This window comes from Thamnophis sirtalis, unplaced genomic scaffold (genome assembly GCF_051295495.1).
Source record: "Thamnophis sirtalis isolate CommonGarterSnake01/CBP01778 unplaced genomic scaffold, rThaSir2_p1.2 scaffold_46, whole genome shotgun sequence".
Lineage (NCBI taxonomy): Eukaryota > Metazoa > Chordata > Lepidosauria > Squamata > Natricidae > Thamnophis > Thamnophis sirtalis.
The window spans coordinates 1-71,406 of record NW_028261426.1 but is presented as its reverse complement, the minus strand read 5'-3'; the positions used below and the strand labels follow the sequence as shown (position 1 = coordinate 71,406).

The 71,406-nt window shown below is 46.9% G+C and overlaps 3 protein-coding genes across 4 annotated transcripts in view; 1 reads left to right on the top strand and 2 right to left on the bottom strand.

The window, feature by feature from the left end:
* Positions 1 to 9,824, bottom strand: part of LOC148042206 (uncharacterized) — a 16,902-nt gene extending 7,078 nt beyond the window's left edge. For both annotated transcript variants that reach the window (XM_087703184.1, XM_087703185.1), the window contains exons 1-3: positions 9,712 to 9,824; positions 4,789 to 5,259; positions 3,885 to 4,022 (exon numbers count right to left, since the gene is read on the bottom strand). In XM_087703184.1, the coding sequence (XP_087559310.1) occupies positions 3,885 to 4,022; positions 4,789 to 5,259; positions 9,712 to 9,766 (664 nt within the window). In that variant the 5' untranslated portion in view covers positions 9,767 to 9,824. The remainder of the gene's footprint in view (positions 1 to 3,884; positions 4,023 to 4,788; positions 5,260 to 9,711) is intronic.
* A 5,458-nt stretch (positions 9,825 to 15,282) lies between these two features.
* On the top strand, positions 15,283 to 17,408 carry LOC106550710 (alpha-galactosidase MYORG-like). The gene is given in 2 exon segments (XM_087703178.1): positions 15,283 to 16,741; positions 16,744 to 17,408. Coding segments are annotated over 2 exon segments (2,070 nt in total). The 5' UTR covers positions 15,283 to 15,334; the 3' UTR covers positions 17,407 to 17,408.
* A 10,037-nt stretch (positions 17,409 to 27,445) lies between these two features.
* MYORG (myogenesis regulating glycosidase) lies at positions 27,446 to 71,115 on the bottom strand. Its single transcript, XM_087703183.1, has 2 exons — positions 70,985 to 71,115; positions 27,446 to 33,178 (listed from the first exon to the last, which is right to left on the bottom strand). Exon 2 carries the CDS (start codon positions 32,983 to 32,985, stop codon positions 30,949 to 30,951), a length of 2,037 nt encoding a protein of 678 aa, XP_087559309.1. The 5' UTR covers positions 32,986 to 33,178; positions 70,985 to 71,115; the 3' UTR covers positions 27,446 to 30,948.
* Positions 71,116 to 71,406: the final 291 nt, after the last annotated feature.

The following is a 71,406-nucleotide window of genomic DNA, read 5'->3' as shown; positions in this document are numbered from 1 at the left end:
CCCATCTAACAAAGTTTAAACAACATAAATCATTCCGCATTCTTTTAACCACTATCAGATTTATGCTAACATTACTTTAGAATCTAGCTCAAAGTAGTTTCACCCAGCTTTCCCTTCTGATAAAAATTAGTCCACTTTTTCTACCGGAGAGAGGTCTCAAACCCCCATTCAGTCCTCAACTTTAGGAAGTCTTTTGAAGTATCTAAATTCTCGATCTGCGTTCTTCTGCTTCTCCGAGGGAGGAGGGGCTACCCCCTCCATCTTGCAGCCGCATGGCCAGCCGTTTGCTTTCTCCTTCCGCTTGTCTCTCCTCTCTTCCAAGCGCGTCAGGAAGTCCCGCCTTCAGAATCCTACAATAGAAATCTTGAGCCTCCGAAACAGAGTTAAGACGAAATCTTTGATTCTCAAATGTAACCGTGATGCCGGCAGGGGCCTCCCATCTGTATCGAATCTGTTGACTCCTAAGCTCTTTAGTTAAAAAGGCGTAGTCCCTTCTTGCTCTCAACATTTGGAAAGGTATATCTTTGAAGACAATCACGTCCTGGTCATCAACTCGGAGACTGTTATTATAAAACTTTTGCACAATCGCGTTTCTAGATTCTTTTGTAGAGAAATGTATAATTATGTCCCTCGGGAGCTGTCGCTGTTCCGCTATCAATGAGTTCTGGCGATAGATTTTCCGAATCTGCCAATCAAAGTTAAGTCCCGGGCTTCCCAGCGCATGGCTGAAGGCTTCAGCAAATGTCTGTTTTAAATTCTCTTGCTCCTTTTCACGGAATCCTCTGACTCTTATTGAAAATGCCTTCCTATCAAAATTTAGCGTCATAAGCTGTTCTTCGTTATTTCTAATTTTTTCTTGTAAAATTTGAATATTGGTAGTCAAATCAAAATTAGCCTTCTCCAGACTTTCCAATCTGTTCTCTATTTCAGCAGAGTAATCTGACAGGGCAGACACGGCTGCAAACGTATTCGCCTTCATTTGATTAACTTTAGATTTTAGATCCTCATAAAGTTGCAATACAAATTCCTTAAGCTCTTGCTTAAGGGCATTAAATATTTTAAAGAGATATTCCTGTGTTAAAACTTCTCCAGTAGAGGGCGTAGGAGACAAAGGTTGTGTTTCCAAAAAAGATTGTTTAAATTCTTGAGACACATTTGTAGCAAGACGTTTCTTTGATCTGGGTGCCATAATAGATAAACAAGTAAGCAATGCTTCGCTCCCCTCTATTTCCAAAGAAAAAGAGTTAATTTTGTTAAGGAGCGGTCTGCAGGAAGATAAGCCCGGCTAAGTACATCCAGTAATCATCCACGGAGAGAAATCGCCATTTTAAAGTCTATTTAAACAAAGAAGTCTTTAAGACAAATGGTGCTGGTATTTAAGATAGTAATAAAAGCATAAATCTCACAGGGGTGGTACCCTCCCGTATCAACTCTAGCTTGGAAAAAACTTTGTTTTGTCCTGGGGGGGGCTAGCCTGTCTGGGGCTGCCAAAAAAAAAAAAGGCAGCTGAGAAGAACTGGCCGGAGATAAAGGCTCCGCTTCGGCTGGATCTAATCTCTTCCACAGCCAAAAAAAGAAAAAGGCTGTGGCTTACGAATAGACCCTAACCTACGGAGCTATCCTCCCTGCCCCTTTCTTAGCCAAAAAGGGGTGCTATCTATGATCTTATTTAGATATACAGACCAGATCTCTGAGGAGCTCGGTGGAGCCCTCCTCGGCAACAGGCCACGCCCACAGGAAGTCCCTATGGAGATTCTCAATCATGGTTGTCCCAAAGGTGCTTTTTTTCAAGGTTTAGAGCAGTGTTTCTCAACCTTGGCAACTTGAAGATGTCCGGACTTCAACTCCCAGAATTCCCCAGCCAGCGAATGCTGGCTGGGGAATTCTGGGAGTTGAAGTCCGGACATCTTCAAGTTGCCAAGGTTGAGAAACACTGGTTTAGAGTGAGAAAGTGGTGAGATTCAATTTTTTTTTTACTACCAGTTCTGTGGGTGTGGTTTGGTGGGCGTGGCTTGGTGGGCATGGTAGGGGAAGGATACTGCAAAATCCCCATTCCCTCCCCACTCCAGGGGAAGGATCTAAACCTGGCAACTCTACGACATGTGGACTTCAGATTACAGATTAACAAAGTAGGAAGGGACCTTGTAGGTCATCTAGTCCAACCCCCTGCCCAAGATACCCCTACACCATTTCTGACAGAGGGCAGTCCAGTCTCTTCTTGAAAGCCTCCAGGGATGAAGCTCCCACAACTTCCGAAGGCAACTTCTGTTCCATGGGTTGATTGTTCTCACTGTCAGGAAATTCCTTCTCGTTTCCAGGTTGAATTTCTCCTTGGTCAGTTTCCATCCATGATTCCTTGTCTGGTCTTCAGGTGGCTTGGAAAACAGCTTGACACCCCCCCCCCTCTCTGGGGCAGCCCCTCAAATATTGGAAGATGCTATCATGTCTCCCCTGGTCCTTCTTTTCATTAAATTAGCCATGCCCAATTCCTGCAACTGTTTTTCATATGTTTTAGCCTCCAGTCCCCTCATCATCCTGGTTGTTCTTCTCTGCACTCTTTCTAAAGTGTCAACATTTTTTTTATAGCGTGGTGACCAAAACTGGATGTGGTCTTACTAAGGCATAGAATAGAATAGAATAGAATAGAATAGAATAGAACGGAATAGAACAGAATAGAACAGAATAGAATAACAGAGTTGGAAGGGACCTTCGAGGTCTTCTAGTCCAACCCCCTGCCTAGACAGGAAACCCTACACCACTTCAGACAAAGGGTTATCCAACATCTTTTTGAAAACTTCCAGTGTTGGCGCATTCACAACTTCTGGAGGCAAGTTGTTCCACTGATGAATTGTTCTGTCAGGAAATTTCTCCCCAGTTCTAAGTTGCTTCTCTCCTTGATTAGTTTCCACCCATTGCTTCTTGTTCTGCCCTCAGGCGCTTTGGAGAATAGCTTGACTCCCTCTTCTTTGTGGCAACCCCTGAGATATTGGAAGACTGCTATCATGTCTCCCCTGGTCCTTCTCTTCCCTAGACTAGCCATGCCCAGTTCTTGCAATTGTCCATCGTATCTTTTAGTCTCCAATCCCCTCATCATCCTGGTTGCTCTTCTCTGCACTCTTTCTAGAGTCTCCACATCTTTTTTACGGTGTGGTGACCAAAACTGGACGCAGTACTCTAGGTGTGGTCTTACTTAAGGCTTTATAGAGTGGTAGTAGTACCTCTCTTGATCTTGATTGTATCCCTCTGTTAATGCAGTTTAGGATTGCATTGGCTTTTTTGGCTGCTGGCTCATATTTAAGTGGTTGTCCATCAAGACTCCAAAATCCCCCCTCACAGTTACCTCTATTAAGCCTAGTTTCAACCCCCAGATTTCCTCTGCCAGCCAGGCCAAATTTGGAGAGCCCTGTTTTAGGAGAATGAACATTTAAATGACTTACAACCAATTTCGTTGTATTTAAGTACAATGACAATAAAGGTTATACTTATACTTATTCAGGCCCCATTGTTGATGGCTTGAAAAGAGGACCACACAAGTTTTAAGAAGACCCTTCTTTAGATGCAGCTAATTTTTCAAATCAGTGAAAAAGAGTTGTCGACATGACCCCAGAGCAGATCAAGAAGGGGGTGAGTTTGGGGGTCTTGGAGTAAAGAGATTAACGGAAGGGACCTTGCAGGTCATCTAGTCCAACCCCCTGCCCAAGCAGGAGACCTTACCTAGGATTGAACCCCCAACCTTTGGGTTGTGAGGCAGATGCTCCACCTTTAGGCCACCGATCTTGACCTTCTGACTGCGCTTTTAATTCTTTGGACTCCTTCCCTGGACACGCCATTAGCATGAGGCCTCTGACAGGTTCTCCGTCTTTTGATGGCATCTCCATACTCACCATTATCTCCTTCAAGGTGTCTTTGGTGGGACATTGGAAGTCCACTGGTGACATAGGGCTGGCTCTCCAAGTGGATCATGGAGAACATCGTGGCTTTCCCAGAAGGGGTGTGGATCTCTAGGGAACCAACGGTTTTGTCTGCAAAAAAGGTTTTCAGCAGGTTAGAAGTTCTATTTTTTTTTCTTCAGGGCATCCAAGACACAGAACTGAGCAGAACAGAACAGAACAGAACAGAACAGAATTCTTTATTGGCCAAGTGTGACCCAGACTGTTAGAGGCAAGAGGCTGACTCTGCAAACCGCTTTGGATTATAAAGCACTGTGAAGCGGTGTATAAGTCTAAAGTCTAAAAATCCATGCCGATTGCCAAATATCCTAATTTTGATCTTATGACGGTGGAGACTTTACGATAGTCATAAGTCCAAGGTAAAAGTAAAGGTTCCCCCTCGCACATATGTGCTAGTCGTTCCTGACTCTAGGGGTGCAGTGCTCATCTCTGTTTCAAAGCCGAAGAGCCAGCGCTGTCTGAAGACGTCTCCGTGGTCATGTGGCCGGCATGACTCAACGCCGAAGGCGCACGGAACGCTGTTCCCTTCCCACCAAAGGTGGTTCCTATTTTTCTACTTGCATTTTTAACGTGCTTTCGAACTGCTAGGTTGGCAGAAGCTGGGACAAGTCACGGGAGCTCCCTCCGTTATGCGGCGCTAGGGATTCAAACCGCTGAACTGCCGACCTTTCTGATCGACAAGCTCAGCGTCTTAGCCCCTGAGCCACCGCGTCCCTGTGCAAGGACTCAGTTGCCATTTCCTTTCCTCAGCGGCGTTGAAGCTTCAAACGATTGCTAAATGAACGGTCATAACTCGAGGACTATCTGTATCCCGTGAAAACATCCATGGTTGCCTTACTTTCCGGTCCACCCGCCAAGCTGTCCGAGGGGGCTTCTTTCGGCTCGCCGAGTCCAGCAGCTCTCGCCAGCTCCGTGGCGCAGACGATTGAGCCCGCGTCGGTCTCCCATCTGCTGAACCTGCCTCTCTCCCGCGACAGGAAGGCGCTGTGTCCTCCCGGCTTCCCGCTGAGATGAAGGCCGCGTCCTTGTAAGGTCAGGCGGCCTTTCCTGCTGCACGACCAGGCCTGAAGCGGCCCCTCCTCACAGGGCGCCAAGCGGGCTACTGCCCATTTTTCTGCGTTGGAGGCCGCCAGGCACTCCCCGGTGTGTCGGTTGACCACAGCCCAGGCCATCGTGTCCCAGCTCCACTGGTGCTCTGGGGAGCGCGCCTGGCATTCGGACAGGCTGACCCTCCCAGCTTTGTGGGGCGAGGCGTGGATGCACTTCCGCAGGCGGACATTTTGGATGAGAAAGCTGCGCCCTCCCAGATCTGAGGGGGGAGAATAAAGAAAGCGTTACGTTTTCGAGGAACGGGAACAGGAGAGGGGAGCCTCTTTGAGTAAAGTTTTTAGTAACTAGCAGTTCCTTTGATTAATGTAGCCAGTTCGGCCTAATGGTTTAAGACAGTGTTTTTCAACCTTTTTTGTGCAAAGGCACACTTTTTTCATGAAAAAAATCACGAGGCACACCACCATTAGAAAATGTTAAAAAAAATTAACTCTGTGCCTATATTGACTATATATAAAGTGTTTTTCCCACGGCACACCTTACACTATGTCACGGCACACTAGTGTGCCGCGGCACAGTGGTTGAAAAACACTGGTTTAAGACACTAGTCTAGAAAGCAAGAGGTGATGAGTTCCAGTCCTGCTTTGGCCATGAAAACTGACTTTGGGCCAATCACCAGGAGACTGGGAGTTCTAGTCCCACCTTAGGAATGGAAGCCGGCTGGGTGACTTTGGGCCAATCACCAGGAGACTGGGAGTTCTAGTCCCACCTTAGGAATGGAAACCAGCTGGGTGACTTTGGGCCAATCACCAGGAGACGGGGAGTTCTAGTCCCACCTTGGGAATGGAAGCCGGCTGGGTGACTTTGGGTCAATCACCAGGAGACTGGGAGTTCTAGTCCCACCTTGGGAATGGAAGCCGGCTGGGTGACTTTGGGTCAATCACCAGGAGACTGTGAGTTCTAGTCCCACCTTGGGAATGGAAGCCGGCTGGGTGACTTTGGGCCAATCACCAGGAGACTGGGAGTTCTAGTCCCACCTTGGGAATGGAAGCCGGCTGGGTGACTTTGGGTCAATCACCAGGAGACTGTGAGTTCTAGTCCCACCTTGGGAATGGAAGCCGGCTGGGTGACTTTGGGCCAATCACCAGGAGACTGGGAGTTCTAGTCCCACCTTGGGAATGGAAGCCGGCTGGGTGACTTTGGGTCAATCACCAGGAGACTGGGAGTTCTAGTCCCACCTTGGGAATGGAAGCCGGCTGGGTGACTTTGGGTCAATCACCAGGAGACTGTGAGTTCTAGTCCCACCTTGGGAATGGAAGCCAGCTGGGTGACTTTGGGCCAATCACCAGGAGACTGGGAGTTCTAGTCCCACCTTGGGAATGGAAGCCGGCTGGGTGACTTTGGGTCAATCACCAGGAGACTGTGAGTTCTAGTCCCACCTTGGGAATGGAAGCCGGCTGGGTGACTTTGGGCCAATCACCAGGAGACTGGGAGTTCTAGTCCCACCTTGGGAATGGAAGCCGGCTGGGTGACTTTGGGCCAATCACCAGGAGATGGGGGATTCTAGTCCCCTCTTAGGTATGAAAGCCGGCTGGGTGACTTTGGGCCAATCACCAGGAGACTGGGAGTTCTAGTCTCACCTTAGAAATGGAAGCCGGCTGGGTGACTTTGGGCCAATCACCAGGAGACGGGGAGTTCTAGTCCCACCTTAGGAATGGAAGCCAGCTGGGTGACTTTGGGCCAATCACCAGGAGACGGGGAGTTCTAGTCCCACCTTAGGAATGGAAGCCAGCTGGGTGACTTTGGGCCAATCACCAGGAGACGGGGAGTTCTAGTCCCACCTTAGGAATGGAAGCCGGCTGGGTGACTTTGGGCCAATCACCAGGAGACTGTGAGTTCTAGTCCCACCTTAGGAATGGAAGCCGGCTGGGTGACTTTGGGCCAATCACCAGGAGACTGTGAGTTCTTGTCCCCTCTTAGGAATGGAAGCCGGTTGGGTGACTTTTGGTCAATCACCAGAAGACTGGGAGTTCTAGTTTCACCTTAGACATCCAGCTGGCTGACTTTGGGCCAGCCCTTCTCTCCCAGCCCAACCTACCTCACAGGGGTGTTGTGGTGGGGAAAATAGGAAGAAGAAAGAGTATTAGCTAGGCTCCCCACTTACAGTTATTTGTAGAAATAACGAAGGCAAAATATAAATGAAATAAATAAACAAAGCATGTTAATGGAGCATCCGGATTCACTTAACAACTGTATTACTTATTTAGGAACTATGACGATTCACTTAACAGATTAACAGATTAAAAGAGTTGGAAAGGGCCTTGTAGGTCATCTAGTCCAACCCCCCACCCCTCCGGCCAGGCAAAACTCACTTGACTGGCTTAGCAACAGACGTTTGGGGCTCAATTGTCGTCATAAAGCAAGGACTACGTAAAGAGTGACCAAAACATCTACGTGAGTCTTCTGAGAGCAGAATAAAAACTCCACTAGTTATTTTTTTATGTCCGATGTAAATACAGGTGGTCCTCAACTTACAGCCATTCATATAGTGACAGATCGAAGTTGCAATGCCACTGACACCCATTAACTCCGCTGTCAGGAGGTAGCAAAAGGGGATCGCACGACCCCCAGGACAGTGCAACCGTCATAAATGCGAGTCAGTTGCCCACCGTCTGGATTTTGAGCCTGGGAATGCTGCAATGGTCCTAGGGGGTGAAAATGGTCATAAGTCACTTTTTCCGGTGCCGTTGTAACTTTGAATGGTCGCTAAATGAAATGTTGTAAGTCAAGGACGATCTGTAGCAGGAGTCACCAACCTTCCGGGCCTCAGGGACCACTCAATTCATCATTTTAAATCCCGCTAATACGATCTGCCTAATGACCAGCTGGGTGGGCGTGGCTAGGTGGTCATGTGACTGGGTGGGCGTGGCAAACTGAATGTCACTCACGTCGAGGGGGCGCCGGCCTCTACTCCTCCTATCCGAACTCCTTAGGGCCCCCAACAGAAGCAGTTGCTGGCGCTAAGCAGCCCCCAGGAGAAAGAGTTGGCCAAACAGCTCAGTTCAAATTGGATCTGACCGAGAAGGAGGCTCAGAAGAAGGACCTCACTGAGGACTAGGAGCATAGGCTTTCCAAGCAAAGGGAAGACCTGCGGGAGTGCAAGGGCCAGGGACCGGCGCCTGGAGGCTCGGCGGGCTGAGATGGTCAGCCAGTTCCAGGCCATGATGCAGTCCCACTGGAACGAGGCCCTGGGGCTCTTCGCCACCAGCGGTGCTTCCCTCCAGCCTTCGCCCAAAGCCCCCCACCAGGAGGCTGAAGCAGACCCCAAGTTGGAATTTCTGCCCCCCCCCTCTGAACCCCACAAAAAGACCCCAAAGGGGGAGACTCTCCGCAGCAACACAAGCGTCCATTGCATTTATCCAGCTCAGGGGTCGTAGTTTGAGGATCCCTGATTCAGTGCAATATAAAAAAGGCAAATAATTATTTTGCGGACCACCAAAACTTTCTCACTGATCACCAGTGGGTGACTGTTGATCTATATAGTCCTAATGTTTTCTTTTTAAATTGTTGCACAAGCCATTCTATTCTATTCTATTCTATTCCTATTCTCTCTTCTTCTTCTTCTAAGAGCAGAGGTGGTGCAGTGGTTAAATTCAGCACTGCAGGCCACTTCAGCTGACTGTTATCTGCAGTTCAGTGGTTCTAATCTCACCGGCTCAAGGTTGACTCAGCCTTCCATCCTTCCGAGGTGGGTAAAATGAGGACCCGGATTGTTGTTGGGGGCGATATGCTGACTCTGTAAACCGCTTAGAGAGGGCTGAAAGGCCTATGAAGCGGTATATAAGTCTAACTGCTATCGCTATTGCTATTCTTCTCCTCCTCCTCCTCCTCCTCCTCCTCCTCCTCCTCCTCCTCCTCCTCCTCCTCCTCCTCCTCCTTTTCTTCTTCTTCTTCTTCTTCTTCTTCTTCTTCTTCTTCTCCTCCTCCTCCTCCTCCTCCTCCTTCTCCTTCTCCTTCCTCCTCCTCCTCCTCCTCTCCTTCTCCTTCTTTTTATCCTCCAGTCCCCTAATTTAGTTAAAGTATTCCTTATTTTTCACAATTACGAGTGAGTCCCACAGCCAAGCCAACCTTTCTCCTAGAGAACTGGGACTCTTATCACAAAGATCTGGTTCTCATGATTTTCTTGGAAGACAAGCCAGCTCGAAAACGTGACTTCTGCCACACATTCATGCTTGATTTAGATTTCAAATTGTGTCCTCCTTCAACTCTCCACAGTTGTTTAGGACGTGCGGTGAACCGAAGAAGCTTCTTGGATGAGAAGCGAAAGGTTTTCAAGGGAAAAAGAAGAAGAAAGTCCAGTTGCCTCTTGAAAATGCACCTTTGGGACAACCAGGACCTGGAGGACGGAGAATCTCCGTAGACATTTTAGGCTGTGCCGTTTGTGAGACTTTTCCTAAAACTTTTCCCTGCCTCGGTTTCCCTTAATTCAAATCGCCTATTTACTGCACCCAGGGACTTTCAAAGTCCTTTCGTTGCCCGGGGCAACCAGCCCACCACAAAAGGCACAAGAAGTTTCCCCCCCCCCCCAGAAATAAAAACCCAAACAGGATTTCAATGAAAGGAAGGGGAGAAAAAAATGTGTTTCATCGGATTGATCAAGCAGAATTAATAGAAAATCAATAAAAAGAAGCCAGGAGCAAAATAACACACTTACCCTGCAGCCCCAAAAGGAGGATTATCCACCTTAAGCTTCCATTAAAAAGGAGCATTGTCGCTTGCCAAAGAAAGTGTGTGTGTGCTTGTGTGTCTGAGAGTGTGTGAGTGCATCGGTGTGTGCCTTTGTGCATGCCAGCGGGGTGGGGGGTGTGGGGGAAACAGTTTAGAAAAGAACAAACTGTACTGCAAAAGAAAAACTTGGTGAGTTTCTTTTCATTCCCCAAATTTGGCAGCCCTTTAAGGAAAAAACAATGTTAAAAAACAAATGCATCATTAAAATAAACAAAATATTTGGGGGGGAGGAATGATAAGAAGAGCAAGGTGGTAGAGTCCCATTAGAGGAAGGGATCCCTGCTAAGGGAGGCAGGGAGGGAGGGGTGGAATTGGGAAAGAGCTGCCAAATTTCCATGGTGTGTATTTGCATCCTTGGTACTAACTGAGCTGGGTGGTTTCCTGGCAGACGTTTCATGACCCAACTAGGTAACATCATCAGTGCTGGAAGGGAATTGGATTTTCTGAGAAGAGGAAGTGGTGGTGGAGGAGGAGGAGGAGGAGGAGGGGGAGGGGGAGAAGGAAGAAAGGAGGAGAACTGTGAGGTCCTTGGTGCTCTCTGAACCTGCTTGGTTTTCTAGCAGACGTTTCATGACCCAACTAGGTAACATCATCAGGACTAGAAGGGAATTGGATTTTCTGAGAAGAGGAAGTGGAGGAGGAGGAGAGGAGGAGGAGGAGGAGGAGGAGGAGGAGGAAGAGGAAGAAGAAAGGAGGAGAACTGTGAGGTCCTTGGTGCTCTCTGAACCTGCTTGGTTTCCTTGCAGACGTTTCATGACCCAACTAGGTAACATCATCAGTGCTGGAAGGGAATTGGATTTTCTGAGAAGAGGAAGTGGAGGAGGAGGAGGAGGAGGAGGAGGAGGAGGAGGAGGAGGAGGAGGAGGAGGAGGAGGAGGAGAAGAACTGTGAGGTCCTTGGTGCTCTCTGAGCTGGGTGGTTTCCTTGCAGACGTTTCATGACCCAACTAGGTAACATCATCAGTGCTAGAAGGGAATTGGATTTTCTGAGAGGAGGAGGAGGAGGAGGAGGAGGAGGAGGAGGAGGAGGAAAAGGATTGTGGGGTTCTTGGTGCTCTCTGAGCTTGGTTGGTTTTCTTGGAGACGTTTCATGACCCAACTAGGTAACATCATCAGTGCTAGAAGGGAAAGAGGGTTGCAGAGAGGAGGAGGAAAAGGACTGTGGGGTCCTTGGTGCTCTTTGAGCTAGGTGGTTTTCTAGCAGACGTTTCATGACCCAACTAGGTAACGTCATCATTGCTAGAAGGGAGGGGGATCGGTGGAAAAAAGAGGAGGAGGAGGAGAGGAGGAGGAGGAGTGGGAGGAGGAGGAGGAGGAGGAAAAGAGGAAGAGGACTGTGTGGTCCTTAGTACTCTCTGAGCTAAGTGCTTGCTTATAGACATTTCCTTACCTAACTAGGTAACATCATCAGTGCTAGAAGGGAGTGAGGTTTGTGGAGGAAAGAGGAGACGGAAGAGGCGGTCCTTAGTGCTTTCTGAGCTGGGTGGTTTCTTCGCAGACGTTTCACAACCCAACTAGGTGACATCCCCACGTGCTAGAAGGGAGTGGTTTGCTTGCAGACAAGGAGGAGGAGGAGGAGGAAAAGAGGATTGTGTGGAGGACTCTCTGAGCTTGCAGACATTTCATTAACCCAACTAGGTAATTTAATCAGGGCTAGAAGGGAGTAGGGTATGCTCTCTGCTTTTATACCAATGGCTCGTCCTCTCAGTGTTGGTGCAAATATTATTGTTGGTGTCTTGAATAGGCGGTTTCATTGATTGTCTGAGTTGATAGTGCCTTGATTGGAATATTGTTTATTTCTTGATGGGAGGAGGAGGAGGAGGAGGGGAGGAGAAGGAAGGAAGGAAGGAAGGAAGGAAGGAAGGAAGGAAGGAAGGAGGAAGGAAGGAAGGAAGGAAGGAAGGAAGGACTTGGTACTCTCTGAGCTTGGGTTGTTTTCTTGCAGACATTTCATGACCCAATTAGATAACATCACCAGTGCTAGAAGGGTGGGGGTTGTGAAAAAGAAGAGGAGGAGGGGAGGAGGAAAGGAGAAATAGCAATAGCAGTTAGACTTATATACGCTTCTCTCTATACAGCCCTCTCTAAGCGGTTTACAGAGTCAGCATATTGCCCCCAACAACAATCCGGGTCCTCATTTCACCCACCTTGGAAGGATGGAAGGCTGAGTCAACCTTGAGCCGGTGAGATTTGAACCGCCGAACTGCAGATAACAGTCAGCTGAAGTGGCCTGCAGTACTGCACCTTAACCACTGTGCCACCTCGGCTCTTTTTAATAGAGATATAGAGATATAGAGATATAGAGATATAGATATACATAGATAGATAGATAGATAGATAGATAGATAGATAGATAGATAGATAGATAGATAGATAGATAGATAGATAGATAGATAGATAGATAGATAGATAGATAGAAAGAGAGGGGGAGAGAGAGAGAGAGAGAGAGAGAGAGAGAGAGAGATAAATAGCAATAGCAATAGCAATAGCAGTTAGACTTATATACTGCTTCATAGGGCTTTCGGCCCTCTCTAAGCGGTTTACAGAGTCAGCATCTTGCCCCCAACAACAATCCGGGTCCTCATTTCACCCACCTCGGAAGGATGGACGGCTGAGTCAACCCTGAGCCGGTGAGATTTGAACAGCCGAACTGCAGAACTGCTGTCAGCTGAAGTAGCCTGCAGTGCTGCATTTAACCACCGCGCCACCTCGGCTCTGTTAAAGAGAAAGAGGCAGGGAAGGTGGGAGGAGAACTGTTGGGTCTTTGGTCCTCTCTAAGCTTGGTGTTTTTCTTGCAGACGTTTCATTACCAAACCAGGTAACACCATCCGTCATGTCCGGCTGGGGAATTCTGGAAGTTGAAGTCCACTTCTTCTAAAGTTGCTAAATGTGAGAAAGTGGCAGAGACCTCCTGGACTTCACCATGGGTCTTCTGCTCCCTGTGGCTTTGTGTGGGATTTATTATTTGGATCTATTTCTGCCTTTGACACCCCCCCCATCCCCCCCACGCCCGCTGCCAGGATTCCTTCTCTAAAGTGTCTTCTTCTCCCTCCTCCCCCCCTCCCCCCTCTCCCCCCCCCCAGTTATTTCAATGTCCAGAGCTATCCTGGCGCATCGCCAGCTGGGCAACGGGATTGCATAAGTATCCTTGATCAGCTGAGCTGGACAGAGCAGCAGGCGTGAGAGGCGCTGGCTTTGGCCCGAGAAGGGAAGGCCGAAAAATTGCAAAAGAACCCCCCCCCCTCGCCTTCCAAGAAGCAGGATTGCTAAATTAGGTCGCCCAAGGTAAACAACATCTGTATTCTGGTGCGGTTGTTTGTATCCTCCCAGTAGAAGACGGAGGAAGCGGTTTCCTTATATAAGGCAACTCAGTGGAATAGAGTTGATGGGAAAAAATGTCCTTCTGGGTTCAGCTCCAAGTGGGGGAAAAGACACTGGAAACGTGGAGGCTGCTGGGGAAGATGGTTTTAATGGTGGGCAGCATCACGGGGCTTGAGCTCCTGAGCAGAAAAGGGGGATCCAGATCTTGGGTGAAAGGAAAAAGAGGCGAATACTTTCATGCCTTAATCCCATCACCCTGGATCTGAAGGGGGGAGAACTTTGTTATGTAGAGTAGACTGGCCCAGGCTTTTTAAAAATTGCCATTGACAAAGGTGGGGGCTATTCAGAGCGAGTCTGTTTCCCTGCCTAAAAAACATGTTTCTCCATTTCTTATCCAGGGAAATATAATATTCTGCCTTTTCAATATTTCCCAGGATATTTCATTCTTCTAGGAGAGGGTGCTGGGTGTTAACTTCCTACAGAATAACAGAGTTAGAAGGGACCTTGGAGGTCTTCTAGTCCATCCCCCTGCTTAGGCAGGAGACCTTACACCGCTTCAGATATATGGTTATCTAATCTCTTCTTAAAAACTTCCAGCGTTGGAGCATTCACAACTTCTGGAGGCAAGTTTTTCCACTGGTTAATTGTTCTAAATGTCAAGACATTTCAGCTCTAGGTTGCTTTTCTCCTTGATTAGTTTCCACCCATTGCTTCTTGTCCTGCCTTCAGATGCTTTGGGGAATAGTTTGACTCCGTCTTCTTTGTGGCAACCCCTGAGATATTGGAAGGCTGCTATCATGTCTCCCCTGGTCCTTCTTTTCATTAAACTAGACATACCCAGTTCCTGCAACCATTCTTCAAATGTTTTATCCTCCAGTCCCCTAATCCTCTTTCTTGCTCTTCTCTGCACTCTTTCCAGAGTCTCCACATCTTTTTGTACATCGTGGCGACCAAAACTGGATGCCGGATTCCAAGTGTGGCCTCATCAAGGCCTTATAAAGTGCTCAAAAGCCTCTCCTTCAGAGCTACAATCGAGATCCCGGGTCTATTTGTTTAAAAAATAATTTTATTACACTTACTGAAGAGCAGGTGGTACTCAAATTATGGCCACAAGCGAGCCCCGAATTTACGTCGCAAGAGGAGAAATGTGTTGAGTGGGTTTCGCGACTTTTCCCACCGCATCTGTGGAGCGAATCACCGCCGTTCTTAAATTAGCCACACGGTCGTTAAGCGAATCCGGCTTCCGCTGTTGACGTGGCTGGCCAGAGGGTCGCAAAAAGGGGACGCTGCAACCGTCATAAATACGAGTCGGTTGCCAAGTGTCTGGATGTGGATGACGTGGCCCTGGGGATGCTTACAATGGTCGTTAAGTGTGAAAACTGGTCTTGGGTCACCTTTTTTCCCAGTGTTGCTGTAGCTTAGAACGGTCGCTAAATGAACTGTCGTAAGTCGAGGACTGCCTGTATAAAATTGAAATGAAAGGGGGGGAAATGAGGAAGGGACAAGGGGAGAGAGAGGGAGAGAGGGAGGGAGAGAGAAGGCAGAAAAAGAAAGAACAGCATTGACTTCCGACTGTTTTTATAGTGCAGTAGAATAAATGTGACAACTTTTTACTTGTAGGTGCTTGATACAGGCAGTCCTTGAATTACGACCACTCATTTAGTCACCATTTTAGGTTACAACGGCAGTGGGGAAAAAATCGCTTGTGATCATTGTTCACATTGACGACCACTGCAGCTTCCCCGCGGTCACATGATCAAAATTCAGAGGCTTGGCAAACGTCTCGTGTTTACGACGGTCGCAGCGCCCCAGGGGTCACGTGATCCCTTTTTGCGACCTTCTGACCCACAAATTCAATGAGGAAACCTGATTCGCTTAACAACCGGGCGACTAACTTAAGAACTGCAGCGATTCGCATAACGGCAGTGGTAAGATTGGTTGTAAAATGGGGCAGATTTCACTTAACGACTGTCTCGCTTAGCAACAGAAAGCCTGGACTCAATTATGGTTGGATGCTGAGGACTACCTTTAGAACAGTGAATGCTTCATATCTTCCCCAGATCCGGCCCGCGGGCCTTAAGTTTGACACCCCTGCTTTAGGTGCTTAATGTGGACTAGCCGTACCTGTAACAAGAAACTTATCTAATCAGCAAAAACCAAAGACAGAATTTCGTGTTTTTCTTTTCCTCTCAAGGGCAAAATCCAGATTGAGCTCCTGGTTCTACCGAAATGAAGACCCAGCCCTCCCATCGCCGAGGGAAAGGAGAACACCTGGAGAAGGAGCAGGAAGCCAGGCAGATGCCTCCAGCACCCTCACCGTCTCATCGCGTGGCTTGTCCCTTACTCATAGTGGGCTTGCTTCTAATAGTGGTAGCACTGGGGTGTTCCTATGTCGTTCTTTTCCAGACGGCAGACGGAATGAAGATGGAGATGTTGGAGTTACGAAAGGGCGGGTTGGCCCTCAAGAACCGGGATGGAGACGTCATCTTCAGGTTGACCTTTCAATCTGGTGTCCTTGACCTGGAGTCCTGCTTCCAGGGAGCAGACGTGTTGACTTGTTCTAGGACAGATAAAAGAAAAATCCGTTTCATGATCAGGGCAATTAAACCAAGGAGGACCCTGAGCTGCTACTCCATCACCTGGGAAGAGTTTCTAGCAGAGACGGTGGTGGAGCACAAAATGTTCTTGGGAGATGCCTCCTGGTATGGAGGCTATGAGATGAGTGTCCAGCATTGGCCAATCCAGCTGCCAGGAGACCAGGAACCCATGCCTTACGTGACCAGCGATGTCTACTCTTTTCGGAAGAGTTTCGGGGGTGTCCTGGAGAGATATTGGTTGTCCTCCAAAGCGGTAGCTCTCAAGATTGATGACTCGGTTCCTTTCCACCTCGGCTTCAACGCCACGGAACCCTCTCTTGTTTTCCAAGCCAAGTATACAGATTCTCCATATGGTTCTTTGCTGGAGAATCAAGCTTTTCCAAGGTTATGTTACCATGTCTGCGCGTCTCCTGACATGGCTTCCACCCACAAATACATGTCCCAGAATTATTTCAGGAGACCTTTGAAGGTTCCGTCAGAACAGATGTTCAGGTTTCCAGTCTGGTCCACTTGGGCCCTCTACAAAAAGGAGATTGATCAAAAGAAAGTTCAGGAATTCGCCCAAACGATCCTGAAGCACGGATTTAAAGCCAGCCATATTGAAATCGACGACATGTACACGCAGAGTTACGGAGACTTCGACTTCGACATCTTGAAGTTCCCTCGGGCAGCAGAAATGTTTGAAAATCTTAAGAAAGGCGGGTTCAACGTTACAGTTTGGGTCCACCCCTTTGTCCACGAGAAATCACCCAACTTTAAGGAAGGAATCGAGAAACGTTTCTTTGTCACGCAACGAAATGAGGGGTCTCCCGCCATGGTGAAGTGGTGGAACGGAATTGGCGCCATCTTGGATTTCACCAACCCTGCCACCCGAGATTGGTTTCACGCTCACCTAAAGGAACTTGGCTTAAAATATGGCATATCTTCCTTCAAGTTTGATGCCGGAGAGACGTCCTACCTTCCCAAAGAATTCACCACCTTCCAGCCTCTTCTGGATCCAAACACTTGGTCCAGGTATTACGCAGAAATGGCCAGCCCTTTCCTTTTTATGAACTTGCAGAGGTTCGTGTGGGGTACCAGACCCAACATATCCCGTGTTTTGTCCGTATTATTGACCGGGATTCAATCTGGGGATACGAGCTTGGGTTAAAATCCATAATTCCCACAGTTCTAAGCATTGGTCTTCTGGGATACCATTTCATCCTACCAGATATGATCGGTGGGAATTTTATCCCAGGTAAAACCGACGGGGCTTTGGAAATCCCGGATCGGGAACTCTACATCCGTTGGCTGGAGTTGTCCGCCTTCATGCCGTCCATGCAGTTCTCCATCCCGCCTTGGCTGTACGACAAGGAGGTCGTCGAAATCGCCCTGAAGTTCACCAAGCTTCACGAGTCCTTGGTGGCCCCTCTCTTGCTGGAGCTGGCCGGGGAGATCACCACCACGGGGGATCCCATCATACGGCCCATCTGGTGGATCTCTCCCAGGGACAGGTCTGCTCACAAGATCGATTCCCAGTTTCTCATCGGGGACACCTTGATGGTGGCTCCAGTCTTGGAGATGGGAAAACAGGAACGGGACATCTACATCCCGGCGGGGAAATGGCAGAGTTACAAAGGAGAGCTGTTTGAGAAGACTCCCACGCTGGTCACGGACTACCCCGTGGATCTGGATGAAGTGGCTTATTTCTTTTCGGTTCCTTAAATCTCTCCAGGCCAAACTGTCCCAAAGGTGCTTTTTCAGGACTTCCTTGTTTTTTCTTTTGAAGACGTTTTGCTTCTCATCCAAGAAGTTTCTTCAGCCCTAACTGGATGGTGGGGAAGGGAAGGATTTATATTCCTTGCAGACAGCTGGTCATTTGAATCCTTTTAGAGGGTCCTTAAGGCCACTTGGAGGTTTATCTCTGTCCTCAGGGTCACCTGAGTGGTGCAAATGGTTCCTGTAGTCTGCAATTTTTTCCTCTGGAAATCCATTCCTACTCCCAGACCATTCCAAGGGTCTTCATCCCAAATTGTATAGCTAAAAGTCTGTAGAGATTCTCAGTCCTCCAGGTCCTGGTTATCCCAAAGGTTGTTTTTCAAGAGGCAACTGGACTTTCTGCTTTTTCTTGGAAGATGTTTCCCTTCTCATCCGAGAAGCTTCTTCAGCCCTGACTGGATGGTGGGGAAGGGAAGGATTTATACTCCTTGCAGGCAGCTGGTCCTTTGCATCCTTTGAGAGGGTCCTTGAGGCCACTTGGAGGTTTGTCTGTGTCTTCAGGGTCACCTGAGTGGTGCAAATGGTTCCTGTAGTCTGCAATTTTTTTCCTCTGGAAATCCATTCCTTCTTCCACAGCATTCCAAGGGTCTTCATCCCAAATTGTGTAGCTAAAAGTCTGTAGAGATTCTCAATCATCCAAGGTCCTGGTTGTCTCCCAAAAGTGCCTTTTCAAGAGGCAACTGGACTTTCTTTGTTTTTTTCTTTGAAGATGTTTTACTTCTCATCAAAGAAGCTTCTTCAGCTCTGACAGGATAGTGGGGAATGGAAGAAACGAAGTCCAGTTGCCTCTTGAAAAAGCACCTTTGGGACAACCATGAAGGTTGAGAATCTCTACAGACATTTAGCTACACAATTTGGGATGAAGACCCTTGGAATGGTGGGGGAGTAAGAACGGATTTCCAGAGGAGAAAAATGGTAGACCATACAGGAACCATTTGCAGCACTCAGGCGACCCTGAGGACAGAGATAAACCTCCAAGTGGCCTCAAGGACCCTCTAAAAGGATGCAAATAACCAGCATGTCAGCGTTCCAAATATCATGCAGAATTAAATCAGAGTCCAAGGCAGAGCTATCCTTAAAGTTCCAATTTAATAAGACAGACATGTTGGCAACGAACTGTGGAAATCCCAATTCTGAAAACTTCCTGGGATTCCACCCAGTTGAAAGTTCATGATCTTATCCCCACATCCATAATTCCATCGCGTGGGCCAATCTTCTTCAGCCACGCTGGCATATCCACCCAGCTGGTTCCGGTCAGGTGCAGAGGTGCGGAGACAAAAGATGACCTTGGGTTTCTAGAAAAGAATGACAACAACACATTCCACAATTCTACTCCTTTCTATTCCCCCCCTCCCAACTACTACACTAATGAAACAGCACAGTGAAATAAAAGAGAGTGTGGCAGGCCAAAGATCCTAAAAGGGATGTAAGAGCCGAGGTGGCGCAGTGGTTAGGGTGCAGTACTGCAGGCCACTTCAGCTGACTGCTATCTGCAGTTCGGCGGTTCTAATCTCACCGGCTCAAGGTTGACTCAGCCTTCCATTCTTCCGAGGTGGGTGAAATGAGGACCCAGACTGTGGGGGCGATATGCTGACTCTGTAAACCGCTTAGAGAGGGCCGAAAGCCCTATGAAGCGGTATATAAGTCTAACTGCTATTGCTATTGCTATAACTGCAGGCCTGACATAGCGATCTGCAAGGACTATAAATCCTTCCATTCCCCACTTTCCTGTCAGAGTTGAAGAAGCTTCTTGGATGAGAAGCGAAACCTCTTCAAACCAAAAAACAAGAAAGTCCAGTTGCCTCCTGAAAAAAGACCTTTGGGACAACCATGACCTGGAGGATGGAGAATCTCTACAGACTTTCTCCAGGCCAAAACTTATTGAAATTCTCTTGAAATTCTCTTAGAATCATGCAATTGGAGGAAGACATATCATTCAATCTTCGGGTGACGCGGATTTGACTCCAAATGTTTATTTTTCGATGAAGGATGATTTATTGCTCACAATTATTTTTTCCTAACACATGGCAAATGTGTCTTTTCATTCTGCTGAAACTTCACAGCTGACAAGCTGTTCGTCTCGGCTGTCCATGATGGGGAAGAATTGTTATCTCAGCCCAGCAGATGGGACAATCAATACCAGGGTGACTAATCAGGGAATGGGTAACATGGAGAGAAGGACAAATGAGTGTCATGAGACCTTCATCTCAGCTTCTTCTCCGGGAATATTTAGGTCTCTAGGTAACATTATCAGACTCAAAGGGAGTGGGGTTTGCTCTCTGTCTATGTGCCAGTGATGTGCACTTCCTGGTAGACACTTCCTTCATTATAATGTTGTTTACTGCTTGGTGGTTGATCTGGCATTAGGATAGATATATGACAGATAGAAAGAGGGATGGATGGATGGATGGATGGATGGCTGAATAAATGGAGAGACAGAGATAAGATTGGTATATAGGTAGATGAGAGACAGATGAAAGGTGATAGAAAGACAGAGATTGAGACTGATAGATAGAAAGATAGATGAGATCAATAATGATAGACAGACAGACACACAGATGATGGAGGGAGGGAGAGAGAGACAGAGAGAGATGAAATTGGTATATAGGTAGATAGATGAGAGAGAGATGAAATTATAAAAAAAATAGAAAGATAGCTAGAGATCGAGAAAGAGATAGAAAGATAGTGAGATGAGATTGATAGGTAGGTAGGTAGAGAGACAGACAGACAGACAGACAGACAGACAGTTGATGGCTAGAGATAGGTAGATAGACGATAGATAGATAGATAGATAGATAGATAGATGGATGGATGGATGGATGGATGGATGGATGGATGGATGGATGGATGGATGATAATTATGATAGACAGAAAGACAGACAGACAGATACATACATACATACATACATACATACATACATACATACATACATACATTGGATGGATGGATGGATGATAATTATGATAAACAGATACATACATAGGATTAGATTAGATAGATAGATAGATAGATAGATAGATAGATAGATAGATAGATAGATAGATAGATAGATAGATATAGAGATAGATAGATAGATAGATAGATAGATAGATAGATAGATAGATAGATAGATAGATAGATAGATAGATAGATATAGATATAGATAGATATCAATAGAAGCGAATATTTGTAGCTCCGGGATGAACTGTAGGGTCCTTGGTGCTCTCTGAGGTTGGTTCTTGTCTTGCAAACATTTCATGACCCAACTAGGTAACATCATCAGTGCTCAAAAGGAGGGGGGTTGTGGGGAGGAGGGGGTCTATGTGGTCCTTGGTGCTCCCTCCGGGCTTTTTTTGTATTCTTGCAGTTGTTTCACTAGCCAACTAGGTAACATTCATCAGGCAGAGGACGGTGGGGTCCTTGGAGGTTTCATTGTTTTCTTCCAGATGTTTCATCACATAATATCAATTGAGGTGCCATCATATAGATGAAAAAGATGACTTTTTGATGATGCTCAAAGTTTCAAGCATTATCTTACAATATTTCAGGCATCAGCTCAAAACAAATAAATTACCTGTTCTGTCCCATGTCTCTAATAGATACTGACGCAGACTTGGCTGTCTGCCACAACTAAGGAGGGAGATAAGCAACCCCTTGGCTGGGAGCCCAGAAAATTATCTCTATGAAAACAAGGCTTGAACTCACGGAATTCTCCCAATCTTTCTCTACGCCTGGATTAGTAAACTGTTGTTTCCTGCAAAATTCCCCTCCTGTCGGCCCACCTATAAGCTCTCTGGGAGGGGCCAATTAGTAGCCACCTGTTCCTATTTCCTTCTGTAAGCCTTTTTCCAAAGCGGCTCCCTCCTCCTCGCAGCCCTACGCATAGGTACGTCAGGGACAGCCTCCCTCTGTTCTTCCTCACTGCTCCCTGACTCACACGCCACCTGGTAGCCAACAGGCCTCCCTAGTCCCTGCTCTGACTCCGAACACCCGCCAGAGTCTTCCTCAGCCTCCAGGGCAGTCCCATAGTGCTCATCCCTGTCAGATTCCACCAACAGCTCAGCCGGCCGCTGTTGGGCCACAACACTGCCTCAATCATCACGGCATACTATGTAGTTTCCATTGTTTGTATGATTGTTCACGTTATTGTTTTATTGGGATTTTCATTTTTATATATGCACCTTCCACTTGAATGGAAGCCAGATCTGCAATTTAGAAAAATGGCATACAAACAATAAATATGAAATATCCCAAAGTGAAGTTTTGGGATGTATGTATCTTATATTTCTAGAGGCGGAGGGATTTGGGGTTCCAGACCTCTGAACTTTTCACTTTCCAGAGAAGGTAGAAGAGAATGTGGAATTCCACTTGCGGTCCAAAGAACAGATTGAACACAAAACAAAAATGTGGAGAGAGCCAGCAATCGTCTTTTCCCAACTGGAAATCTGATTTCCAACTGTATCCTTCGGGGGAAAAGGGCGGCATACAAATACAATAAACTGAAACTGAACTGAACCTTGTATTAAAAATATTAACTAACATTTTAACTGAGAGATTATTCTCATAGGAACCAGAAACCAGGGCCCGTGCCTTACAATCTAAAACAGTGTTTCTCAACCTTGACAACTTGAAGTCCTGTGGACTTCAACTCCCAGAATCCCCCTATGCTGGCTGGGGGATTCTGGGAGTTGAAGTCCACAGGACTTCAAGTTGTCAAGGTTGAGAAACACTGATCTAAAATGTGTGTGTTGAGTTTACAACCATCTGCAAAATGTGGGTGAAGAATGGAATATAATGTGTTCACACAATATTCAAAGCTAAATGCCTTTATGTGTTTAAGGTCAACTTGTTGGTGTGAACACTGCCATTGTGGTTTTATTATGATCGCAGTACAGATTGTCCTTGACTGGTTGCTCGACAGAATAACAGAGTTGGAAGGGAGCTTGGAGGTCTTCTAGTCCAACCCTCCGCTCAAGCTGGAGACCCTATACCTTTTCAGACAAATGTCTGTCCAATCTCTTCTTAAAAACCTCCAGTGATGCAGCACCCATAACTGAGCCGAGGTGGCGCAGTGGTTAGAGTGCAGTACTGCAGCCACTTCAGCTGACTGTTAGCCGCAGTTCGGCGGTTCAAATCTCACTGGCTCAGGGTTGACTCAGCCTTCCATCCTTCCGAGGTGGGTAAAATGAGGACCCAGACTGTGGGGGCGATATGCTGACTCTGTAAACCGCTTAGAGAGGGCTGAAAGCCCTATGAAGCGGTATATAAGTCTAACTGCTATTGCTATTGCTATTCTGGTGGGAAGCTGTTCCACTGATTAATTGTCCTCACTGTCAGGAAATTCAATCTCTTCTTAAAAACATTGATTAGAAAACCCCCTTCTTTGTGGTAGGCCCTCAAATACTGGAAGATTGCTATCATGTCTCCCTTAGTCCTTCTTTTCATTAAACTAGACATACCCAGTTCCTGCAACCGTTCTTCATCTGTTTTAGCCTCCAGTCCCCTAATCCTCTTTGTTGCTCTTCTCTGCACTCTTTCTAGAGTCTCCACATCTTTTCTACATCGTGGCGACCAAAACTGGATGCCGTATTCCAAGTGTGGTCTTACCAAGGCCTTATAAAGTGGTATCAACACTTCACGTGATCTTGATTCTCTCCCTCTGTTGATGCAGCCTAGAACTGTGTTGGCTTTTTTGGCAGCTGCTGCACACAGCTGGCTCCTATTTAAATGGTTCTCCACTAGGACTCCAAGATCCCTCTCACAGTTACTACTATTGAGCAAGTTGCCACCTATACTGTACCTGTGCATTTCATTTTTCTTGCCTAAATGTGGAACCTTACTTTTTTCACCATTGAATTTCATTTTATTAGATAGGGCCCAATGTTCAAGTTTGTGAAGATCCTTCTGTATCTTAAGCCTATCTTCTGGAGTGTTGGCTATTCCTGCCAGCTTGGTGTCGTCTGCAAATTTGATGAGTTCCCCATTTATTCCCTCATCCAAATCATTGATGAAGATGTTGAAGAGTCCTGGGCCTAAAACAGAGCCTTGGGGTCCCCCACTGCATGCTTCCCTCCATGAAGACGCAGTTCCATTGAGGACTACATGTTGAGTGCGGTTGGTCAGCCAGTTATGAATCCATCTGGTGGTGATGCTGTCTAACCCACATTTTTCTACCCTATCAAGTAGTAGGTTCTGGTCTACTTTATCTAATTAATTTTGTGAGCCCAAATTTCTGGAAAGGGACAAGTTGGGGAAACTTTTATAGCTTACCAACTGTTTCCCTTTGGTCCAAATTAAACAACAATTGACAAGTCGGGGGGAGGGAAGGGAGGTGGGGTTTTAGGGGGAGGGGGGGAGGGGGAAAATATAATATGTGTTAGATCCTAAAGCACATGATTGCACTTGTATACTGTGGCTCTTTAATGTTAGTGTAAAAATAGGACAAGCTGAATATATTGATAGACAATAGAAATACACCGAAGGGAGGAGTAGAGCGAAAGAAGAAAGAGGGGTAGAGAGGGTGGGAGAGAGGATTGGAGGCAGGAGGAGAAGGAAGGGAGGGAATGTATTGGGAGAGAGGAGTGATAGAGGGGGAGGGGAAGTAGGAAGTAGAGGGGAATGTTGGAAGGAAGAACGAAAGTTGGAGGGGGGTGAAAGAGGGTGTATGGTGGGTCAAGGTGGTATATTGGGTTTGTATTTGGGGGGGTATTGTCTATAAAAGGGAGGGCTGTGTTTATTATTCAATGTTATATACCCCGGTTATGCAGTATACATGTGATTGTATGGAATGAAATGGAAATAAACATATTTAAAATAAAATAAAATAAAATAAAATAAACAATTGACAAGCTACGATAGGTTCCCCACACAAAGTGATTAACAAAGATCTGGGAAAGTAGCCAATGTTTAATATTAAAGAGGTTTATTTTTTTCCCCAAAGTCATTATTTTAAAACCCCTCCTTCATTTTTATCCCAGTTACAAAAAGGAATCAGACCAGGCAGCATTAACATTATTATTTATTAAACTTCTGATCCACCTGATAGATGAAAGTTACCTGGACAGATTACAAGCCTTCACCATTCACTGTAAAAACATGAATGGATGACTCAATGGGGTTTTAATTTTAGGACGAAGAAGGAAAATATATTCCCTTTCTATTTTTTTTCCTCCACGATCTATAACGGCGCAAATCATCTTCCTCTCTCTCCTTCCCCGCTTGAATTGAATTCAGTATTTTATTTGGCCAACTGTGATTAGACGCCCAAGAAATTTCATTTTAAACTAAAATGTCATCTTCGCGTCTTTTTTTAATGGTATTTAAAATTTTTATGCAATGATGACTGTAACATTTAACAACTTTTGGATTCCAATTCATTATTATAGCTAAAAGAACATTTGAAGAAGCACTGTGCATTGGATAATGATGATTTCTTGACTTTAAACTGTGAGAATTGTGGGAAAGGTAAAGGATTCCCCCCCGCACATATGCGCTAGTCGTTCCCGACTCTAGGGGGCAGTGCTCATTCTCCGTTTCAAAGCCGAAGAGCCAGCCCTGTCCGAAGACGTCTCCGTGGTCATGTGGCCGGCATGACTCAACGCCGAAGGCGCACGGAACGCTGTTCCCTTCCCACCAAAGGTGGTTCCTGTTTTTCTACTTACATTTTTTATGTGCTTTCGAACTGCTCGGTTGGCAGAAGCTGGGACAAGTCACGGGAGCTCACCCCGTTATGTGGCGCTAGGGATTCAAACCACTGAACTTTCTGATCGACAAGCTCAGCCAGTCTTTGCCGCTGAGCCATCGCGTCCCACTGAGGACTGTGAGGCTGCTTTAATTCAAATCATCCTTTTGCAGTCATTTAAAAATACTGTTTAGGAGACGCCGTCAGATCTTCCCATTTCTCAATCCAGCATCTTCGCCCGTCCTCGTCCTTCTCCGGGTTTCCTGATTGCCAACTTTCTTCTATTCCTAGGCGATGATCTGTATTTTTTGAGACACTGCTTTGTCAATCCTAAATTTGCACAGTTGGGATAATAAGTGCAGCACCTTAGATGTGGGTTAGAGCCGAGGTGGCGCAGTGGTTAGGGCGCAGTACTGCAGGCCACTTCAGCTGACTGTTATCTGCAGTTCGGCGGTTCAAATCTCACCGGCTCAAGGTTGACTCAGCCTTCCTAAGCGGTATATAAGTCTAACTGCTATTGCTATTGCTATTGAGGACATTACGGACAATCCTCGACTTACAACAGTTTGCTTAGTGACCGTTGCAATGGCGCATGATATATGACCGTTTTTCACACTTGGGACTGTTGCTGCATGACCAGGTGGATCAAAATTCATATGCATGGCAACCGGTTCACGTTTATGACGGTCACAGTGCCCCGTGATCCCCTTTTGCGACCTTCTGATAAGCCCAAGTCAATGGGGAAGCAGGATCCACTTAAAAACATGACTAGCTTAACCCCTGCAGTGACACACTTAACAACAGAGGAAAGAAAGGTGGTAAAATGGGGCAAAACTCACAATGTCTCACTTAGCAACATAAGTGTTGGGCTCGATTGTGGTCGTAAGTCGAGGACTACCTGCAATCTTCCCAGACTATAGCGATAGCAGTTAGACTTATATACCGCTTCATAGGGCTTCCAGCCCTCTCTAAGCGGTTTACAGAGTCAGCATATCGCCCCCAACAATCCGGGTCCTCATTTTACCCACCTTGGAAGGATGGAAGGCTGAGTCAACCTTGAGCCGGTGAGATTTGAACCGTTGAACTGCAGATAACAGTCAGCTGAAGTGGCCTGCAGTACTGCACTCTAACCACTGCACCAATAGCAATAGCAATAGGAGTAGACTTATATACCGCTTCATAGGCCTTTCAGGCCTCTCTAAGCGGTTTACAGAGAGTCAGCATATTGCCCCCAACAATCTGGGTCCTCATTTTACCCACCTCAGAAGGATGGAAGGCTGAGTCAACCCTGAGCCGGTGAGATTTGAACCGCTGACCTGCTGATCTAGCAGTAGCCTGCAGTGCTGCTTTTAACCACTGCGCCACCTTGGCTCTTTGCTGTCAAGGTACATCTTGGATTTCAGCCGTCTAATTATGGTACCTTCTGAAGGAATGAAATGCGAGGGGAAGATTGGGAAGACATTTCCAGCTCAAGGGGGAGATGAAAATAGTACCTTTCGTTCGTTTTTCCGAGGATGGCACAGTTGCCCCAGAATTGCAGGTAGGACAATGGGAACTTAAACCCCTTCCCGAATTGAAAAAGACATAATCAAATGAAGACTCTTGCCAGGTTTAATCAAAACTTTAATTGTATCTGGACTGCACTAAGTTACATTCGTCTTCCAGACAGAGAAGTCATAATTCTCCCTTTTTGGTACAGCAAGAATTGGTTTGTTCTGTGGATAGAAGAGAATTTTTGCAACTCAGGAGTGGACTGTGGGGTCCTTGGGGCTTTCCGGCAGGTGTTTCATGGCCCAGCTAGGTAACATCATCAGTGCTAGAAGGGAGTGGGATTGGAGGAGGAGGAGGAGGATGGACTGTGGGGCCCCTGGTGCTTTCTGACCTGGGTAGTTTTCTTGCAGATGTTTCATGACCCAACTAGGGAATATCATCTGTGTTGGAAAGGAGTGGGTTTATGGAGGAGGAGGAGGAGGAGGAGGAGGAGGAGGAGGAGGAGGAGGAGGAGGAGGAGGAGGAGGAGGAGGAGGAGGAGGAAAAGGATTGTGGAGTTCTTGGTGCTCTCTCAGCTTGGTGGTTTTCTTGCAGATGTTTCTTTACCCAACTAGGTAACATCATCAGTGCTAGAAAGAATGTGGAGGAGGAGGAGGAGGAGGATTGTGAGGTCCTTGGTGCTCTCTGATGGTGGTTTTCTTACAGACGTTTCATGACCCAGCTAGGTAACATCATCAGTGCTAGAAGGGAGTAGAGTTTGCAGAGAGGAGGAGGAGGAGGAGGAGGAGGAGGAGGAGGAGGAGGAGGAGGAGGAGGAGGAGGATGATGATGATGATGATGATGATGATGATGATTGTGTGGTCCTTAGTGCTCTCTGAAATAGGTGATTTGCTTGCAGACTTTTCATTACCCAACTAGATAACATCATCAGTGCTAAAAGAGAGTGGGGTTTGCACTCTGTTTATGTACAAATGGCGTTGTCCTGTCAGTGTTGTTGTTGGTTCCTTGATTGTTATATTGTTTGTCTGAGTTGGCAGTTCCTTAATTGGGATAATGTTTACTTCTTGATTGTTGGCCTAGTATTAATCTTTGGGTTTGCCTCTGTTTATCTGGGTATTGGTCACTGGTAAGGATCTGTTTGGGTTCTTTTTGTTTCCTTTCTAAACATCTCTTTTTAATGGTGTGTAGATGCTATTTATCCCTATGTGCCTGTGGATCAACAGACAAATAAGGTACTTGAGAGACCGCCTGCTGCCAATTACCTCCACTAGACAGATCAGATCCCACAGATTAGGCCTCCTCCGAATTCCATCCGCCGGCCAGTGCCGACTGGCGACCACCCGGAGGAGGGCCTTCTCTGTGGCTGCTCCGACCCTCTGGAACGAGCTCCCCATGGAGATTCGAACCCTCACCACCCTCCAGGCCTTCCGCAAAGCCCTTAAAACTTGGCTGTTCCGACAAGCCTGGGGCTAAAGAGCTTTTGCCCCCGTCTCGAATGGTATGACTGTTGTGCGTTTTTAAATTATGTATTGTTATGTTTCATCTTTTATTTTTTTGTCTGTACCCCCCCTTCCCTGATTTGAATTGTGAGCCGCCCTGAGTCCCCTTCGGGGGGGAAAAGGACGGCACATAAATATAATAAAATCAATCAATCAATCAAATCAATCAACAGAGAAGAACAGCCTAGTGAAGGAACCACTAAAAAGAAACCAAAGCTCGCACCAACAGTGACAGCCACCTGTATACAAACAGAGATTTCTGGCACTGATGATGATCCCTAGTTGGGTCATGAAAGGTCTACGAGAAAATAATGAAACTCAGAGAGCACCACGGTTCAACCGAATTATCCTCTTCTAAATTGGATCTTACTGTGGGTGAAATTCTAACTATATTGTTGCGTGGATGGATTTTGGTGGGTTAATTACCTGGATAAGAAAGTCACTAGCCGAGGGAGGGACAAAGGAAGGAATCTCCCCCCCAACCTCTGCCCTTCCAGATGTGTTGGAACTACAAGCCCCAGAATTCCACAGGACTGAAGCCATCGCAAAACCTGTTTTGAGGTGCAAAACTGGAAAATATAAGGCGGATCCACACCCTTTCTCTCTTTCCCAAAGCCTAAAGCCAAGGAACCAGCCCAGGCCTGTTTAATCAAACTTTATGTACAAGAGGCGGGTGATTCAGACAGTTCGTATCTGTTCAGACGAACCGGTTGTGAAATTATTTGAATCCCACCATTGCCTACGTGGCTAGTTCATTCCTGGGTTACCACCAGCCTCCTTCGGAAATCAGAGAGCAGGGAGATCTCCCCGCATTTCTATAAATATATCCCTGTATTTATTCGATTTATTCCCTTTAGGAAAACAAAGCTCGTTTCAAATAATAGCTTACGGTATTTTAAAACTTAAGGCTGGTTGTGCGGCAGCCAAGAAATCCACCGGGAGGGGTTTGAAAAGTCAGGTTGGAAGTGCTGACCGTGTGAAGCCCAGCTTTTTTACCCGCAGAGGTAGTCCTCGACTTATAACGGCTCATATAGTGACCAATCAAAAGTGACAATGGCACTGAAAAAAAAGCGGCTTAGGATCGTTTTCACCCTTGCAGCCTCCCCGATAGGTCACGAGATCAAAATTCAGACGCTTGGTAACTGGCCTGTACTTATGACGGTTGCAGCGTCCCGGGGTTGTGACCCTCTTTTGGCAAGCAAAAGACAATGGGGAAGCCGGATTCGCTTAAGAACTGCGGGACTGAGTTAACGACTGCAGCGATTCGCTTAACCACAGGCGTAAAAGGTCGTAAAAAGGGGCAAAACCAGGGGGTTTGCAGGGGTTCTGTGCAGTTCGGAGAACCCCCCCAAATCCCACTCCTGGCTGGCCCCACCCACCCAGCCCCGCCCCTCCTAGGAGTCCCTACACGGCCCATTTTGGAGGCAGCTAAGTGCAGGGCGCACGCGGAGGATCAGGAAGGACGAAAAATGGGCCTACCGGAAGTTCGGGGAGGTGAACTTCCGGTAGGCCCATTTTTCACCCTTCCGAGAGCCTCCGGAGCCTAGGGAGGCTGTTTCCGCTCTCCCGGAGACTCAAGGAAAGCCTCTGGAGCCCAGAGAGGGCAAAAAAACACACACACACACACCCTGCTGTAGTGCAGGCGGCTGACTAGGCCACACCCACCATGGCCACGCCCACTCAGCCACAGGGCAGAGACCCCCTTGCTAAAGTTTTTGAAGCCCACCCCTGTGCAAAACTCATTTAACTGTCTCACCTGGCAACGGAAATTTTGGGACTCAATTGGGACGCTTAAGTCGAGGATTACCTGCGTTGTCATGTGTGACACGAGGGGTTTTTGATCATGTATGTGTGACTTCCCCCACCCCCACCCCCCGTTCCTTATTTTTTTCTTTAACCACTCCCTCCGGTTAGATAGACTTGGCTGGAGCAATAATTAGATGCCTTCCCAATTAAAAACAACAATACGGTTCATCCTAGTTGAGCTGTCCTTCTTACACATTTTCCCAACGCTTCAAAAAAAATTCTCGGCAGCTTAAGAGTTAAATTCCTCCTCTTTTCCCCCCCAATTCCTGGTGTTAAAACCATCCAGAAACGCTTGAAGATTGAAGATTGATCAATCACTCAAAGGATTTCGGCCTTACAAGACCCACCTTTGAAGAAAACGGAAGACAACCGGTTCAGTGCAAATAAACACACACACACACACACACACACACACAATTCAGAAACCACGATTCCCAGCCTCCAAGCGAGGCCTTTTGCCTCTCTGTGCAAATTTGGTGACAATACAGGTAGTCCTCGACTTACAACAATTCCCTTAGCGACCCTTCAAAGTTATAACAGCACTGAAAAAAGTGGTTAGGACGGTTTTTTCACACTGATCACTGTTGCAGCATTCCCACAGGCGCGGGATAAAAGTTCAGAGGCTTGGCAACTGGCACGTACTTATGACCGTTGCTGTATCCCTTTTGTGACCTTCTGACAAGCAACAGCAAAGCTGGATTCACCTTAACAACCGCTATTAACTGATAGCAGTGATTCACTTAACAACCGACCCAAGAAATTTCGTGAATTGGGGCAAAGCTCGCTTAACACTAAACTGTCTCGTTTAGTGACATAAATTTTGGGCTCAATGGTGGTTGTAAGTCGAGGACTACCTTTATTTGTCTTTTGGCAGCCTGTTTAATCGCACGCCCGTCGTTCAGTTTCGATTGGAAGAATTAACGGGCAATCGTGTTTTCCCTTTCGACCTTCTGAACCGATTAGAATTATTTCGGGTTAGGAGGATGAGAATAAGGCAAACTGACTCTTTTACACACGTCCACGGAGGCGGCTTAGGAGACCCAGACAAAGTAGGCCACCTCATCCAGATCCACGGGGTAGTCCGTGACCAGCGTGGGAGTCTTCTCAAACAGCTCTCCTTTGTAACTCCGCCATTTCCCCGCCGGGATGTAAATATCCCGTTCCTGTTTTCCCATCTCCAAGACTGGAGCCACCATCAAGGTGTCCCCGATGAGAAACTGGGAATCGATCTTGTGAGCAGACTCGTCCCCGGGAGAGATCCACCAGATGGGCCGTATGATGGGATCCCCCGTGGTGGTGATCTCCCCGGCCAGCTCCAGCAAGAGAGGGGCCACCAAGGACTCGTGAAGCTTGGTGAACTTCAGGGCGATTTCGACGACCTCCTTGTCGTACAGCCAAGGCGGGATGGAGAACTGCATGGACGGCATGAAGGCGGACAACTCCAGCCAACGGATGTAGAGTTCCCGATCCGGGATTTCCAAAGCCCCGTCGGTTTTGTTGGGGAAGAAATTCCCTCCGATCATGTCGGCCGATATAAACGGGTACCCCAACATGCTGATGGTCAGGACGGTGGGGATTAAGGACTTCAGGCCAAGTTCGTAGCCCCACACGGAATCCCGGTCAATGATCCGGAAGAAACACGAGATGTTCTGGGATTGGTAGCCCACCCTGACCTCCGCCAGTTCGTAAAACGGGATGGCCATTTCTGTGTAGCGCCTGGACCAGACACTGGGGTCCGACAAAGGTCGGAAGGTGCTAAACTGTTTGGGGAGGTAGCTGGTCTCCCCAGCGTCGAATTTGAAGGAGGAGATGCCGTATTTATTGCGCAGTTGTCTCAGCTGGCTCTGGAACCAATCTCGGGCGGCAGGATTGGTGAAATCCAAGATGGCGCCGATGCCGTTCCACCACTCCACCATGGCGGGCAGCCGTCCGGTGGGTTCCTTGATGAACAGCTGTTTCTCTATCCCCACCCCAAAATTCGAGGAATTGTAATTGATGAACGGGTGGGTCCAGAGGGTGATCTGGAAACCGTCCTCTCGGAGTTTCTTGAAGGTTCCCGTCATGTTGGGGAACTTGGCCACATCGAAGTCGAAGTCGCCGTACGCCTGGGTGTAGGTGTCGTCGATCTCGATGTGGCTGCAGTTGAACTTGTACTTCTTGATGTTTTCGGCAAAGCGCAGGAGTTTCTCCTGGTCGATGTCGTTCTTGTACAAGGCCCAGGTGGACCAGATGGGGTACCTGAAGGCGTTCCTCGAAGGTATCTTGGAGGGCTTGTAGAAGTACTTCCGCACCATGTATTTGTGGATGGAGGTGACGTCGGAACCGATGCAGACGCGGTAACTCAGCTCAGGAAAAGGAGGCTGGCCCAACGGAGGCTTGTACGGCGAGTCTTTATACCTGGCTTGGAAGACGAGGGAGGGCTCCGTGGCGTTGAAGCCAAGGTGGAAGGGCACCGAATCGTTGATCTTGATGGCGGCAGCTTTGGAAGACAACCAGTACCTCTCTAAGATGCCTCCAAAGCTGTTCCTTAAAGAATTGACGTCGCTGGTCACAAAAGGCATGGGCTCCTGGTATCCGGGCAGCTTGATCGGCCAATGCTGGACACTCATCTCACAGCCTCCGTACCAGAAGGCATCACCCCAGAACATTTTATGTTCCACCACCGTGTCCGCCACGAACTCTTCCCAGCGCACGCGGTAGCAGATGACGGTGTCCTTGGGGTTGACGATCTTGATGAAGAAGTTGACTCTCCCTTTGTCGGTCTGGGTGCAGGTTAAATTGGCCCCCGCCCTGGAGCAGGACTCCAGGTCCAGAAGCCCCGACTGGAAGGCCACCTGGAAGACCAGCTGGCCGTTCTGGTTCTTGATGGTGAATCCGTCCTGCCGCAAATCCATCTCCGCCGTCTTAAGCCTCTCCGCCTTCCGAAGGGACGCCACGTAGTAGCACCACGCCACGATGGCGGCAATGCACAAAACGAGGCCCACCACGATGGCGCCAATCATGGGCCTCAGCTCTTTGGATGGCTTCTGCTTCACCGGAGTGAAGTTCTCCGGCAGGAAAGTATACATCGTCCCCTCTTATGTCGCGTTGCTACCCAAGGCAGGGCCCGTCTCTGAGTTCGGGTGCAAAGCTGGAAGCATAGAGGCTGGGTGATGGTCTGCCTCCACCTGCTTCTTCAGGAGTGGCCGGCGAGCTCATTAGCCTCTTTCGACCGAGGCGTTTGTCCTATCTGGAGGAGGACGCTGAACAGATCGCCATCATCTGCCAAAAAAAAGGAAAGACAAAAGGCTGAAGACGGTTGAAGAAAGGCCAACTCTGTCTCTTTTTTTTTTTTGACGAAAAACCCTTTCTTGAAAATTTAAAACATACAAATATACCTTTAAAAATAGTTTTGCATAAGTTGCAATCCTTTTTGACAGTACTAACATACCCATTTAGCAATAGCAATAGCAGTTAGACTTATATCCCGCTTCATAGGGCTTTCAGCCCTCTCTAAGCGGTTTACAGAGTCAGCAAATCGCCCCCAACAACAATCCGGGTCCTCATTTCACCCACCTCGGAAGGATGGAAGGCTGAGTCAACCTTGAGCCGGTGAGATTTGAACCGCTGAACTGCAGATAACTGTCAGCTGAAGTAGCCTGCAGTATTGCACCCTAACCACTGCGCCACCTCGGATAGATAGATAGATAGGTAGGTAGGTAGGTAGGTAGGTAGGTAGGTAGGTAGGTAGATAGATAGATAGATAGATAGATGATAGATAGGTAGGTAGGTAGGTAGGTAGGTAGGTAGGTAGGTAGGTAGGTAGGTAGATAGATAGATAGATAGATAGATAGATAGATAGATAGATAGATAGATAGATAGATAGATAGATATAGCAATAGCAGTTAGACTTATATACCGCTTCATAGGGTTTTCAGCCCTCTCTAAGCAGTTTACAGAGTCAGCATATCACCCCCCCCAGTCTGGGTCCTCATTTTACCCACCTCGGAAGGATGGAAGGCTGAGTCAACCTTGAGCCGGTGAGATTTGAACCGCTGAACTGCAGATAACAGTCAGCTGAAGTGGCCTGCAGTGCTGCACCCTAACCACTGCGCCACCTCGGCTCTATTGTTATTCAAATACATGTGTACACATTCCTAATATTTCTACATCTAATATTTCTACATCTATTTCTACATCTATTCTACATTCCTAATATTTCTACATCTATGTTTCTAACCTCTACATTTCATGTTCCTGTTATTCCTCCATTGATACCAGTTTTCCCAAACTGTATAATATTCTGAGTCTTCCTTGTCCCTCAACTCCAAGATGAGTTTTTACATCTCTGCACAATCAAGAATCTTTTGGATTATCAGACTGTTTGTTGGCAGGGTATCCACTTTTCCAGCATTGTGCTATTCTCGCTGCTGTAATTATGTGCAGAATTAAACATTTTATCTCTTTCATGTACTTTCCCTTAATAATCCCCAGAAGGAACAATTCCACTTTGAACTCGATTTGGGTGTTCGTAGCTTCCTGTAACCATTTTTGCAATTCGGCCCAATATTTTTTAGCTTTGGGGCATAACCACCATACAAGAAAGAAGGTGTGGGAAGTTATCATCCAGCCCTCTCCCAGAAAAATGAAATATCCTAGGAAATATTGAAAAGGCAGAATATTTCTCTGGATGTGAAAAGAAAGAAAAAGACAGAATAGTTGTCTGTAGCTTCCTGCCCATCCCCACTTTGTCAATAGGCCATTGAGAAGGCCAGGCTAGCCCACTTTACATAATAAAGACTTCTCCACTGCAGCTGCAGGAAAGCATGATAATACTCAACCAAACCAGGATTCAAAACACAGCCTAGAGAGTTGCCCCCTGCATGGCCCCATGGGAGTCTGACAACCAATCAGAATGCATTTCTTACACAGGAACAGGAAACAGAGAGGTGGGACTAAACAGGGTATAAAAAGCCTAGCAAGCCCCTCCCTCAGCCCTTCTCTTCTTCTCCACCAACATTGAAGCATGTGATCCCCTTTTCTGTTCAGGGCTCAAGCCATGTGGTCCTGTCCACCATTAAAACCATCTTTCCAAGCACCTCCAAGATGAGTTTTTACATCTCTGCACAATCAAGAATCTTTTGGATTATCAGACTCTTTGTCAGCAGGGTATCCACTTTTCCAACATTGTGCTATTCTCGTCGCTGTAATTATGTGCAGAATTAAATATTTTATCTCTTTTGGGTACTTTCCCTTAATAATCCCCAGAAGGAAACAGTTCCGCTTTGAACTCTATTTGGGTGTTCGTAATTTCCTGTAACCATTTTTGTATTTTAGTCCAGTATTTTTTCGCTTTCGGGCATGGTACCTTCTTCCATACCTGGTGGCCATGCCCAAAAGCTAGATACTCTCTTAACAGCCCACATCACCTAAGACATCAAGAAGCAGAGTGGTGTGGTGGCCTAGAGGCGGAGCGCTCGCCTCGCAATCAGAAGGCTGTGAGTTTGATCCTAGGGAGAGACCGATATTTCTCACTCAATGAGAATGTATCTGCTGAACAAAACTCCGCATTGGCGACAGGAAGGGCATCTGGCCATGAAACACTCTTAATAGCTCCATTCAGTGGGCCAGACTCCGCCCTGCAAGCGATTATGGGATCGTTAAATGAAGATTGTGCTCAATCCGGATAAGACTGAGTGGCTGCTGTGCTTCCCTCCCACTAATTGGCCAAGTGTTCCATCTCTCAGGCTGGGGGGTCAAATACTACGCCCCTCAGACAGGGTCCACAACTTGGGAGTCCTCCTGGACCCACAGCTGACTTTTGAACACCATTTGTCAGCTGTGACCAGGGGGGCATTTGCCCAGGTTCGCCTGGTGCACCAGTTGCGTCCCTACCTGAACCGGGAGGCTCTCACAACAGTCACTCGCGCCCTTGTGACCTCTAGGCTGGAATACTGCAATGTGCTCTACATGGGGCTGCCCTTGAAGAGTATTCGGCGACTTCAGCTAGTCCAGAATGCGGCCGCGCGAGCGATTGTGGGTGCACCTCATTTCGCCCACGTAACACCTATCCTCTGCGAGCTGCACTGGCTACCTGTTGATCTCCGGATACGCTTCAAGGTGCTAGTTGTCACCTATAAAGCCCTTCATGGTATTGGATCTGGGTACTTGAGAGACCGCCTACTGCCAATCACCTCCAATAGACCGATTAGATCCCACAGACTAGGCCTCCTCTGAATTCCATCTGCCGGCCAGTGCCGACTGGCGACCACCCGGAGGAGGGCCTTCTCTGTGGCTGCTCCAGCCCTCTGGAACGAACTCCCCGTGGAGATTCGAACCCTCACCACCCTCCAGGCCTTCCGCAAAGCCCTTAAAACCTGGCTGTTCCGACAGGCCTGGGGCTAAAGACCTTCACTGTACCTGAATTGTATGAATGTTGTGCTTTTAATGATGTATTGTCCTATATGTAACTTGGTTTGTCTCCCCCTCCCCTTGAACTGTGAGCCGCCCTGAGTCCCCTTGGGGAAAAGGGCGGCATACAAATATTAATAAATACAAATACAAAATACAAGATGATGATTGGTAGACAGACCAAAAAAGCCACCTGTTTTGTCAAGCAATAGAGAGGAGAGGCCTTACTAAACATCACCAAAATGTCTACACCTTCCGCTTATGAAATTGCTTCCGGACTCAAAGTGGTGGGAGCGATATTCCCTTATGTGTCTCAATCACCGACCGCCACTGAGCTGACGGATTGAACCAGAAGGAACCGGATTTCTCCTGCATTGCCCGATGACGTAGTTTCATCGCGAAGCTCGGGGATCCAACTAGTATTCCATATTTCTGTATTTCCAACAGAATTGGTGTCTGAGAATACTGAGAATGTATCTGCTGCGCACAAAACTCCGCACTGGTGACAGGAAGGGCATCTGGCCATGAAACACTCTAATAGCTCCATTCAGTGGGCCAGACTCCACCCCACAAGGGATTATGGGGTCGTTAAATAGAGGTGATGATCTAAGACATCAAGAATCAGTGATGTGTAATGTTTGAAGCAATGTTTGATAAAACTAAGAGGACTTAAAAGTCCTGGACACAAACTACCTTCTTTTATTGCAGCAAAACCACCCTCCTTGGAGTTAATTGTAAAGGCGAAAAACGACACTCAAAAATAATAGTTATAAGTAAAATAAGGGGGTCATGACTGGTGAAATCAAATCAGAACGATAGCTGGCATATAGACTGTAGAATGATAGAGAAAAAGGGAAATGATATGAAACAAAAATGGGCTTGTGGAAATACCATCCCCGAGAAAACATAAACTGGCATTTGAAAAAGACACCTATAACAATAGAAAAAGAAAGGAAGGGAAGAAGGAAGGAAAGGAGGGGAAGAAGGAAGTAGAGAATGGAGGAACGAAGGAATGGAAAGGAGTGGAGGGTGGAAGAGAGAGAAAGAGAAGGAGAGATAGTAGGAGAGGAAGAAGAAGTGTGGAGGAGAAGTAGGGGAAGAAGAAAGAGGTAAGGAGAGGTGGGTGGAAGGGAGAGAAAGAGAAGGAGAAGAGGGAGGAAGAGAGAGAAAGAGAAGGAGAGAGGGTAGGAAGAAGAAAGAGGGTAGGAGTAAGGGAGAGGTAAGGGAAGGAAGAAGGGGGAGGAGAGGAGGAAGGAAGGAAGTAGAAAAGGAAGGGAGGAAGAAAAGAAAAGAAAGAGAAAATAAGGTGGTGTCATAGCAGGTGCAAAGGATGGTAAACAAAGCACTCCAAACTTTACCTTATAACCTTTTAAATGGAATAATAATAATATAAGAATGGCAAAGAAAAAGAATAACTATGTGAATGTATACCTATAACTGTATGTAAGAGAATAAATGACAGTAAAAATATAAAGCACAATATAGATAAATAATATCTGGTCATAAGTAGCTAAGCTTAAATAAATAAAGAAATGTACATAAAAATGGATAACGAACAAGGAGATTATGAACGCAAGATAGAAATGTATAGTAGGGAAAATACTAACTGCAAAGAAACCGATTCGGAACTGCGGTATGATATACGATGGAAGCAGGGCTGGGTTTCAACCGGTTCGCACCGGTCCCTGCGATCCGGTTGGTCGCCGAACCCGGAAGTAAGTAACTTCCGGGAACGGCGAAGGCCCCCCCCCCCCCCCGCGCACGCCCGCACCCGCTCCTTACCCGGTTTTTTTGAATTTCGCGCTTTCCACGCATGCGCAGAACGCCTGCGCGATCCTCCAGGAGCAGCTGGAGCATCGCGCAGACGCTAATACGCATGTGCGTGCCGCGTGCGTGCACGAGGACGCCGCTGGCCTTGTTCCAACCGATCCGGTTGGAACGGGGCGAGAAACCCACCCCTGGATCATGGAAGGCTGAGTCAACCTTGAGCCGGTGAGATTTGAACAGCCGAACTACAGTCAGCTGAAGTGGCCTGCAGTGCTGCACTCTAACCACTGCACCACCTCGGCTCTCTAGACACTTTGGTGCCACTTTGGACATAGGTTATGCGATAGGTTCGCCATCACGGATATAGCATGTAACAGGAAGGCTGAGTTTTTTTGTATAACACCAAGAGAGAATTGTTTCCCCAAATTGTGCGGGATCTTCCAGCAAGAGCTACGAACGGTGATCTCAGCGTCTTCATTTAATGCTGAACAAAAAACGGCCAGGTCACTAGGGACCAGAAACTTGCCAATCACATTCCTTCCATAACTGGAAGAATTTCTGACCTCAGCAAGTTTGAAATTTCTGCTGGACGTCGGGTGGGGGGACGGGGATAGGGACGGGACCCTCCCAGCAGGACGTCACAGCCAAAGGCCACCAGCCATAGAGCGCAACTGTCTTTGCGAGACAAGACGGAGGCTTCTCTTGGCACGATGTGGCTCTGCGCACTCTCGCAGCTGTCGCTGAGAAAAACAGCGCCGGCAGCTGCCAAGTTGAGGTGCTAATTCCATTCCGCTAAGGCTGAATATTTAACTTTTCCACTTGGCTGGTGTCCCTCCTTCGGCCAGACGCCAAGCCGAGTACAGAAATGGATTCTTGAATCATCAAGTCCTTAAAACACGTGCCAACACTTTGGATAACTTTCACCCAACACCCTTAATCGGCTCTGGAGAAAACTTTTCAAAAGTTTTAGTCCACTCGGCTGAAACTCACTCTGGGGAGAATGTATAAACTTATAAGAACCGCGGTAGAAATATTGTACAGGTAGTCCTCGGGTTACGACCACGATTGAGCCCCCCCAAATGTGTGTCGCTAAGTGAGTTTGTCCCGCTTTACAACTTTTCTTGCCGCACTTGTCAAGGGAAGCCCTGCAAGTCGTTAAATATAGTAACACAGTTGTTAAGTGAATCCCACTGACTTGGCTTGGTCGCAAAAGGGGATCCCGTGACCCCAGGACACTGCAAGCGTCGTAAATGTGAGTTGGCTTCCAACAAGCGAGGTCAATGGGGGGAGCCAGATTCACTTAACGACCGTGGGATTCACTGAAGTGCAGTGATTCACTTAACAACCCTGGAAGAAACCCTAATCCTGGACATTTGATTGTGTTTTATCTTCCTATAAATCACCAAATTAGGTGGCAAACAAATTAAATTCATATAATAATAATGATGATACGATAATAACTTCAGACGCTTAGCCTATATTATAGATCAGTGTTCCCAAATCTAATTTTAAGATGGATGGATTTTGCTACCAAGGGGACTTCTGGGAGTTGAAGTCCACCCTTCTTAAAATGTTGGGGAATTCTGGGTTCGAAGTTCAGCTATCTTAAAACATGCTGGCTTGGAGATTCTGGGGATAGAAGTCCATCCTCTATAAAGTTGCTGAGATTTTGAAACATTGCTTTAGATTAACAGAGTTGGAAGGGACCTTGAAGGTCATCTAGCCCAACCCCCTGCCCAAGCTACCCTACACCATTCCTGACAGAGGGCAGTCCAGTCTCTTCTTGAAAGCCTCCAGGGATGAAGCTCCCACAACTACTGAAGGCAACTTCTGTTCCATGGGTTTGATTGTTCTTACGGTCAGGAAATTTATCCTTATTTCTAGGTTGAATCTCTCCTGGTTCAGTTTCCCTCCGTTATTCCTTGTCTGGCCTTCAATCCAACAGATGAAGACAAACACATCATTTTTCACAAGTCCTGCCAATGTGGACTAAATAAAGCAGCTCAATTTTGCAACTTTTGGGCTGCTTACCAAGGAATTAGGAGAGCATTAGAAGAGATCAGCCTCCACAAAAGGACAGATTTTTGCCAACTAAATGCTTGGAAGCCAAGTAGCAATAGCAATAGTTAGACTTATATACCGCTTCATAGGGCTTTCAGCCCTCTCTAAGCGGTTTACAGAGTCAGCATATTGCCCCCAACAATCTGGGTCCTCATTTTACCCACCTCGAAAGGATGGAAGGCTGAGTCAACCCTGAGCCGGTGAGATTTGAACAGCCAAACTGCAGAACTGTAGCCTGCAGTGCTGCATTTAACCACTGTGCCACCTCGGCTCTTGGTGGTGTTAACAGTAATGGTGAAGAAGAGCCAGTTGGGTGATTGTTCCAAAGGCATTACCTCTGAAAAACCTCAATTAACTGCGATCTCATCAATTAATAGAATAATAGAATAACAGAGTTGGAAGGGACCTCGGAGGTCTTCTAGTCCAACCCCTGCTCAGGCAGGAGACCCTATATAGAATAGAATGGAAAAGAAATAAATAATAGCATCGCATAGCAGGGAATAGAAGAATGGAACGGAGCAGAATAGAATAGAAGCTGGAAGGGACCTCGGAGGTCTTCTAGTCCATCCCCCTGTTCAGGCAGGAGACCCTATATAGAATAGAATAGAAATAGAAGGCCCCTGAAGGCTCCGGAGGGCAAAAAACGGCCTTATGAGCTATAGAAAAAAAGCATAGCAGAGCAGAGTAGAGCAGAGCACAGAAAAGAAGAATGGAACGGAGCAGAATAGAATGGAAGCTGGAAGGGACCTCGGAGGTCTTCTAGTCCATCCCCCTGTTCAGGCAGGAGACCCTTTATAGAATAGAATAGAAATAGAAGGCCCCTGAAGGCTCCGGAGGGCAAAAAACGGCCTTATGAGCTATAGAAAAAAAGCATAGCAGAGCAGAGTAGAGCAGAGCACAGAAAAGAAGAATGGAACGGAGCAGAATAGAATGGAAGCTGGAAGGGACCTCGGAGGTCTTCTAGTCCAACCCCCAGCTCAGGCAGGAGGCCATATATAGAATAGAATGGAAAAGAAGCATAGCATAGAGTAGCACAGCCCAGCACAGAATAGAAGAATGGAATAGAGCAGAATAGAATAGAAGCTGGAAGGGGACCTCAGAGGTCTTCTAGTCCATCCCCCTGTTCAGGCAGGAGGCCATATATAGAATAGAATAGAAAAGAAGCATAGCATAGAGTAGCACAGCACAGCACAGCACAGCACAGAATAGAAGAAAGGAATAGAGCAGAATAGAATAGAAGCTGGAAGGGGACCTCAGAGGTCTTCTAGTCCAACCCCCAGCTCAGGCAGGAGGCCATATATAGAATAGAATAGAAAAGAAGCATAGCATAGAGTAGCACAGCACAGAATAGAAGAATGGAATAGAGCAGAATAGAATAGAAGCTGGAAGGGGACCTCAGAGGTCTTCTAGTCCATCCCCCTGTTCAGGCAGGAGGCCATATATAGAATAGAATAGAAAAGAAGCATAGCATAGAGTAGCACAGCACAGAATAGAAGAATGGAATAGAGCAGAATAGAATAGAAGCTGGAAGGGGACCTCAGAGGTCTTCTAGTCCAACCCCCAGCTCAGGCAGGAGGCCATATATAGAATAGAATAGAAAAGAAGCATAGCATAGAGTAGCACAGCACAGAATAGAAGAATGGAATAGAGCAGAATAGAATAGAAGCTGGAAGGGGACCTCAGAGGTCTTCTAGTCCATCCCCCTGTTCAGGCAGGAGGCCATATATAGAATAGAATAGAAAAGAAGCATAGCATAGAGTAGCACAGCACAGCACAGCACAGCACAGAATAGAAGAATGGAATAGAGCAGAAGAGAATAGAAGCTGGAAGGGGACCTCAGAGGTCTTCTAGTCCAGCCCCCTGCTCAAGCAGGAGGCCCTGTGCCATTTCAGATAAATGGCTATCCAGGTAAGTGACTGTCCAGTTTCTTCTTAAAAACCTACAGTGATGAAACGCCCACGAATTCTGAACGCAAGCATCCCCCTGGTCACGTGATCAACATTCAGGCGCTTGGCGAGTGACTCATACTTACGACGGTTGCAGCGTCCCAAGGTGCGACCTTCTGACAAGCAAAGCCAATCCACTCAACAACCGTGTCACCAACTTTGACAACTGCGGTGCTTCAATGAAAAACAGTAGCAAGCAAGGTCGTAAAGTGGGGCAAAACTCACTTAACAGATGCCTCACTTAACAACTGAGGTTTTGGGCTCCGCTGTGGTCGTAAGTTGAGGACTAGCTACAGTTAAATGCCATTGCTGAAGACTTGAAATGGGATTATCGACAATCATGAAGTCAGAAGTGACTGAACAACTAACTGCAAATTGTGTTGCTTTGAAAAATCCAGCTGCTTCTGTTTATTAGTGTCATAATTTCTGGCCATGATTTCCTCTGATCCTCAAGTCAAATATTGAGAAATTAACCATCTGTTCCTGTTTTTCACAGGTAGAAAGTTCCCAAACGGTTTCCAGTCTCTTATAAAGCTGGATTATCCCTAATCAAGACCGTTAGTTTCACCATTTCTGCTAGTTCAATCCGTTTTAAAATCATTGTGACTTTTTTTGACCGTTTCTGAACATTTAGGATGAAGGGGAATTCCTTCCAGAAAACATTCACGGTTGCTGATGACATCAAGTTATTTAGTTCAATGTTTCTCACCCTTAGCGATTCTAAGATATATGGACCTCAACTCCCAGAATTCCCCAGCCAGTTGGAGGTTATACAACAATAACAGAGTTGGAAGGGACCTTGGAGGTCTTCTAGTCCAACCCTCTGCTTAGGCAGGAAACCCTATAGCGTTCCAGACAAATGGCTATCCAACATCTTCTTCAAAACTTCCAGTGTTGGAGCATTCACAACGCCAGCTGTTCCACTGGTTAATTGTTCTCAATGTCCGGAAACTGTTCTGTCAGTTCTCGACTTACAACCATAATTGAGCCAGAATTACAGTCATTAAGTCGTGGCGGTCATTAAGCGGGTCACCATGGAACCAGGCACGATTTCACGAACTGTTTTATGGAGGTCATTAAGCAAATGGTGCAGAAATTAAATGAGTCCAGTCTCCCGGATGGGTGTTTTTTGTCAGAAATGGGGTGCGTAACCGACTAGAAACATGGAGAAAGGCTGACCTTTCCAGCAGCAATAGCAGTTAGACTTATATACCGCTTCATAGGGCTTTCAGCCCTCTCTAAGCGGTTTACAGAGTCAGCATATCACCCCCAACAATCTGGGTCCTCATTTCACCCACCTCGGAAGGATGGAAGGCTGAGTCAACCTTGAGCCAGTGAGATTAGAACCGCTGAACTGCAGATAACAGTCAGCTGAAGTGGCCTGCAGTACTGCACCCTAACCACTGCACCACCTCGGCTCTGACCTTTCCAGCATCACTGGGCTGCCTCCCATCGTGCCCGAGAGCCCCAGGAAGCAAAAGAAAAGCTACAAGCTCTTCTTTTGGGTCTTTGGCCTCCCACACTTTCTATTATTCTACTATGCATTTTTTCTATGGTGGGAAAATGGGAGGGGGGGATTGTACGGAGTTAGATGCTATGTAGCCATAACAACATTCTTTCTAGAAAGCCAAGGTCATCCTTTGTCTTTGCCTCTCTGCACCTGACCGGAACTGGATGGGAGGAAACTGCCAGCATGGCAGTGGGAGTTTGGACCACGGGATGGACTTGTGGGTGTTGGGGGCAGGGTCTTGAATTTTCAACTGGGTGGGGAAAACCGGGAAGCTTTCAGATTCGGGTTTTCCCAGATGCGCCAACATGGCTCTCTTGATAAATTGGAACTTTGAGGAATACTTTGCCTTGGACTTTGATTTAATTTTGGATATTGCTATTCGGAACCCTGAGACAAGAAGGGCAGATGAAGAGGTCCAATTTTGCTCCTGTTTTAGAGAAAAGGCTGCCAGGCCAGGAAAACCCTTGGAGGCGGTGTGTGTGTGTGTGTGTGTGTGAAACCACATAGGAGTCACACACAAAAAAGTCCAAATTCTTGCAAGCGAATTAATTTGAAGTTTAGGAAAAAGTTGCATTCCCCCATCTGGGCTTGCTTTGCATAGCCGTGGCTCTCCTGCATGCCTAACCAGCTGAAAAATCTTATTTTTTCTTAATTTTCTAAGTTGCCTTTGAAAGAGGCCAGGAGTTAGGAAAGGGCAGGAAGGCAAGAGGAGGGGAGGCAGCCCAGGACAAAGGCTCTTTCAGCCACCCCTGGAACTGCCCACTTGCAGGGAAGATGCCAAACATTCATTGAGGACTCGGGATCTGAGCAGAGGGCCAAATACAGGGAAATGATAAACAGAGAGATGGAGAGATGGATGGGGGTGGAGGGGGAGAGGGCTGCGTGTGTGTGTGTGTGTGTGTGTGTGTGTGTGTGTATACAGTACTGTGCAAAAGTTTTAGGCAGGTGTGAAAAAATGCTGTAAACAAAGAATGCTTTCAAAAATGGAAGTGTCAAGCATGCATCGTCCTAAATGAAAAAAATTAAGTGAGTGAACAAAAGAGAAATCTAAATCAAATCAATATTTGGTGCCACCACCCTTTGCCTTCAAAACAGCAGCAATTCTCCTAGGTCCACCTGCACACAGTTTTTGAAGGAACCCGGCTGGTAGGTTGTTCCAAACATCTTGGAGAACTAACCCCAGGTCTTCTGTGGACGCAGGCTTCCTCACATCCTTCTGTCTCTTCGTGTAATCCCAGGCACACTCGATGATGTTGAGATCAGGGCTCTGTGGGGGCCATGCCATCCCTTCCAGAACTTCTTGTTCTTCTTGACGCTGACGATAGTTCTTAATGACTTTGGCCGTAGAACTGAGTAAAAATTTCCTGACAGTTAGAACAATTAAGCAGTGGAACAGAAGTTCCCTTCAGAAGTTGTGAATGCCCCAACACTGGAAGACTTTAAGAAGATGTTGGATAGCCATTTGTCTGGAACGGTATAGGGTTTCCTGCCTAGGCAGGGGGTTGGACTAGAAGACCTCCAAGGTCCCTTCCAACTCTGCTATTGTATTGTTTGTATAGACAGACACACATAGGCAGGCAGGCAGGTGAGATAGGCAGACAGACAAATAGGCAGGTAGATATAGATCAGTGGTTCCCAAACTTGGCAAATTTAAGACTTGGGGACTTCAACTCCCAGAATTCTCCAGCCAGCAGCCAGAGCTGGCTGGAGAATTCTAGGAGTTGAAGTCCACAAGTCTTAAAGTTGCCAAGCTTGGGAACCACTGATTAGATAGATAGATAGATAGATAGATAGATAGATAGATAGATAGATAGATAGATAGATGACAGATAGATAGATAGATAGATAGATAGATAGATAGATAGATAGATAGATAGAGATAGATAGATAGATAGATATATGATAGATAGATAGATTAGATAGATAGATAGATAGATAGATAGATAGATAGATAGATAGATGACAGATAGATGATAGATAGATAGATTAGATAGATAGATGATAGATAGATAGATATATGATATAGATAGATAGATTAGATAGATAGATAGATAGATAGATTGATAGATAGATTAGATAGATAGATGATAGATTAGATAGATTAGATAGATAATTAGATAGATAGATGATAGATAGATGATAGATAGATAGATGATAGATAGATTAGATAGATAGATGATAGATAGATAGATATATGATAGATAGATAGATAGATGATAGATAGATGATAGATAGATTAGATCGATAGATGATAGATAGATGATAGATAGATTAGATAGATAATTAGATAGATAGATGATAGATAGATGATATAGATATATGATAGATAGATTAGATAGATATATGATAGATAGATAGATAGATTAGATAGATAGATAGATGATAGATGATAGATAGATGATAGATAGATGATAGATAGATAGATTAGATAGATAGATAGATGATAGATGATAGATAGATGATAGATAGATGATAGATAGATGATAGATAGATTAGATAGATAATTAGATAGATAGATGATAGATAGATGATAGATAGATAGATGATAGATAGATTAGATAGATAGATGATAGATAGATAGATATATGATAGATAGATAGATAGATGATAGATAGATGATAGATAGATTAGATAGATAGATGATAGATAGATGATAGATAGATTAGATAGATAATTAGATAGATAGATGATAGATAGATGATATAGATATATGATAGATAGATTAGATAGATATATGATAGATAGATAGATATATGATAGATAGATAGATAGATTAGATAGATAGATAGATGATAGATGATAGATAGATGATAGATAGATGATAGATAGATAGATTAGATAGATAGATAGATGATAGATGATAGATAGATGATAGATAGATGATAGATAGATGATAGATACACACACACACATATATAGATATATAGATAGATAGATAGATAGATAGATAGATAGATAGATAGATAGATAGATAGATATAGAGAGACAGACAGACAGACAGACAGACAGAAAGTCAGACAAAGCTAGGTAGAATGCAGCATGTTCAAATGTAGCCATGGAACTCAAATCCAGGCACCTACCACTGTGTGGCCTGGACGGACTTGAGCCCTAACCAGACTTCGCATTCAGGGACCTGCAGGGACCCCCCCCTACTTCTTGCCGTTTTTGTCCCCCACTTCCTCCCGCGGAAGCCGCTGTTCCCCGCCCCCCCCCTCTCCTCCAACTTCCCCATAGAAGGTAACCAGCCTGCTGAGGTCGGCTGTTAACACTTCGCTGTTTTCCACGTCTCCAGGAAATGTGAATGCGAAAGACATTTTGTCAGGGGAGAGAAAGATGTTCGTTTTATCTCTCCTCCCACAGAGGATGTGGGCGAAAGGCCTCTGGCTCCCCTATCAGAGCCCGTGTGATTGACGGCTGAACATGTGCTCCGGATGAGTCAACTGGAAAGTATTTTGCAAAAGAAAAAAAAAAAAGTTGTAAAATATCAAGAGCCAAGCCAAGAATCACATAAAGGTAGTCCTTGACTGCCATTAATTCGTTTAGTGACTGTTCTAAGCTACGACGGCACTGAAAAAGGGGACTTACGACAATGTTTCGTACTTACGACCGTTGCAGCCCTACTCACGTGATCAAAATTTAGAGGCATGGGCAAGTGACTCATATTTATGACAGCTGCTGCAGTATCCCCGGATCACGCGGTCCATTTTTGCGACCTTCTGACAAGGCGGGGAAGCCGGATTCACTTAACAACCGTGTGACTGACTTAATGGCTGCGGCAAGTCACTTAACAACTGTGACAAGAGAGGTCATAAAATGGGGCAAAACGTACCACCGTCTCGCTCAGCAACGGAAATTTTGGACTCAGTTGGGGCTCGCATATTGAGGACTACCTGTAGGCATGGGATTCCCTCTTGCCAAAATTAGCTGACCTCTGGCCTCTTTAATCAACGCTGAATTTTCATTTTAAATTTCGCAATCTAATTAATTTAATTTTAGTTGGTGCTTCCAGGCGCACCCAACTGTCCTTTTAATTAAACGCTGCGAATTCTGGCTTTGGGGGGGAAATAAGAGGAAATTTAAAATGCCCAGCGCTCATTCTGGTTAGGTCCTGTCACTCAAACCAGGAGGAAAATTAAAGACAGCAATAGCAATAGCAGTTAGAGACTTATATACCGCTTCATAGGGCTTTCAGCCCTCTCTAAGTGGTTTAGAGTCAGCATATCGCCCCCACAGTCTGGGTCCTCATTTTACCCACCTCGGGAGGATGGAAGGCTGAGTCAACCTTGGTCTGAAAATGGTCTGAAAATGTTCTGAAAAACAGCCCAAAAATTAGCCTGAAAACGGCCCCAAAAAGGGCTGAAAAACAGCCCCAAAACAGCCTGAAAACGGCCTGAAAACAGCCTAAAAATGCCCTGAAAAACAGCCTGAAAAACAGCCTGAAAACAGCCTGAAAATGGCCTGAAAAACAGCCTGAAAAACAGCTTGAAAAATCCCTTGCACATCTTTATTGTGAGACCGGAATGCGTGGAGGACAAACACAGATGATCCCTGCACAACTCAACAACACCGTTGCTGTTTGCGTAGAAAGGAACGCAAACCCAGGCCCTCACCTTTGTTCCACTGGGCAAAAACACACCCAATGTTCCCCCCCCCCCCCTTAATTGGCTCTTTTCCTCCTGTGACTTTGCCGTTTCCTTTACAAGAGTTATTCCTCTATTTATTTTTATGATGTTCTGTGCCGCCTCTCTCCCTGCAGGAGTGACTCTTACTGGATGCTCCAGCAATTCTCAAAAAAGTGGAAATTGATTAATGATGATTTTACACGGTTTACATTGTGAAACGCCTGCAAGAAAACCACCAAGCTCAGAGAGCACCAAGGACCCCACAATTCTCCTCCTCCTTTCCACAAATCCCACTCCCTTCTAACACTGATGATGTTACCTAGTTGGGTCATGAAACGTCTGCAAGAAAACCACCAAGCTCAGAGCACCAAGGACCCCACAATTCTCCTCCTCCTCCTCCTCTCCAGAAACCTCACTCCCTTCTAACACTGATGATGTTACCTAGTTAGGTCATGAAACGTCTGCAAGAAAACCACCAAGCTCAGAGAGCACCAAGGATCCTACAGTCTTCCTTCTCCTCCACCCTCACTCTGTAAACCTTACTCATCATAGCACTGATGAGGTTACCTCGTTTGGCAAAGAAACGTCTGGAAGAAACTCACTGAGCTCAGAAAGCACCCATAGCTCTCTTCCTACTTCTCTCCACTCTACAAACCCCAGTCATTCATAGTATTGATGACGTTACCTATTTTGGTAATGAAACGTCTACAAGAAAACCACCATCGTCTTCCTCCTCCTCCTCCTCCTCCTTTCCGATCCTTCCTGATTATACAATAAGTTAGGTAAAGCTAAAGGTTCCCCTCGCACATGTGTGCTAGTTGCTCCTGACTCCAGGGGGCGCTGCTCATCTCTGTTTCAAAGCCGAAGAGCCAGCGCTGTACGAAGACGTCTCCGGGGTCATGTGGCCGGCATGACTAAATACCGAAGGAGCACAGAAACGCTGTTCCCTTCCCACCAAAGGTGGTTACTATTTGTCTACTGGCATTTTTTACCTGCTTTCGAACTGCTAGGTTGGCAGAAGCTGGGACAAGTCACGGGAGATCGCTCCGTTGCGTGGCGCTAGGGATTCAAACCGCCGAAGTGCTGACCTTTCTGATCGACAAGCTCAGCGTCTTAGCCCCTGAGCCACCTTTACAATAAGTTAATCACCTCTTAGTAGATGGCTGTCTGTCATCTTGTCTTCTTCCAAGATAGTTTTATGATTTCTTAGTCCAACCTACCGCTGTGGAAATTTCCTTATCCAAATACCCATTTTTAAAATCATTTTTATTGACGGCCCAAAGACCAAAATATTTACTTGTTTATTCAAAATTTCAAGCTGCCTGACTCCTGTAGGAAGTTATCACCCAGCCCTCTCCCAGAAAAAATGAAATATCCTAGGAAATATTGAAAAGGCAGAATATTTCTCTGGATGTGAAAAGAAACATGTTTTAAAAGACAGAACAGCTTCCTGCAGCTTCCTGCCCATCTCCACTTCGTCAATGAGCCATTAAGGCCAAGCTAGTCCCTTTACATAATAAAGACTTATCCACTTCAGCTCCAAGGGGATGGGGTTAAAGCATGATAATATTGGCCCCAACTGACCACATGGCATCTGAGAACTCAACCAAACCTAGATTCAGAACACAGCCTAGAGCAGTGTTTCTCAACCTTGGCAACTTGAAGATGTCTGGACTTCAACTCCCAGAATTCCCCAGCCAGCAAATGCTGGCTGGGGAATTCTGGGAGTTGAAGTGCAGACATCTTCAAGTTGCCAAGGTTGAGAAACACTGGCCTAGAGAGTAGCCCCTGCATGGCCCCATGGGAGTCTGACAACCAATCAGAATACATTTCTTACGCAGGAACAGGAAACAGAGAGGTGGGACTAAACAGGGTATAAAAAGCCTAGCAAGCCCCTCCCTCAGCCCTTCTCTTCTTCTCCACCAACATTGAAGCATGTGATCCCCCTTTTCTGTTCAGGGCTCAAGCCACGTGGCCCTGTCCACCATTAAAACCATCTTTCCAAGCAGCCTCCATGCCTCCAGTGTCTTTTCCCCCACTTGGAGCCGAACCCAGAAGGACGTTTCTTTCATCACTCCTATAAAACATTTTTTTTAAAAAAAAATGCAAATAAAAAGAGTCACACAGCTAACCAGTAAGAACCAAGGTCCAATCTTAAAGGAAACAAAACTAAGTAGAAGGGGATAATAAAGTTTGACCCTGGTCAGCTTTTTCCAGACCAGCCAAGGTCACTGTGGACTTAGCTTGGCACATTCTGAGTTGTTTTGCAGCATTGGTGCCACTAATGTTTAACCCAGTTAAACCCACCTTTGCTTTTTTCCCCCGAGCACTTTGGATGCTAATGAGTTGCTAAATGGGCTGTCCAGTCCAAGGAATTTCAGAAAGCTGTATATACCGTATTTTTCGGAGTATAAGATGCTCCGAAGTATAAGACACACCTAGCTTTTGGGGAGGAAAACAAGGGGGGTGGGGGAAATCTGCTTCTGCCTCCCAGCAATTTGCCTCTTTGCAGCAAACAGCAAACAGTACAGACATTATGTTTGAATGTTTGTTTGAATGTTTATTTTATTTATATGCTGCTCTTTTCCCCCGAAGGGGACTCAGGGCGGCTCACAACTCAACCAAGGGAGGGGGATGCAGACAAAAATTAAAACGACACGCAACAATACATAATTTAAAACACACAACAGTCATACCATTCGAGAAGGGGGTAGAAGCTCTTTAGCCCCCGGCCTGTCGGAATAGCCAGGTTTTAAGGGCTTTGCGGAAGGCCTGGAGGGTGGTGAGGGTTCGAATCTCCACGAGGAGTTCGTTCCAGAGGGTCGGAGCGGCCACAGAGAAGGCTCTCCTCCGGGTGGTCGCCAGTCGGCGTTGGCCGGCGGATGGAATTCGGAGGAGGCCTAATCTGTGGGATCTAATCGGTCTAGAGGAGGTAATTGGCAGCAGGCGGTCTCTCAAGTACACTGTTTGTAATGTTACATTTCAATCTGTACTTGTACAGATGCTGTTAAAATGGATGTGGCTTTCTGGAAGTATACAAGTTCTTCTCTGCTATTTAAAAGAAGATACAATTGCATATCTTAAGGACTATTCAAGCAAGAGATATAAACGAGACTGGAAAAAATGGATTGACCATATTCAAAATAAATATGGGTCTAGGGAATTTCAGACAGCTTATGATTAAGATCAGAAATGATACAAATTGTTTATACTTAGCCTAGCAAGGAGGAGCTAAGCTCAATTCAAAGACGTTATTAATTTTCTACTTTCTCTTTAAGTATATTTTAAACGGTTTTTGTTAAAGATTTATACCTTGTATTGGTTCTGGGAAGTCGGGGGGGGGGGAAGGTTGGGGGGCAGGGGGGAGGGAGCGGGGTTTACTAAGTTGGAGGAGGGGTGCTGGATTTTAAGGTATTATGATTGTACATGTATATTGCTATTTTTTCTTTTTTATGTATATTGAATTGGAATTATAAATACCATCAACACAAAAGGGAGTTTGCTCAGAAGCTGAAATACACCGAGTGAATGAGTGGAAGAGTGTGAAGCAGAGGAGAGAAGAAAGATAGGAAGAGAGGGACAGGAGAGAAGGTGAAGGGGGAAGAGGAGGTGTATAAGGAGGAGTGGTAAGGGGAGAGAGGAGAAGGAGAAAGGAAGGGGAAGTAGAGTAGAAAATGATGGAGGGAAGACAGGATGTAGAAGAGTGGGAAGCAGAGGAGAGAAGAAAGATAGGAAGAGAGGGACAGGAGAGAGGGTGAGGGGGGAAGAGGAGGTGTATAAGGAGGAGTGGTAAGGGGAGAGAGGAGAAGGAGAAAGAAAGGGGAGGTAGAGTAGAAAATGATGGAGGGAAGACAGGATGTAGAAGAGTGGGAAGCAGAGGAGAGAAGAAAGATAGGAAGAGAGGGACAGGAGAGAGGGTGAAGGGGGAAGATGAGGTGTATAAGGAGGAGTGGTAAGGGGAGAGAGGAGAAGGAGAAAGGAAGGGGAGGTAGAGTAGAAAATGATGGAGGGAAGACAGGATGTAGAAGAGTGGGAAGCAGAGGAGAGAAGAAAGATAGGAAGAGAGGGACAGGAGAGAGGGTGAGGGGGGAAGAGGAGGTGTATAAGGAGGAGTGGTAAGGGGAGAGAGGAGAAGGAGAAAGGAAGGGGAGGTAGAGTAGAAAATGATGGAGGGAAGACAGGATGTAGAAGAGTGGGAAGCAGAGGAGAGAAGAAAGATAGGGACAGGAGAGAGGGTGAGGGGGGAAGATGAGGTGTATAAGGAGGAGTGGTAAGGGGAGAGAGGAGAAGGAGAAAGGAAAGGGAAGTAGAAAATGATGGAGGGAAGAAAGGATGTAGAAAGGGGGAAGAGAGAGGGGGAAGAAAGTGTCGGATAAGGTATAAATATGGTGTATGGAGAGCAGAAGAGCCAATAACTGGTTTTTTCCCCCCCTTTGGTAGTTGATGGTAAGATGAATTGATGTAATTACTTAATAATACAACATGATATTGACTATGTAATAGTATACATGTGATTATATGCTATGAAAATGGAAAATAAAAAAAATTCTATGAAAAAAGAAGAAGATACAATAGCACTGGGCCTCTTCAGATCAAGCATTTATTTTAAAAAGCTTATTCATTTTGTTAAGCTGTCCAGAACAATAATAAAGCAGTCTTTAAAAAATAAGTCTAAAAATTTGAACATTGTATAGGCATTTATAGTTACTGACTTAACCTCCTTGCAGCAAACAGCAAACAGCCTGATTAGCACAAGAAAAGAAAATCTGCTTCTGCCTCCCAGCAATTTGCCTCCTTGCAGCAAACAGCAAGTTTCACTTTCAATTTCAACAGGGGCCTCCTGATCATCAGCTGTTTCAGGCTGCAGGGATTTCCTTAGCCTATTGCATCCTCCCCAAGCCCCATTTTCCCCCTTTGCTGCAAGGAGGTCAATTGCTGGGAGGCAGAGGCCAAAGGGTGGGGGCCGGCGGGCGGTGGGGCTACATTCCATGTATAAGACGCACCCAAATTTTCACCCTCCTTTAGGGGGGGGAAGGTGCGTCTTATACTCTGAAAAATACGGTCTTTATTTTCCTTACAACAGAGGGCGTATAGGTAATCCTTGACTTACGACTGTAATTGAGCCCAACATTTCCGATGCTAAGCGAGACAGTTCTTCGGTCTTGCCCCATTTTATTGATCTTTCTTGCCACCGTTGTTAAGTGAATCACTACAGTTGTTAATAACATGGTTGTTAAGTGAATCTGGCTTCCTCGTTGACTTTGCTTGTTAGAAGGTCTCAAAAAGGGATCACACGACCTTGGGATACCACGACCGTCATAAATACGAGTCATTGCTAAGCGTTTTTATTTCTTATCACATAACCATGGAAATGCTGCAATCTTCCTAAGTGTGAAAAACGGCGATTAGCCAACTTTTTTCAGTGCCGTTGTAACTCTGAACGGTCACTATATGAGTGACCATTCACAATTACAACAGCACTGAAAAAAAGTGAGCTATGACCATTTTTCAGACTTACGACCGTTGCAGGATCCTGCGAGCAAAATTCAAGACGCTTGGTAACCGACTCATATTTATGACGGTTGCAGTGTCCCCGAGTCGCATTTTTGGGACCTTCTGACAAGCAATGCCAACGGGGAAGCCGGACTCACTTAACGACCATGTGACTGACTTAACAATGGCAGTGATTCGCTTAACAAGGGTGGCGAGAAAGGTCGTAAAATGAGTTAAAATGCCCTTTTAACCAATGTTCCACTTTGCAGGAGAAATCTTGGTCTCAGTTGAGTTGCGGTCGTAACGTCGAGGACGGTCTGTATGCAGAACACTCCTGCCTGACTTCCATCAGTAAATCTTTGAATTGCTGTGTGTTTTTTTTCCATCATTTTTTTCTGCCTGGGCTCTTAAAAGAATCTTTATAGTTATTTTTTCTTAATACATAAACCAGTGTTTCTCAACCTTGGCGACTTTAAGTCCTGTGGACTTCAACTCCCAGAATCCCCCAGCCAGCATAGCATAGCTGGCTGTGGAATTCTGGGAGTTGAAGTCCACAGGACTTAAAGTCGCCAAGGTTGAGAAACACTGAACAATATCTTCAATTTTCCCCTTCAAAATTACACCAAATTTTCCTTTCTTATTTTCCCCATTGGTCTATTTTGCTATAAACCACATAAAATCCCCTCATTCAATTTAAGCATAGAGCACCTTTCTTTCACATTTTTTCTACCATTAACAATATATTTCTTTGTTTCTTAATTAGCAATAATAACAATCCTACTACTATTCTCTTTAGTCTGCTAATATAACTCTTTTATCCCTCTTTTCCTCTTTTAACCGTCTTCTCTTTGCTCCTCATATGTATAATTTGTATTAAAAAAAAAATGGCAAAACGAGAGAAGTCCCATCTGCCGTGTGTTTAAAATACTCGGTTTAAAAATAAGGCGGGTGAAGGCTGCGCTTGGCAGAGACAGATGGCATCTTCTTTCCCTGGCGAGCGTTTGGCAGAGACCCTGGAAGGAGAGAAAACCTTGGCCGAGAGACCTGGGTCCTTAATTAAACTTCTGCTGAATTATAGGGATGGGAAGAAGTCAAGACTTTCATCCCTGGAGGCTCTCAAGAAGAGACTGGACTGTCATCGGTCAGAAACGGTCCAGGGCCGGGATGGCAAACCTATGCCACAGGTGGCACACGGAGCCATTGGTCAGGGCACGCGAGGCATTGCCCTGTCAGCTGGCCAGCATGCTGAGTTCAGCCTTTTTAAAAGCCATTTTCCGCCCTCCCCAGGCTCCAGAGGCTTTATAGGAGCCTGGGAAAGGCGAAAACAGCCTCCCACGAACCCCCCGCCCCTCTGGAGCTTCCCTGAAGCCTCCGGAGGGCAAAAAACTGGCCCTATGGGCAAACCGGAAGTTCAGGAATGGACTTCCGATTTGCTCATAGGGCCGGTTTAAGCCCTCCAGAGCCTTCAGGGGCCTTCCAGAGGACAAGAAAACGACGCTACAAGCAAACCGGAAGTCACTTTGTGCCTAATGTGGAACTAGAAATCACTGTCTCCTAGTGACCAGCCCAAAGACACCCCGTCGGCTTTCGTGCCTAATGTGGAACTAGAACTCACTGTCTCCTGGTGACCAGCCCAAAGACACCCAGTCAGCTTTCGTGCCTAATGTGGAACTAGAACTCACTGTCTCCTGGTGACCAGCCCAAAGACACCCAGTCAGCTTTCGTGCCTAATGTGGAACTAGAACTCACTGTCTCCTAGTGACCGGCCCAAAGACACCCAGTCGGCTTTCGTGCCTAATGTGGAACTAGAACTCACTGCCTCCTATTGACTGGCCCAAAGACACCCAGTCGGCTTTCGTGCCTAATGTGGAACTAGAACTCACTGTCTCCTAGTGACCGGCCCAAAGATACCCAGTTGGCTTTCGTGCCTAATGTGGAACTAGAACTCACTGTCTCCTGGTGACCAGCCCAAAGACACCCAGTCGGCTTTCATGCCTACTGTGGAACTAGAACTCACTGTCTCCTAGTGACCAGCCCAAAGACACCCAGTCGGCTTTCGTGCCTAATGTGGAACTAGAACTCACTGTCTCCTATTGACCGGCCCAAAGACACCCAATCGGCTTTCCTGCCTAATGTGGAACTAGAACTCACTGTCTCCTATTGACTGCCCCAAAGACACCCAGTCGGCTTTTGTGCCTAATGTGGAACTAGAATTCACTGTCTCCTATTGACTGCCCCAAAGACACCCAGTCGGCTTTTGTGCCTAATGTGGAACTAGAATTCACTGTCTCCTATTGACTGCCCCAAAGACACCCAGTCGGCTTTCGTGCCTAATGTGGAACTAGAACTCACTGTCTCCTATTGACTGGCCCAAAGATACCCAGTTGGCTTTCGTGCCTAATGTGGAACTAGAATTCACTGTCTCCTATTGACTGGCCCAAAGACACCCAATCGGCTTTCGTGCCTAATGTGGAACTAGAACTCACTGTCTCCTATTGACTGGCCCAAAGATACCCAGTTGGCTTTCGTGCCTAATGTGGAACTAGAACTCATTGTCTCCTATTGACTGGCCCAAAGACACCCAGTCAGCTTTCGTGCCTAATGTGGAACTAGAAATCACTGTCCCCTGGTGACCGCCCCAAAGATACCCGATCGGCTTTCGTGCCTAATGTGGAACTAGAAATCACTGTCTCCTGGTGACCGTCCCGAAGACACCCAGTTGGCTTTCGTGCCTAATGTGAACTAGAACTCACTGCCTCCTGGTGACCAGCCCAAAGACACCCAGTTGGCTTTCGTGCCTAATGTAGAACTAGAACTCACTGTCTCCTAGTGACTGGCCCAAAGACACCCAGTCGGCTTTCGTGCCTAATGTGGAACTAGAACTCACTGTCTCCTGGTGACCGCCCCAAAGACACCCAGTTGGCTGTCGTGCCTAATGTGGAACTAGAACTCACTCCTAGTGACAGGCCCAGAGTCACTGACTCAGTTTTCATGCCTAAGGCAGGACTAGAAGTCACTGTCTCCTATTGACACCTGGTGATTAGCTCAAAGTCACCCAGTTGGCTCTCTCGTGCCTAAGGCAAAAACTAGAACTCACTGTTTCCTGATGATTGGCTCAAAGCCATCGTTGGCTTTCGTGCCTAAGCAATAGCAATAGCAGTTAGACTTATATACCGCTTCATAGGCCTTTCAGCCCTCTCTAAGCGGTTTACAGAGTCAGCATATCGCCCCCAACAACAATCTGGGTCCTCATTTCACCCACCTCGGGAGGATGGAAGGCTGAGTCAACCCTGAGCCGGTGAGATTTGAACCGCTGAACTGCAGAACTGAAGTCAGCTGAAGTAGCCTGCAGTGCTGCATTTAACCACTGTGCCACCTCGCCACCTAAAGCACAACTACAACTCACAATCTCCATTTTTCTAGCCTGGTGCCTTAACCACTAAAGGTAAATGTAAAAGTTCCCCTTGCACATATGTGCTAGTCGTTCCCGACTCTAGGGGACGATGCTCATTTCTGTTTCATAGCCGAAGAACCAGCGCTGACCGAAGATGTCTCTGTAGTCATATGGCCGACATGACTAAACGCCAAAGGCGCACGGAACGTGGTTCCCTTCCCATCAAAGGTGGTTCCTATTTTTCCACTTGCATTTTTTACGTGCTTTCGAACGGCTCGGTTGGCAGAATTTGAGACAAATAACGGGAGCTCCCTCCGTTACGTGGCGCTAGGGATTCGAACCGCCGAAGTGTTGACCTTTCTGATCGACAAGCTCAGCTTCTTAGCCACTGAGCCACCGCATCCCTTTTCTCTAATTCTCTAATTATCTTTACTTTGTGTTAATTGAGTTTTGTGTGTTGCTTGTGTGTGTTTACAATTTGAAATAAGTTTTAAATTAATAAGGTTTGCTGTAAGTTTAAAGGATTTCAGAGGCTGCTAATCAGGAATTTTGTGGGGGCTCTGGGCTAGTTAACCCGTGATTTCCTATACAGGCAGTCCTCAACTTACAACAGTTCTCTTAGTGGCCATCTGAAATCACAAAGGGACTGAGAAAAGCGACTTACGACCATTGTTCACACTTACGACCATTGCTCACACTTACCACCCTTGCAGCATCCCCCGCGGCCACGTGATTTACATTCGGCTGCTTGACAATAACTCACACTTACGACGCTTGCAATGTCCCGGGGTCACGCGATCCCCTTTTGCGACCAAGCCAAGTCCGCGAGATTCACTTAACAACCGTGTTACTATATTTAACGACTGCAGGGCTTCCCTTGACAAGCGCGGCAAGAAAAGTTGTAAAGCGGGACAAACTCACTTAGCGACACACATTTTGGGGGGGCTCGGTCGTGGTCGTAACTCGAGGACTACCCGTACAATATTTCTAGCGCAGTTCTTACAAGTTTATACCTTCTCCCCAGAGTGAGTTTCAGCCGAGTGGACTAAATGCAAACTTTTAAAAAGTTTTCTCCAGAGCTGATTAAGGGTGTTGGGTGACCTTTCTGATTGACAAGCTTAGCCACTGAGCCACCTTAACCACTAGATCAGTGTTTCTCAACCTTGGCAACTTGAAGATGTCCGGATTTCAACTCCCAGAATTCCCCAGCCAGCGAATGCTGGCTGGGGAATTCTGGGAGTTGAAGTCCGGACATCTTCAAGTTGCCAAGGTTGAGAAACACTGCACTAGAGAAAGTTTATATTTTAACTTCCTTCTAAGGGGGATTAGAAATGGACACGGGACAGTTAAAAGGCTATTTCCTGCCTAAGCCAGGGGTTGGACTAGAAGACCTCCAAGGTCCTTTCCAAACTCCTATTCTATTCTCTTGTTTCCTGCTTCCTTCCTTCCAGCCAGCCTGCCTCACCTAATGCGCAACAGGTTAAAAAAAAAAAAAAAATCCTAAAAAAGTTATAATTAGTTCCTTGTAAGTCCTTAGGGTTGACCTGAGGGCAGGAAGTCATTACTGCACACTAAACTGTGGAACGGAAGAATCGTCACCAACCACACCGATGGTGAAACCACACCGGCTACTGTGATTGGCTACCATCTCACCTCCAGGTCTGAATTTTGGCAAGGAACGAATGAGAGGGCAATTTCGGAAGGAGAAAGAGGGGGAAAACGTTTTCCTGCTTGGGAGAAGTTGAAAAACCGTGTCGGTAGCCAGAAAAAGATGTGCAGCCGATGTGTCTTTGGAGAGCCAGGTTTGGATCAAATTAACCCAGTCCGGCCTGTTTGCAGGAGTGGATCCCAGGCAGGGAAGCCAGTTGTGGCTTCAAGGTGTGTCTTTCCAGCCACACAACCACCCGTTTTGCTGCCTTGAAGGGTTTCCGGGAGTTCAGCTTTGAGGTGAAGGGCCCGGAGACTGTAAAGGAATGTGGAAATGGCCTTGGGGGGAAGAAGGAAAAGAATTAGAGAAGAGACACAGGAGCCCCCAGGGGCTCAACGGTCAGAGGAAGAAAATTGAGGAAGGACCCAACCTAATGGAGAGAATAGAACAGAGCTGGAAAGGACCTTGGAGATCTTCTAGTCCAACCCTCTTCTCAAAGAAGAAACCTTATACTAGTGTTTCTCAACCTTGGCGAGTTTAAGACGAGTGGACTTCAACTCCCAGAATTCCCCTGGCTGGAGAATTCTGGGAGTTGAAGTCCATTCGTCTTAAACTCGCCAAGGTTGAGAAACACTGCCTGATACCAATTCAGACAGGTGATTGGACAGGTAATCTCCTCTTAAAAACCTCCAGGGATGGAACACCCATAACTCCTGGAGGCAAGTTAATTGCTCTCCCTGTCAGGAAATTTCTCCTTAATTCTAGGTCGATCCCTCTGAGAAGCTTCCACACATTAAATAACAGAATAACAGCGTTGGAAGGCACCTTGGAGGTCTTCTAGTCCAGCCCTTGCTCAAGCAGGAGACCCTCTACCATTTCAGACAAGTGGCTGTCCAGTCTCTTCTTCAAAATCTCCAGTATTGAAGCACCCACAACTTCTGGAGGCAACGTCTCTTCCACTGGTTAATTGTCCTCGCCGTTGTTTCCCCTTAATTCCAAGTTGCTTCTCTCCTTGATTAGTTTCTGTTGGGAGCATATTGCTAGTGTTGGGTAGGCAATATAGATTCGTATACAATAACAAATGGTCTCTGTTGCTTTAAATGGGTGAACGTACTTATCAGCTGTAATTAACTTTACAATCAGCTGTAATTAACTTTGCAATAAGAGGGAGTCAGGAAAGCTCACTCTCTCTCTGCTTGTCCTATGCTTGATTTGTCAATTCGTCAATTTTAATAGATTTGTATGCCGCCCAATCCCAGAGGACTCCGGGCGGCTTACATAAAAGATTAAAAATTAAATTAAAAATTAAAACAAGGCACAACATGTACTTGATCTTAGTGGGGCTGAAGGTCAATCAAGATCAGCAGCCCCAGGCCTGCCGGAACAGTCACGTCTTAACAGACTTTCGGAAGGCCGAGAGAGTGGGGGGGGTCCGGATTTCAGGGGGCAGTTCGTTCCAGACGGCCGGGGGCAGCTTGTGGGCCATCGCAGTCATAGAGAAAAGGGGTTGAACTTATTCTCCAAAGCAACCGAGGGCAGGACGAGAAATAATGGGTGGAAGCTTTTGAAAGAGGGATCCCACCTGGGAGGAGAAATTTCCTGACAGTGAGAACAATTAATCAATGGAATAGCTTACTTTCCCCCTCGCCCCCCTCCCTGAGTTGTGCGCGAAAAACGGCCCAATGTGGAAACCGGAAGTCCCTTCCCGAACCTCTGGTTGAACGTTGGGTAGTTTTTCGCCCTGCGGAGACTTTAGGGCAGTGTTTCTCAACCTTGGCAACTTGAAGATGTCTGGACTTCAACTCCCAGAATTCCCCAGCCAGCGAATGCTGGCTGGGGAATTCTGGGAGTTGAGGTCCAGACATCTTCAAGTTGCCAAGGTTGAGAAACACTGCTTTAGGGAAAAGCGGCCTTAAAAGAAGACCGAAGTCTTCTTTTAAAAGACAGAACAGCTGCCTGCAGCTTCCTGCCCATCCCCACTTCGTCAATGGGCCATTAAGAAGGCCAAGCTAGTCCCTTTACATAATAAAGACTTATCCACTTCAGCTCCAAGGGGATGGGGTTAAAGCATGATAATATTGGCCCCAACTGACCACATGCCATCTGAGAACTCAACCAAAGCTGGATTCAGAACACAGCCTAGAGCAGTGTTTCTCAACCTTGACAACTTGAAAATGTCTGGACTTCAACTCCCAGAATTCCCCAGCCAGCAAATGCTGGCTGGGGAATTCTAGGAGTTGAGGTCCAGACATCTTCAAGTTGCCAAGGTTGAGAAACACTGCTTTTGGGAAAAGCGGCCTTAAAAGAAGACCGAAGTCAGCCAGCCAGTGCGCAGATGTGCGCTGGAGCTGACAGGGCAACATCTTGAGCACCCTAACAAATGGTTCCATGCGCCACCTGTGGCACGCATGCCGTACATTCGCCATCTCAGTTCTATGGACTTTCAGAGTGGCCAGATTCTGTTAATGTAACCTGTAGGAGAAGCGACGGCAGAGTCAAAGGAGGAATCAGCGTAGAATCCCTACGTAGCCACAAAGAATCTAAGCCCAACCCTCCCTTGAGTGCAATTGACACTTATCTAAGTCCAAGCAAGCTCTGACCATTAGCTGAGAAGATTTCTGTGCATTGGCTTTTAGCCAAGCACCCAAAATGCAATCATGTGACCACAGGGGGGGGGGGCCAGCCATTACAACTTCAAAACAAGAGCTCTGGGGAGATCCAACGTAACTTTGACCAGTCATTAAGCGAGGACCAGTTGTTACAGGAGTACGACTGTAGTTTCAAGCATTTGCGCTCAGTTTCCAGCAAAAAAAAACCCCACTCATCGGGTATAATGGATTTGTTTAATGACCTCTACATTCGCTTAACGACTGCGGCATTCACATAGTGACTGCCATAAACGAGCAGTCGGGTTGGGGCTGTTGGGGACCAAACCAAGTTTGCTAATTGGGGGTTCGAGCATCCACTGACCGGGATGCTTACAAACTCAGCAAGGGAGTTAACAGAATACTTGATTGGCCGCGTGTGATTGGACGCACAAGGAATTTGTCTTCGGTGCATGAAGAGCCGAGGTGGCGCAGTGGTTAAATGCAGCACTGCAGGCTACTTCAGCTGACTGCAGTTCAGCAGTTCGGCTGTTCAAATCTCACCGGCTCAAGGTTGGCTCTGCCTTCCATCCTTCCGAGGTGGGTAAAATGAGGACCCAGATTGTTGTTGGGGGCAATATGCTGACTCTGTAAACCGCTTAGAGAGGGCTGAAAGCCCTATGAAGCGGTATATAAGTCTAACTGCTATTGCTATTTATCTCTCTCTCTCTCTCTCTCTCTCTCTCTCTCTCTCTCTCTATACCTATACCTATACCTATACCTATACCTATACCTATCTCTCTCTCTCCCTCTCTCTATCTATCTATCTATCTATCTATCTATCTATCTATCTATCTATCTATCTATCTATCATCTATCTATCTATCTATCTATCTGTATATGTATATCTATATATATCTCTATATATTAAAAAGAGCCAAGGTGGCGCAGTGGTTAAATGCAGCACTGCAGGCTACTTCAGCTGACTGCTATCTGCAGTTCAGCGGTTCAAATCTCACCGGCTCAAGGTTGACTCAGCCTTCCATCCTTCCGAGGTGGGTGAAATGAGGACCCAGACTGTGGGGGCGATATGCTGACTCTGTAAACCGCTTAGAGAGGGCTGAAAGCCCTATGAAGCGGTATATAAGTCTAAGTGCTATTGCTATGAGCTCTCGGCGTGCATAAAAGATACAAGTGATAAATCACAATCATAGTCATCATAAATACATTCATTGTGTTATGGCGGGGGGGGGGATGCTTAGATATCTTACTTAACTGAATTTGTTTCAGAATATGTCATAAAGATGTAATGTTATAGGAGATCTATTGAAACTGCAAATGAATGCCAGTAGGTGGTTGTGCCTTTAAATATAAATGATTCTAGATAAAAAAAGCATGTTCAAATAATGGTAATTACATGAGAATTGTGGTACAGGGATAGTAAAATACACAATTTTTCTTTCTTGACTTAAAACGCACAACTCGATTTGAATGAAGTATATATATATAAGGATGGGGGAAGAAACGCACGGAATATATTTGTAACCAATCGATACGCTTTCTACAAAGATGTAACGAAAGATGATTCTTTTTTTGTGTGTGTGTTTTTGTTTAACTAAAACAATAAAACAAATTCAAAAGAAAAAAGAGAACCATTTGATGCACCTCTTAGCGATAGTCATGGGAGACTAAATGAGCAATCAAAATCACACTAGGAAATAAATATAAACAATATAAATTGAAAGATACAAGCAACATGGTTTTATAGCCATAAGTAGGAAGAGACGGGTACTAGGAAGGATGAGAAGAATAAGAGTAATACAGTCTTAGTAAATAGTTTGATAGTGTTGTGGGAATGAGTTGCTTAGCAAAGGGAGGACATGGGGGGGAAACTGTCCTTGTGCCTAGTTATTCTGGTGCTCTAGCCATAACGGGGATGGCAAATCTTTTCGGCACTGAATGCCCAAATCAGAACATGCGTGTGTGCATGCCGAAGCACTGGCAGTTTTCCAGCTGTTTTCCGGGCCATTTTCCAGCTGTTTCGCGAGCCTAAACAACGGCCTGAAAACAGCCCGAAAAAGCCCCCCAAAATAGCTTGGAAAATGGCACATTTTTGGGGGGGGGGGCGTTTTTCAGGCTGTGAAGACCAGCTGGGCGGCGCACATGAAAAGCAGAAGTGGCAGAAGTGTGCGTGCCCACAGAGAGGGCTCGGCGTGCCACCTCTGGCACGCATGCCACAGGTTCGCCACCACGGATCTCTAATGTGGTTTTGAGGGCAGGAGTTGAAACAATGCATGTCCAGGATGCGAGGGGTCTGTAAGTATTTTCACGGGCCCCCCATTTGACTCGTGCAGCGGGCAGGTCCTCGATGGAAGGCAGGTTGGCAGCCATGGTTTTTTTCCCTGCGATCCAAACTATCCCTTGAAGTCTGTGTGTCTGTCTATTGAGCCGAGGTGGCGCAGTGGTTAGGGTGCAGCACTGCAGGCCACTTCAGCTGACTGCTATCTGCAGTTCAGTGGTTCAAATCTCACCGGCTCAAGGTTGACTCAGCCTTCCATCCTTCCGAGGTGGGTAAAATGAGGACCCGGATTGTTGTTGTTGGCAATATGCTGACTCTGTAAACCGCTTAGAGAGGGCTGAAAGCCCTATGAAGCGGTATATAAGTCTAACTGCTATTGCTATTGCTATTTATCTCTCTCTCTCTCTCTCTCTCTCTCTCTCTCTCTCCCTCCCTCCCTCCCTCCCTCCCTCTCCCTCTCTTCCTCCTCCCCCCCTCTCTCAGAGAAGCAGGACAGGCTCCCACATGGAAGAGAGCCTCTCTCCCCTCCCTGTCCCCAGCCCCCTGGATGAAGGAGAGTAATTGCAGCCCCAAGAGCAAGCATCTGCTCCTGCAGCCCCCTGACAATTACAGAGCTGGGGGGAAACGGCAGGCAGGCAGATTAGAAGGCGCCCTCGGCCACCCAGCCCAGCTATTAAAACACATTACAGTCCTTGAGCACTTGGGACAGCTAATTAGACCGAGACGAGAGTCTGCAGGAGGGAAGGGCATGCCGTCCACGCATGAGAGAAGGGGGGGGGAGGGGAGATGGGAGTCAGGCTGGCAGGCAGACCGCCAATAAAAGAGAATCTTTGCAGCTCAGGGTTGAACTGGGAAGTCCTTGGTGCTCCCCGAGCCTGGTTGTTTTCTGGCAGACGTTTCATGACCCAAACAAGGTAACAACATCAAGGCTAGGAGGAGAAGGGATTCCGCTCTGCTTATATATAAACAGTAAGTGGCTTGCCCTATAAGCATTGATGCTGCCTGAGTATTGGTTTAATATTAATCTAAATAATAGTTAGTTAGAGATAGATAGGTAGATGATAGATAGATAGATAGATAGATAGATAGATAGATAGATAGATAGATAGATAGATAGATAGATAGATAGATAGATAGAAAAGTAGAAAGAAAGAAAGAAAGATAGATATAGATAAATAGATAGATAGATAAATAGATAGATAGATAGATAGATAGATAGATACAGATAGATAAGATAGACAGACAGAGATAGAGAGGGGGGGTAGAGAGAGAGAGAGATAGACAGATAGGCAGAGAGAGAGCTAGACATATAGAGAGAGAAAGAGATAGACATACAGAGATAGATAGAAGTAGGTAGATAGATAGCTAAAGATAGACAGATAGAGATAGAGGGAGAGAGCGAGAGAGAGAGAGAGTGACAGAGATAGAGAGACAGAGATAGATATAGATATAAATAGATAGATACAGATAGATAGATACAGATAGATAAAGAGAGAGAGAGAGACAGATAGATATAAATAGATACAGATAGATAGATACAGATAGAGATATAGATAGAGAGAGAGAGAGAGACAGAGACAGAGACAGAGAGATATAAATAGATACAGATAGATAGATAGATACAGATAAAGAGAGAGAGAGAGAGATAGACAGACAGACTTATATAGAGATTATCTCTATATTAGATAGATAAATAGATATAAATAGATATACAGATAGATAAAGATAGATAGATACAGATAGATAGAGAGATAGAGATAAATAGGTAGGTAGGTAGGTAGGTAGGTAGACAGACAAACAGACAGACAGACAGATTCATATAGAGATTATCTCTATATGAGATAGATAGATGATAGATAGATAGATAGATAGATAGATAGATAGATAGATAGATAGATAGATAGATAGACAGATAGATAGATGGATGAACAGACAGAGAGATAGAGATGGACACACACACACACACACACACACACACACACACACACGCAGGCAGGCAGGCAGGCAGACCACCAATAAGAGAAAATCTTTGTAGCTCAGGGCTGGGCTGTGGGGTCCTTCGAGATCTCTCGGGTTGGATGTTTGGTTGCAGACATTTTATTACCCAATTAGGTAAGCAGAGATTAACACTAAATTAATACGATGGCAACAATCGAGCAGTAAACAACAGCCCTCTTAAGGAACTGCCAACCCAAACAGCAAGCAACAACTTAATCAAGGAGCCCCTCCCACCAACACCCACTGGGCAAGCACTAGTATATAAAAACAACCCCGCTCCTTTTCTAGCACTGATGATGTAGCCTAGCTGGGTCACGAAATGTCTGTAAGAAAAGAGACCAGCTCAGAGAGCACCAGGGGGCTTCACAGCTCAGCCCTGAGCTACACAACTTCTCTTCTGTTGGTTCCAGGCAAACAACAAAGCAGAAAACAATCAATGAACTTCCAGAGAGAAGGCACACACTCCCGCTCCAAAATTGCAGGGCGGGTCACTGTATATAGACAGGCAGCAAACCCCACCCTTCCTGGTATTGATGAGGTTACCTAATTGGGTTATGAAACGTATCCAAGAAAACAACCGAGCTCAGAGAGCACCAAGGATCCCACAGTCCTCTTCCTTCCCACACACCCCACTCCCTTCTACACTGATGGTGTTACCTAGTTGGGTTATGAAACGTCTCCAAGAAAACCACCAAGCTCAGGAGCACCAAGAAGTCCACAGATGCTGATGCTCCTCCTCCTCCTCCTCACACACCCCACTTCTTCCTAGCTCTGATATTGTTACTTAGTTAGGTCATGAAATGTCTGCAGGAAAACAAGCAAGCTCAGAGAGCACCAAGGACCCCACAGTCCTCCTTCTCCGTCTCCCCACACACCCCACTCCCTTCTAGCACTGATGATGTTCCCTAGTTGGGTTATGAAATGTCTGCAAGGAAACCACCAAGCTCAGGAGCACCCAGGACCCCCCAGTCCTCTCCTCCCTCCCCTCCTTCTCTTCCTTCCCCTCCTCCTCTTCCCCCTCTCCCTTCTAGCACTGATGATGTTCCCTAGTTGGGTTATGAAACGTCTGCAAGGAAAACCACCAAGTTCAGAGAGCACCAAGGACCCCCCAGTTCTCTCCTCCCTCTCCTCCTCCTCTTCCTCCTCCTCCTCCTCTTCCCCCTCTCCCTTCTAGCACTGATGATGTTCCCTAGTTGGGTTATGAAATGTCTCAAGGTCAGAGAGCACCAAGGACCCACAGATGCTCTTTGGAGGATTTTGAAGGAACAAGGAATCAGCTCCTTAACCCTCCTTCACCCTGGGGGCTCTTCACTAGCCTTCTCCCACTCCGAGCAGAGTTCAGAATAATTTCATTTCCTCCTTCAAGGATCAGAGTCTTTTTTTAAAAATTCAGATTTTTTTTGATGGGGACAATAAAGTCCACCGCTCTCTTTCCATCCTGAAAAACCGTGTTTTTTTGGGGGGGGGCGTATCCTGTGGTCCCTCGCATGGAAGAGACACCCCTGGGAAATTCAGCTCCCCTTTCCCTGCAATCTTCCGTGCTCAGGGCAGAAGAAGAAGGCAGGGCTCAAATGTTGGGTGCAGAAGGAAGCAGTCTTGTTTCGTGTGGATTAAAACCATGTTGTGCAAGACTCCTGTTAATTCCTGTTTTTTTTTAAATATATATTTTTGGTATGAAAATACTGAAAAACCTCAAGGCTTGCAAATGAGCTTTGCAAGCACGGCGAGAGCCGCGCACAATTTTACAGAACCAACGGGGCGCGTGCAATGGCCATTCTGCCCGAGGTGCCCGAAGAGCCGAGGTGGCGCAGTGGTTAAATGCAGCACTGCAGGCCACTTCAGCTGACTGCAGTTCAGCAGTTCGGCTGTTCAAATCTCACCGGCTCAAGGTTGACTCAGCCTCCCATCCTTCCGAGGTGGGTAAAATGAGGACCCGGATTGTTGTTGGGGGCAATATGCTGACTCTGTAAACCGCTTAGAGAGGGCTGAAAGCCCTATGAAGCGGTATATAAGTCTAACTGCTATTGCTATTGCCCACCTTCCCTGCCACTTGAGATAAAATTAACCCCCACCAGGCTGGGCACCATAATAAGGTCCTGGCAACAGAAGTAACCTCAGGAGGATAATGTTGGCTTGGCTGCAGGGGTGCGTTCTGGATGGCTGTACTGCCGGTTCGCTCGTGCGCATGTAAGCGCATGCACAGTTCAATTAAAATTGTTCTGGACATGCGCAGAACTCAAAAACAAGATGATGGCGGGGACCGGGGGGGGGGGAGCGGTTCGGGGGTGTGGCAGGCCTGGCCGAACTGGGCCGAACCGGTAGGAACCCACTTCTGGTTGGGTGCCTTAAACAGAGAAGCCTTGCCAAATGTAGTTTATAAAGACATAAAGACCAGATAAAAATTTAATTAATAAATTAATAAACCACGAGGTCTGATTGGGGGCGGGAGGGATAAGGAAGGAAAATGACAATAGCAATAGCCCTTAGACTTATATACCACTTCACAGTGCTTTTACAGCATCTCTCTAAGCAGTTTTACAGAGTCAGCCTCTTTCCCCAACAATCTGGCTCCTCATTTTACGCACCCCGGAAGGACGGAAGGCTGAGTCAACCTTGAGCCTGGTGGGATTCGAACTGCCGAATTGCAGGCAGCAGAAGCAGCCTGCAGTACTGCACTCTAACCACTGCGCCATCATAGGCTCAGAGGAAGGAAGGAAGGAAGGAAGGAAGGAAGGAAGGAAGGAAGGAAGGAAGGAAGGAAGGAAGGAAGGAAGGAAGGAAGGAAGGAAGGAAGGAAGGAGGAAGGAATAGCAGTAGCACTTAAGACTTATATACCGCTTCACAGCGCTTTCACAGCCCTCTCTAAGCAGTTTGCAGATCAGCCTCTTGCCCCCAACAATCTGGGTCCTCATTTTACCGACCTCGAGGGATGGAAGGCTGAGTTCAACCTTGAGCCGGTCAGGATCGAACTGCTGGCAGGGACACAGTTATGGATGGATGGAAGGATGGAAGGAAGATAGCAATAGCATTTAGAACTTATACACTGCTTCACAGTGCTTTTAAAGCCCTCTCTAAGCGGTTTACAGAGTCAGCCTCTTGCCCCCCAACAATCTGGGTCCTCATTTTACCGACCTCGGAGGGACGGAAGGCTGAGTCAGCCTTGAGCCGGTCAGGATCGAACTACTGGCAGTCAGCAGAGTTAGCCTGCAATAACCACTGCGTCGCCACAGCTTCAAGGTAGATAGATGGGATAGGATTCGGCCCACAGGAATTGAGTTTGACACCATTGGTTCTAGGAGGATCTCCGGACGGGCCCAAATTGTGTGTGGGTGCGCTATCGTGCATGCACGCGTGCCCATTCAATCCTCCCCACCCACCTGTGCATGCACGCACGACCCCTCGCCAGGCTCCGGAGCCTTTCCTGAAGCCTGTGGTGGGTGAAAACGGCCTCCCCCAGCTCCCCCCCCCCCCGTGGAGGCACTCCGGAAGGCAGGAAGGGATCATTTCCGAAATTCCGGTTGCCACCATGGTCCCAGAAAGTGTTTCTCAACCTTGGCGACATTAAGTCCTGCGGACTTCAACTCCCAGAATCCCCCAGCCAGCACAGCTGTGCTGGCTGGGGGATTCTGGGAGTTGAAGTCCACAGGACTTAAAAATCGCCAAATTGAGAACCGCTGTCCTAGAATGAGAAGGCCTCAATCCCCAAAGCCACTCAATCTGACGCCCGCCAAGACCCACACAGCATCCAAACACCGGGAGAAGGCCATAAGAGGCGATCTGGAATTGGCCCGGAGCAGAGATACATCACTGGGTATCCTCAGAATGCAGAATGCAGACTCACAAGCATTCATTTAGTGACCGTCCGGAGTTACGACGGCGTTGAAAAAGTGACTCAGAGTCAAGGACCCACTTTGCACGCTTAACGACCGTCGCAGCATTCCCCGTGGTCACCCGAACAAAATTCCGACGCTTGGCAACTGACTCATATTTACGACGGTGTCCTGGGGTGGTGGTGGTGGTGAGGTCACGTGACCCCCTTTTACGACCGTTTGGCGAGCAAAGTCCATCGGGAAGCCAGATTCGCTTAACGACCGTGTGACTAACTTAACGACTGCGGCGATTCACTTAATCACTCTGGCAAGGAAGGTGTTAAAACGGGGCAAAAACTCGCTTAACAAACGTCTCGCTTAACCACGGAGTTGTGGTTTGTTTAACAACCGTTCAACTCCTCGGAGGGAGGACACAGTGAAATGTGAAAAGCAAAAGAACAAGGAGAGCGACTCGCGGAGAAGAGGGGTGCGCAGCTGGCATCCAGCCCAAAGGATCGCGCCGTGCTTCTCGCTCCGCCGGGTCTGCAGCGAAGGGTGGTGTGTGTGTGTGTCTGTGTGTGTCCGTGTCCCCGAATCTCTCTGTATTTGTCTGTGTGTTTGTGAGTCTTGTGTATATCTCTGCCTTTCTCTTTGTGCGAATTTCTGGCTGTCCACTCTGTTTGTGTGCCTCTATCTTTGTGCGTCTTTGCGAGTCTGGATGTCTCTGCCTTTCTCTCTCTCTCTTGTGTGTGTGTGAGTTTGTGTGTGTGTGTGTGTGTGTGACTGGCTGTCCCTCTGTGTTTGTGTAACTGTGTGTGTGTGTCTCTCTCTCTCTCTCACTGCGTGTCTGTGTGTATCTGTCTCTCTGTGTCTTTGTGTGTGTGTAAGAGAGAGAGAGTCTGTGTGCATCTCTGTGTGTGTGTCTGTCTGTCATTCTCTCTATGGGGGGGGGGGTGTATCTGGTTGTCATGCTGTGCGACTCTGTATGTATCTGTCTCTCCCAATCACTGTGTGCCTGAGTCTGTGTGTTTTGTGTGACTCTGTATATCTCTCTCACTGTGTGTGTCTGTGTGTGTTTGTATGCATGTCACTCCATTTGTGTGACTGTCTCTCTCTCACTCACTGTGTCTCTGTGTGTGTGTGGGGGGGTCTCTGTGTTTGTGTGACTACCTGTGTCTGTCTGTCTCTCTCACACACACAGACACTTTGTGATTGTGTGTCCGTGTCTATATGTGCGTGTATGTATCTGTGTGTGTGTGTGTTTGTGTGTATGTATGTATCTGTGTGCGCAGGGGACCCCCACCCTTTCCAGACCCTGCCGGAGGAGGAAAAGCGAGGTTCCCGGTTGACTTTGGGAAGCGGAGCAACTTTCCAAGGGGCGCCTCCCCCCCCCTCCGTCCCACAGCCGGGACCCCCGACTCCCCGCAGCCCCCCAGCCCGTCCCGGCCCCTCCGGCCCCGGCTGCCAACTTCCCAGGCGGAGCAGACCGCTCCAGACCCGCCCGGCCGCCCACCTGCCGCTCTGCGGTGACGGCCACTCACTCACCTGGCTCGGGGCGCCGCTGTTGGCGGCCGCAGGTGCGGGGCTCCGGCTTGTTTACGCCCGGCAGGAGCAGGAGCCGCAGCCCGAGCTGGCTCGGGCGAGGCGGCGGAGGAGAAGGAGGAGGAGGCGGCTGCAGGCGGGGCTGCAGCGGGACCCTCCCCAGCTGGGCCCGGGGGCGCTGGCGGGCCCGAGAGGCGGGGGCGGCATCGGGAAGGGGGAAGGGAGGCTCCGCGGCGCTGCAGGCGGGGCTGCTCTTCAGGTGCGAAAGAAGCGGGGGGGGGAGGACAAGGGGAGGGGAGGAAGGAAAAGGACTCTGGGAGTTGTAGTTTGTGGCTCCCTCCCTCCCCCCCCGAGGCTCCGCAACTCGGCTGCTGCCCGAGATCGTCCCTCCTCCCGCACGTCTCTCCCCCGATGAGGAGCCTCCA

Excerpts from the sequence above, each read along its gene's own strand:
- MYORG (XM_087703183.1), bottom strand. The coding sequence starts at position 32,985 with ATGTATACTTTCCTGCCGGAGAACTTCACTCCGGTGAAGCAGAAGCCA.